The sequence below is a fragment of the Callithrix jacchus genome, chromosome 4 (assembly GCF_049354715.1).
Source record: "Callithrix jacchus isolate 240 chromosome 4, calJac240_pri, whole genome shotgun sequence".
In the NCBI taxonomy this organism is placed as follows: Eukaryota; Metazoa; Chordata; class Mammalia; order Primates; family Cebidae; genus Callithrix; species Callithrix jacchus.
The window spans coordinates 175,891,450-175,958,237 of NC_133505.1; the positions used below are offsets into that span (position 1 = coordinate 175,891,450).

At 44.4% G+C, this 66,788-nt stretch overlaps 2 long non-coding RNA genes across 2 annotated transcripts; one reads left to right on the plus strand and one right to left on the minus strand.

The window, feature by feature from the left end:
* Positions 1-22,009: 22,009 nt before the first annotated feature.
* Positions 22,010-24,352, minus strand: LOC144582278 (uncharacterized). The gene is made up of 2 exons (XR_013534711.1): positions 24,014-24,352; positions 22,010-22,483 (listed from the first exon to the last, which is right to left on the minus strand). It is a non-coding gene; the product is annotated as an uncharacterized LOC144582278 (long non-coding RNA).
* A 9,911-nt stretch (positions 24,353-34,263) lies between these two features.
* Positions 34,264-39,057, plus strand: LOC118152722 (uncharacterized). The gene is made up of 4 exons (XR_004741450.3): positions 34,264-34,329; positions 37,733-37,838; positions 38,479-38,604; positions 38,959-39,057. It is a non-coding gene; the product is annotated as an uncharacterized LOC118152722 (long non-coding RNA).
* Positions 39,058-66,788: the final 27,731 nt, after the last annotated feature.

Consider the following 66,788-nt stretch of genomic DNA (forward strand, 5'->3'; position numbering starts at 1 on the left):
GAGTGTCTGTTTAGCTTTTGACAGAACTGCTAAGCTGTTTTCCAAACTGGTTGTATCATTTTACATTTCCGATAGCAGTGTGTGAGAGTTCTAGTTCCTACACATTCTCACCAACACTTCAGCCAGTCTCGGAATTTATAACTATTTCCACAGGTGTGTCATGCTCTTTCTGTGTGTTTTAATTTGCATATCCCTGATCTTTAATAATGTAGAGCACTTTTTAATGCACTTTTAAATGCAGTGAGCTTGAATATATAACAATAAAAACTTCCAAACTAAAATGAAAATACGAAAACTAGAACAAAATATCAAAGGATTTGGGAATACATTTAAAAGATTTTATATGCATATAATTAGAATAGTTGAAGGAAAAGGAAAAAATGGAGAAGAAATACTTGAAATAATAATTACCAAGGATTTTTTCAATTTAATGGCAGACATTAAACCACAGATCCAGAAAGCTCAGAGGACAACAGGGGTAAATATTATAATAATAATAATTAATTATAGGAAGGTTAACACATAAGCATATCACACCTAAGCTATAGGAAATCAAAGACAGAAAGAAAGCCTTGGAAGACGTCAGAATGGAGAGACAGCTGATCTGCATGGGAACAAGGATGAGGCTTACAACAGAATCCTCTCTGAAACTATGCAAGCAAGACAGTGGAATGAAATGCTCAAAGTGTTGACATAAAAAATATACAGTAAAAACTATATTACAAAAGCAAAGGGGAAATAATTTCCTGCAGAAACAAAAACTAAAGGATTCATCACCAGCAGATCTGTGCAAGAAATGTAAGACTTTTTTTTGCTTTTTAATTGTACTTTAGGTTCTGGGGTACATGTGCAGATCATGCAGGATTGCTGCAGAGGTACAATGTGGTTTGCTGCCTCCATCTCCCTGTCACCTATATCTGGCATTTCTCCCCATGGTATCCTTTCCTAACCTCCCTGCCCTCTGCTGTCCCTCCCCTGGTCACCCCCAACAGACCCCAAGTTTTTAAGAAAGAAGAAAAATGATACAGATCAGAAATTGAATCTACCTAAAGAAATGAAGAGCATTAGATAAGGAATAAATGAAGGTAAAACAAAATGCTGTGTTTTTCTTAGTTTTAACTGATCTAAAATATAACAATTTCTTTTGAAAAGTGATGTAGCAGTGTATCGGGTATCAGTAACATATGCGTAACTGAAGTCAACAAGAATGTTATAAAGGGCAGAAGGAAAGTATTGGGAATGCTCGACTGTAAGTTAACTACCCTTTCTGTGAATTGGTACAGCCGTATTTGAAAGTGGGCTTATATTAGTCAGAAATGCACATTGCAAACTCTGAGACAACAACTAATATTTTTTTAAAAGAAGCATAATTAATATACTAAAGAAAGGTAATAAGATGAAAAAATGTAGTCCTATATCTGAAAATCTTTACTAAAGCAAATTTAAATTTTTATATTAAGTAGTAATAGCCTGTTTGCGCAAACATTATAGATTTTCAAATATTTCTTTAATGCATCTGAATTGAGATACAAAGCTTTTTCACATGTACAGCAGTTTGCTTTAATTTTTTGAAGCAGGTTTAATGAGTATTTTTAGAATCATGCTTACATCAGTCTCATATAAACAGAAATGGTTGGGTCTACTAAATGAACAGTAAAGACAGATTGAGGCTGCCCATGCACGCTTCAACAGGAATCCAGCACACAGATGGATTTCATCAGCATGTTCAGTGGAACTAAGGTCTTCTTAGAACTGTGCTTCTGAAAGGCTGAAAATAGTCATGGACTGTTAACCTCTTTAGGCCAAGTTGCGCAGGTCTGTGGTACACAGGCTTCTTTGTCTGCCTGCAGTCAGCACTTCGGGGCCTTGTGTAGGTTCTGCACACCAGCGCTTACCTCTCGGTATTGCAAACCACTTTTAGCATATTGGCAGTACTTCTGCGGATCAGCAAAGTATGCTGGTGTTAGGCAGGTACTGTCTTGGCAAACTCCTGAAAAGTGTGAGGTCGACAGTCGGAACAGTCTTGGGGGCAGGTGGGACGGTGTTTCTTGCTACCCCTGTGCCGTGAGGCATATTTGTTGTATTCACCGGAACACTTTCACTGGGAGGAACCTGTATTCTAGTCTACTGTCTCAATGTGGTGCCGCACTGGTCATAAATAAATTAGCAATAATGGCCACAGCGGCTGGGGGAATGGGGTTTCTCCAGCCTCTTCCTTTTCTTCGACTTTATTCTCTTCTTCAATCTCAGCAGATTTGCCTCAGAGGTATCCTCATTCTTTAAATAGTTGTGTCTGATTGCTGCCTTCCACCTGGAAGGCTCTGTGCTTCACATTTTCGTCGGCGAGTTTGCTAAATACTGTTATGCCTTGCAATATAGAAGACATTGATCATGTTTCTGAGAAAGGATTCAGCACTATGTTGCTGGCGTACAAAAACGCTTTCAAAACTTAATTATTCAAATGGGCAAAACTGGCTGGGCATGGTGGCTCACGCCTGTAATCACAGCACTTTGGGAGGCGAAGGCAGGTGGATCACCTGAGGTCAGGAGTTTAAGACCAGCCTGGCCAACATGGTGAAACCCCATCTTTACTAAAAATACAAAAATTAGTTGAGTGTGGTGGCACATGTCTGCAATCCCAGCTACTCAGGGGGCTAAGGCAGGAGAATCACTTGAAGCTGGGAGGCAGAGGTTGAAGATCGCACAACTGCACTCCAGCGTGGGTGACAGAGTGAGACTCTCAAAAAAGAAAGTGGGCAAAACCAGCTCTTTCTTAAATAATAGCTTCATTATCAACCAAAACTACTAACTGATTCATTAGCTTTGATGAAACTTAGTAAGTTCTGAGACTTTTGCTCCGAGTCTTTGTTCCAGTTTGTATCACATATGAAAACAATAATAGTCCGCCACACGGTCCCACTTGTTCCGCTCTTGGGCTATCCTCAGATGACGCTATGTATTCTTAGATTGTGGGAGGGGTGGGGGCAATAATGGGGTAAGCACGGCCAACTGTACTATAGGAATCATCACTCCTATTTCACAACCTAACAACTGTAAAAGAATAGAAACCGGCCGGGCGTGGTGGCTCAAGCCTGTAATCCCAGCACTTTGGGAGGCCGAAGCGGGTGGATCACGAGGTCAAGAGATCGAGACCATCCTGGTCAACATGGTGAAATCCCGTCTCTACTAAAGATACAAAAAATTACCTGGGCATGGTGGCGCGTGCCTGTAATCCCAGCTACTCAGGAGGCTGAGGCAGGAGAATTGCCTGAACCCAGGAGGCAGAGGTTGTGGTGATCCAAGATCGCGCCATTGCACTCCAGACTGGGTAAGAAGAGCAAAACTCCGACTCAAAAAAAAAAAGAGGGGAGAAATTTGGACACAGACACACAGAGGGAAGACAGTGATGTGAGGATGGAGTTAGAAACTGAAGTTATGCTGACACACATAGAGCATGTCTTTCAGTAGCTGCAGAGTAAACTTTTCAAAAACACTCAAGAAATTTTACCATACACAGGACAACATTTGATCTTAATAACTTTTAAAATATTGAAGTGGTTCACAGCATAATTTTTAACCAAAGTAGAATGAATTACCAAATCAATAACAAAGAGGTAACTTGAAACTCCTAAGCGTTTCCATATTAAGCATCAGAGTTTCCAAACAACCCTCATGTATTAATCAGAGTTTTCTAGATAAACAGAACCAACATGGTTGTATTAGCTCTTTCTCACACTGCTATAAAGAACTACCTAAGACTGGGTAATTTATAAAGAAAAGGGGTTTAAATGACTCAGAGTTCCACAGGGCTGGGAGGCCCCGGGAAGCTTACAGTCCTGGCAGAATGAGAAGCAAACATGTCCTTCTTCACATGGCAGCAGGAGGAAGAAGTGCAGACCAAGGAGGGTAGAGCCCCGTATGAAACCATCAGATCTCATGAGAACTCACTATCATGAGAACAGCCTGGGGGAAACCACCCCAATTATTCAGTTACCTCCCACTGGGTTCCTCCCACAACACATGGGGATTATGGGATTACAATTCAAAATGAGATCTGGGTGGGGACACAAAGCCAAACCACACAAATGATGTATATATTTATTACAAGGTATCGCCGGTGCACTGCAAGATGGCCGACCACTAACAGCTCAGGACTGTAGCTCCCAGTGAAAGCCCAGAGAACGAGACGACGCCACACTTTTAGAAAAATTTTCGTCACTCACCGATCAGCCGATTCCCAGTGGAGGAGCCCCACGGGTCGCCAGCGCGACTCTTGTGGCCGCAGCAGCGGTTTTGCCGGCGTCTGGGCGCAGCAGCTCTTCATGCAGAGCCAACGGGACTGCTTCCCCTACTGACCGGAGTTTGGAGCTCCGGGAAGTCAGAGCTGCTTGTTGCGGACTCAAGAGGGAAGCCAGACCAGAGATTCCCGGGCAGAAGAGCACCATCAGTCTCACCGCTGCTATTTAGGCCGCCACAGTGGGTTGCTCGGATCCCAGCACTGGGAATCAATAAGTCGGACGTCGACTCAGAAAACTAATTAGAAAGGCAGTTCATCTACAATGAAGGGAAAAAAACAGCCTAAGAAGGCCGAGCATACCCAAAATCAGAACCCATCAGCAACGGAACAAGCCGTGATGGAAAAGGACTCATCAGCTACCGAACAAGCCCTGATGGAAAAGGACTGTGTTCCATTATCTGAAGTAGGCTTTAAAAGGTGGATGATAAGAAACTTCTGGGAGTTAAAGGAACTTGTTCTAACCCAATGTAAAGAAACTAACAACTTGGAAAAAAGGTTCGATGAAATGTTGAAAAGAATAGACAATATAGAGAGGAATACAAATGAACTTATGGAGTTGAAAAATAAAACACGAGAACTTAGTGAAATTTGTACAAGCTTAAACAGCCGAATGGATCAAGCAGAAGAAAGGGGATCAGAGGTCGAAGATCAACTTAATGAAACAAAACAACAAGACAAGAATAGAGAAAAAAGGATAAAAAGGAATGAGCAAAGTCTCCAAGCAATATGGGACTATGTGAAAAGACCTAATATACGCTTGATTGGTGTAGCTGAATGTGACGGAGAGAATGAATTCAAGCTGGAAAATACTCTCCAGGACATTATCCAGGAAAATTTTCCTAATTTAGCAAAGCAGGACACTATTCAACCCCAGGCAATACAGAGAACACCACAAAGATATTCCTCAAGTAGACCAACCCCAAGGCACATAATCGTTAGATTCACCAAGATCGAAACGAAGGAGAAAATATTAAGGGCAGCCAGAGAGAAAGATCAAGTTACCCATAAAGGTCAGCCTATTAGGCTTACAGCAGATCTCTCAACGGAAACCCTACAAGCTAGAAGAGAATGGGGACCAATATTCAATATACTTAATCAACAGAACTTTCAGCCCAGAATATCATATCCTGTCAATTTAAGCTTTACATTTGAAGGAAAAATAAAATCTTTCAGGAACAAGCAAATACTCAGAGATTTTATTACCACCAGGCCTGCTCTACAAGAACTTCTAAAAGAAGCATTATACACAGAAAGGAACAACCAGTATGACCCTTTCTAAAAATACACCAAAAAGTAAAGAGCATTAACATAAAGAAGAATTTTTATAAAGGAAAAGACAAAATAGCCAGCTAATATCAAACGGCAGCAACCCTAAATTTAAATCGACCAAATCTCCCAATTAAAAGATACAGACAAAATCTAACAGTATATCCAAAGATATACATAGACTCAAAATAAAGGGTTGGAAAAAAAAAATGTACCAACCAAATGGAGAGCAAAAAAAAATAAATAAAAAGCAGGAGTTGCAATTCTCACACTTAATAAAATAGATTTCAAAGCTACAAGGATGCAAGGGTAAAAGGATTAATGCAACAATAAGAGATCTTAACACCCAGATACATAAGACACATAAAGAGATTTAGATTCAATGAGACAACAAATTGATAACGATATCCAGGACTTAAACTCAGAGCCAGAACAAATAAACACAATAGAGGTCTCCATTTTAAACACATAAAATATGCATTAACCACTTTAAACACTCAAAATATTGATCGGCCATTATTGAAACCCATTTTAGGAATGAAGTAATATTCCTTTTTCCCTCTTTTTCTTTTTTTCCCTAAAAAAAAAAAAGAATACAGTATAAAATACATATAACCTACAAAATAAAAAAAATATATATATAATACAGGGGATCCATGTGTCATAAAATTAGGAGTCTATAAATTCATTTGTTTTAACTTATAAGAATTAGCTGAGTGTTAGATGATAAAAAAAAAAAAAAAAAAAAAAAAAAGACAAGGTATTGCCTATGTGATTATAAAGTCTGACATGTCCCACAGTCTGCTCTGTGGAAGCTGGGACCCCAGAGAGCCAGTGGTGTGGTGTGAAATCTGAGAACCGGTGAGCTGATTGTGTAGATTAGAGTCTGTGTCTAAAGGCCTTAAAACCAGAAGTGCTGTGAGCAGAAAAGTGATGAATCTTCCCTTCCTCTATCTTTTTTTTCCTATCAGGCCCTCAGAGATTGAAAGATGACCACTCAAGGTTGGAGCAGGAAATGTGCTTTATTTAGTCTAAGATTCAAAGTCTGAGCTCTTCCTGAAATACCCTCATAGGCAGATTCAGAAATAATGTTTAACCAAACACCGAGGCATTTTGTGATTCGATCATTGATACATAAAATTACAGCCTATAGGAAAAACACAATGAAAATTTCAAAATAGCATTTTGAACTAAGTGATAATAAAAAATCATATTCCAAAACTCATGGGATACAGTTAATGTTGTGTTTAAAAGCAAATTTAGACACTATTAGCCTAAATGTGTAGTCTAAAAACATTCTTTTAATGAAAAAATCAAACCCAACTGAAGAGTTAATAAAAAATTAAACTCCAAAAAGCATAAACAGATGTAAGGAGATTTGAAAGATTACAACAAAAAACATAAAATGCAAAAGAAAACATTCTCATCACAGGAGATAGAAAATCAGAAGCTATTTTTTCAGAAAGGTCTAAGAGACAGCCAAAAGGTAGACCCCTGGCAACATAAATCAAGAGGAAAAAAAGGTCAAATAATCAATAACTACAGCAAGGAAAAACAGCCATTTTAAAAGATTATAAATATTGGACTACTTATGACAATGAATTTGCATACTTAGAAAAAATTAATGTCAATATTAGATGAAAATTTAGAAAAATATTTAAGTGACATGAAAAAATTCTTAGAATAGCACATCATTGTTCAAAAACGGTGTTAGATTATATTTTCACTGTACGTATCTGTTTATTAAGTGGTGGTTTTACATTTTATGCATTTCAGTTTTTAATGATGTAGATAAAGAACTCTGAACTTGCTTTTAAAAAATAAAATTTTGGTTTGTCAACTCAAGGATGATGAGGTTCATAGTTTGGAAAAAACAGCTTTATTTCTCATTAAGGGATGCAGCCTGCAGGTGGCCATTCCGACAGTCTGGGAAGCATAGCCTCCAGCCAGAAGCCAAAAACAGACACTGTGAAGTGGGGGGGACAAGGAGGGAAATGTAAGAAGTGGCCCAATGTATATATATAATAAGCTATAGGAAGACTCATAAACATTTACAGAAGGAGAAACCTGCACATCTGGATCTGCGCTTCATGTCCTTTGCAATGAGCCCATGTTAAAAACATGGTGTGAGTAGCATGAGCCAAGGTGTTTCGGCCGACATCAAAAGGTGAGGCAGAGGACACAAGAACTCTTATTGCACATTGTTTATAGACTGGGCAGAAGCATTCCAGGGTCAGAGGTCTCTTATTAGGCAAGAAGGGAGGAGCAGTGTCAGACAGTTAGTTTAGCTGAGCTATTTTTGAGCAGTCGTGGGTTTTCTGTAAAATGGAAACGTAGTGCAGGAAGATCCCGTATTTCCTGAATCTAGTTTTCTCTATTATTAATATCTATGTCAGTATTGCATATTTCTTAAAATTAATGAACCGATATTGATATGCTATTATTAACTGAAGCTCACACTTTATTCATGTTTTCTTAGTTCTTATCTAATCACATATTTCTGTTGCCAGATGCCATCCAGGATACCACATGAAATTCGGTTTTCGCATCTCCAAGATTTCACTCGACCAAGTGTTTCTCAACATTTCTTGTTCTGATGCAGAACTCACTTACATAAAATTAAAGCAAGTGTAATTCCTAAACTCTAGTACCAGGAAATATGACAAGAAACACTTTCACCTGGCAGATGAGGAAGCTCCATTACATCAATAGATTTCAAATCTGACATAGTTACAGCACAACATATATTTTCCTGACATACTTAATAAAAATGATAAACACATTTTGGTATCCAGGCTTGTGGGTACTTACTACTGGAAAAAAACTCTCAGTAATAAAACTAAAAGAAATTTGCCTTGAAGTGGAAGTAAAAATAAATTTGGATACCTTATAACTTTGAGTTATTAATAGCATATTCTGAGATAATTTTATAATGATATTATAACAAAATATTTTTCTTATTTATAATCCTATAGAAACATTCAACAGCATTGTTTTTGAGTCAAATGCTCTGGAGATCTACAAGTGTTTTATATGAGATTTTAGCTGAAGACTAAGCTACTTACATATAAGAGAAAACTCACCATATTGATGTTTATATCATGTATCAATAGTTAGCACTGTTTAATAAAATTATCATTATAGTTTTTGTTTCTAGCAGTGTCCAGTACAGAATCTACTAGTCACATGTGGCTACTGAGCCCTCAAAATGGCTAATAGGAGTGAGGAACTAAACTTTTTATGATATTTAAGTTTAATTCACTTAAATTTAAATAGTCACATGTAACTTGTGGCAATTGGATTTAACAGAACCAGATTTTATACTCCAGTTTAATAGAAAACATTCCTCTATTTTATAAAAAAGAAAGATTCAACTATAATATCTCAGTAATTGATATAAGAAGTTATATAGGAAATTATTAAGGAATTAGAAGTTTCGGTGGGAGTGCAGCAGGACGGTCAATTAGAACCCTCCAACTGCTGCCCCCTGCAGGAACAGCAAACTGCAAAACTGCCCATGCAAAAAAACACCTTTATAAGAATCAAAACATCAGATGGGCAATTATGATACCTGGTTTTAACACAGTATCAAGGAAAGAGAAAATGAAGAGGGTAGAAAGGCCAGTCCTGCGTTGCCTACACCACCCATTCCCCATGTCCCATCAAAGCTGCATGGAAGGATAATCTGTGCGCTTGGGGAAGATAAAGTGAAGGGAATATGGGATGTCGCACTGAAACTCGGTGCTGCTCTGTTTCAGTTGAGCACAGCAAGGGGAAGAATTCTGTTGGTGACCCTTGAGGGAGCATTTAGACCTGCACCAAGCAGAGAATTCTTAGCCCCAGTGGGAGGAATCTGAGTCCTGGCTGAATCCACCAGCAGTTGACTAAGGTGGATTTGAGAGGCCATAATGCCACAAAGACTGCAATCCTTGGGCAACCCTAGGTGCTGGACTGAGCTCAGAGGCAGTTGACTTGGGATGTGACCCACTGAAACATCAGCTTTGGCAGCCAAGCTCCAAAGCATCATCCCTCCCTCAACTCCAGGCAGTGCAACTCAAGAAAGAGACTCATCTGGCTGCAGAAAGGAGAGGGAGGAGTAAAGAGGACTTTTCTTGTTGCTTGGGTACCAGCTTACCTACAGTATAATAAAGCACCAAGTAGATTCCTGAAGCCCCCAATTCCAGGCCTTAGCTCCAAGATCCTACCTTGTGGTATAAGGAGATTTGCTGTTCTGAAGGGAAGGACCTGGTCAGGGCAAAATTCAGCCCCTGCTAACTGCAGAGTTCTTGGGCCGTGAGTAAACGTCAGTGATATACAGGCAGCAGTCCTGGCAGGCCTTACCTGAGACCCAGTACCACACTGGATCCAGTGCAGTGCCAGTGTGGACCCAGTGTGGTGCCAGTGTGGATCCAGTGCAGTGCCAGTGTGGACCCAGTGTGGTGCCAGTGTGGATCCAGTGCAGTGCCAGTGTGGACCCAGTGTGGTGCCAGTGTGGACCCAGTGCGGTGCCAGTGTGGACCCAGTGTGGTGCCAGTGTGGATCCAGTGTGGTGCCAGTGTGGACCCAGTGCGGTGCCAGTGTGGACCCAGTGTGGTGCCAGTGTGGATCCAGTGCGGTGCCAGTGTGGACCCAGTGTGGTGCCAGTGTGGATCCAGTGCGGTGCCAGTGTGGACCCAGTGTGGTGCCAGTGTGGCGGCCACAGGGGTACATGCATCACTCCGTCATAACTCCAGGCAGCCCAGGGTGGAGCAGGACCCATTCTGATTGGCGAAAGAGAGGGAAGAGACCTCAAATAATTGTCTAGTAACCCAGGAAATGTTTCTTTATTTTACTGAAGCACACTGAGGTGGTGCCTCTAGAAGTCAGTGAAAGCTATAATGTTACTGGGCTTAGGGTGCCCCTTGGCACCGATATGGTGGCAGTGTCTACAGGCTTAGATCACAACACTCAATATCTATCGATTACATGGAAAACCTCTTCAGGAAGGGTGGTGCAACAAGCCCTGACTGCTAACATGGAAATAAATACCGAACTCTTCAATGCCCAGACATCAAAACATACACTACACAAGCACTAAGAACATCTAGGAAAACACAACCTCACCAAATGAACTCAATGAAGAATCAGTGACCAACCTCAGAGTGACAGCGATGTGGCCTCTCAGACAGAGAATTCAATAATTGTTTTGAGGAATCTCAATGAACTTTAACACGGTACAAATTCAGAATTCTATCAGAGAAATTTAACAAAGAGATTGAAATTTTTTTAATCTAGCAGATATTCTAGAGCTGAAAAAAAACAATTGACAAACTGAAAAATGTGTTGGAGTCTGTCCGCAGCACAGATGATCAAGCAGAGGAAAGAATTAGTGAGGCTGAGAACAGGCTACATGAAACAGAGAAGAAGCAAGAATGAAATGAATGAAGCATATCTAGAAGACCTAGAAAATAGATGCAAAAGGCCAAATATAAGTTATTTACATACAAGAAGATAAAATAAGAATAGAAATTTTATTCAAGAAATAACAGAACTTTTCAAAGCTAGAGAAAGACATGAATATCCAGATATAAGAGGGCTATAAAACACCAAGCAGAGTCAACCCAAATATAATTACCCTAAGGCATTTAATTATTAAACTGTTCAAAATCAAACATAAAGAAAAAATTCTAAAAGCAACAAGAAAAAGAAACAAAGTATATAAAAGAGTTCCACATATCTTCCAGCAGACTTTGCAGCAAAAACCTACATGACAAGACAAAGTGACAAAACATATTCAAAGTCCCGAACAAAATAAACTTCCATTCTAGAATATTATATCAAGAAAAATTATTCCTCAAACATAAAGGAGAAATAAAACCTTTCTGAGACAAACAAATCTGAGGGATTTCATCAATAACAGAACTATCCCACAAAAAACAAAATGCTAAATGTATTTCTTCAATTTGAAAAAAGACATTAGCAAACAACACGTTGTCTGAAAGAGTAAAACTCACTAACGATAGTAAATACACAGGTAAAAACAGAGTAGCCTAGCACTGTCACTGTAGTGTGTAAACCAGTCATATCTTGAGTAAGAAGATTAAAAGATAAACCTATCAAAAATAATAACTACAACAACTTCCTAAGAGATAAACAGTATAAAAAGATATAAATAGAGGCCACGAACACTCAAAAACCAGGAGAATAGGGTAAAGTTCAAGTGTAGACTTTTCTGGGATTTGTGTGTGTGGGGGGGGGTGTGTGTGCTTGTTTGTCTGGTTTAAGTAATAATTAGAATAATGTCATCAGTTTAAAATAATTGGCTATAAGACGTTATTTGCAAGACTCATGGCAATAACAGAACAAAAACCTATAACAGATACACAAAAAATAAAAAGCAATAAATTTAAACATGCTACCAGAGAAAATTACTTTTACACAGTGGAAAACAGAAAGGAAGAAAAAAAGAAAAAGAAGATAAATAAGACGACCCCAAAACAAACAACAAAATCACAGTGGTAAGTTCTTACCTATCAATAATAGCACTGGAAGTGAATGGACTACATTCTCCAATCAAAAGACAGAATGGCTGAATAGATTTTCAAAAATCAAGAGCCCAGGTTGGGTGTCTTGGCTTATGCCTATAATCTCAGCACTTTGGGAGGCCAAGGAAAGTGGATCACTTGAACCCAGGGGCTTGATACCAGCCTGGACAACATGGCAAAACTGCATTTCTAAACCACACACACACACACACGCGCACACACACACACACACACACACACAGATTAGACAGACACCATGTAGTTCCAGCTAAATACTAGGGAGGCTGAGGTGGGAAGATCACTTAAGCCCAAGTAGCCAAGGCTACAGTGAGTTGTGGGCATGCCACTACACTCCAGCCTTGGTAATAGAGTGAGACTGTGTCTCAAAAAATAAAAAAGCGAGACCCAACTATATGCTGCCGACAAGAAACTTACTTCACCAATAAAGACACACATAGACTGAAATAAAGGAATGAAAAAAGATATTTAATGCCAGTGGAAACCAAAAACAGAAGGATTGCTTATATTTATATCAGATAAAATAGATTTGAAGATAAAATCATTAAAAAGAGGGAAAGAAGGTCATTTGATAATAATAAAAGGGTCAATTCAGAACATGATATAACAAATGTAAATATATATGCACTCAACACAAGAGCACCCAGATATACAAGCAGGTGTTAATGGATGTAAAGAGGAAGATAGACCCCAATACAGTAATAGTTGGCAATGTCAACACCTAGAAATTAAGCAATATGTTCCTAAATTTCCATTGGGTCAATGAAGAAATTAAGAAGGAATTTTTTAAAAAAATGGAAACAAATGCTGGAAACATACAGGATACACAAACATAGGATATAACAAAAACAGCACAAAAGGGGAAGTTAATAGCATAAAATGCCTATGTCAGAAAAGTAGAAAACTTTCAAAGAAACAACTTAGTACTCATCTTTAATAAACTAGAAAAGCAAGAGTAAACCAAACAAAATTTTACTAACCAAAATTAGTACAAGAAAAGAAAAAGGAAAATCAGAGAAGAAATAAATAAAATTAAGACAAAAAAAAAAAACAAGAAATCAGCAAACCTAAAAGTTAGTTTATTTAAAAGATAAATAAAATCTACACATTTTTAGCCAGGATAACTAAGAAAAAAAGAGACCCAAATAAATAAAATCAGAGATAAAAAGGAAATGTTACAACCAACACCACAGAAATTCAAGGGACTATTAGAGACTATTGTGAGCACTATATGCCAATAAATTGGAAAATGTAGAAAAATAGATAAATTTCTAGACATATACAACCTACCAAGATTGAATCATGACGGATAAAAATCTTAAACAGACCAATGACAAGTAACAAGAGAGAAGCAGTAATAAAATGTCTCCTATTAATAAAAAAAAGCCCATGACTTGATGGCTTTGCTGCTGAGTTCTGCCACACATTTAAAAAAAATGAATACCAACCCTATACAAACCATTCTAAGAAAATGAGGGAAAAAAGAAAAGATGGGAAAACTACAAACCAATACATATACTCAAAAATCCTCAACAAAATACTGGTAAACCAAATCTGACGACACATTAAAAAGGTCATTTATCATAATCAATTGGGATTTAAGGATGGGATTCCAATGATATAAGAATTGGTTAAAATATTTAAATTCATAAATGCCTACATTGTATCAAATGAAGGTCAAAAATTGTGTGATTATTTCAACTATTGCTGAAAAATAATTCAATAAAATCAACATTTCTTCAAAATATAAACTCAAAATACTTGATAAAATCCACATATGACAAACACAGAGGTAGCATTATACTGAATGGTGTAAAACCGAAAGCCTTTCCTCTAAGATCTGGAACAAGAAAATGATGCCCAAGTGGTTTTCAAATTGGAAAAAATGAAGTCAGATTATACCTTTTTTGCAGACAATATGACCTTATGTCATAATATATATATTAGATAAACCTACAGATTACATCAAAAACTCCAAGAGCTGATAAATTCAATAAAGTTTCAAGATACAAAGTCAACATACAAATATCAGTAGCCTTTCTATATGACAATACTGAGCCACCTGAAAAAGATACCAAGAATATGATCTCATTTACAATAGATACAAATAAAACAAAATACCTAGGAATAAACTTAACCAAAGAAGTGACAGACCTCTACAATAAAAACTATAAGACATTGGTGAAAGAAATTAAAGAGGACACATAAAAATGGAAAGATATTCCATGTTCATGGATCAGAATGATTAATACTGATAAACTATTCATACTACCCAAAGCAATCTATAGATTAAATGTAGTACTTATTAAAATAACAGTAATATCCTTCACAGAAATAGAAAAAATAATATTAAAATTTATATGAAGCCACACACACACATAAACAGAATAGCCAAAGCCATCCTGATCCAAAAGAACAAAACTGAACTTCAAATTATACTACAAAGCTGTATTAACCCAAACAGCATGGTACTGGCATAAAAACAGACACATAGACCAATGGGACAGAATAGAAAACACAAAAATATTGATGCATTTATAACAAACTCATTTTCAACAAAAATGCAAGAACATACATTGTGTAAAAAAAAAAAACTGTCTCTTTAATTAATGGTGATGGCAGAGAATGAAACTAGATGCCTATCTTTCACCCTATTAAAAAAAAATCCAAACTAAAATGGATTGGAGATTTAAATTGCAGACCTAAATTATGACATTAGAAGAAAACATTGGGGAAACACTCCAGGACATTGCTCTGAGGAAATATTTTTTGGAGTTATACCTCAAAAGCACAGGCAATCAAAGCAAAAATGGACAAATAGGATTGCATCAAGCTAAAAAGCTTCTGCACAGCAAAGGAAACAACCAAAAAGTGATAAGACAACCCACAGAATGAGAGAAAATATTTGCAAACTACCCATCTGCCAAGAAATTAATAACCAGAATACACAAGGAGCTGAAACAACACTATAGGAAACAATTAATCTAATCAAGAATATATTTAACCAAGAAGGTGAAATATCCCTACAAAGAAAACTACGAAACAGTAATGAGAGAAAGGATAGATGACACAAATAGAAAAACATTCCATGTTCATGGACCAGAAGAATTCATGTAGGTAAAATGACCATACCACCCAAAGCAATCTACAGATTCAATGCAATTACTATCAAAATACCAGTGACATTTTTTCACAGAATTAGAAAAAACAATCCTAAAATGTATATGGGCCCCAAAAAGAGCCCCAAAAGCCAATGCAATCTCAAGTAAAAAGAACAAAGCTAGAGACATCACATCAAATTCTATTACAAGGATATAGAACACAAAACAGCATGATACATTCGTGTCTTTTGCCCACTTTTTAAAAGCATAGAAATAGACACATAGATCAATGGAACACAATAGAGAACCCAGAAATAAAGACACATGTTCCTAGCCAGTTGATCTTTGGAAAGTGGAAAAGAAAACGCACGGGGAAAAGGACATGCTTTTCAATAAATAATGCTGGAAAAATTGGATGGGCATATGTTGAATTTTTCTCTCACAATATATAAAAATCAACTCAAGATGGAGTACACTTAAATGTATGACCTGAAACTATAAAAAAAACTAGAGGAATGCCTAGATAAAACTCTCTGGACATCATTCTACAAAAAGAGTTTATGACAAAGATCTCAAAAATACAAGCCACAAAAACAAAAATAGACAAATGGGACTTAATTAAACTAAAAGGACTTTCTTCACAGCAGAAGAAAAAATCAATAGAGAAAACAGAATACCTGCATAATGAGAGAAAATATTTACAAACAGTGCAACTGGCAGAATTTACAAGAAACTTAAACAATTCAACATCAATAACAATCTATTAAAAAGTGAGCAAAGAATATGAGCAGACATTTATTCAAAAGAAGACATGAAAAAGGCCAACAAGCATATGAAAAAATACTCAACATCACTAACCATCAGAGAAATGCAAATTAAAAGCACAGTGAAATATCATCTTACACCAGTCAGAATGACTGTTATTAAAAAGACGACAGTAACAGATGTTGGTTAGGATGCAAATAGAAGAGAATGTTTATACACTGTTGTCAGTGTAAATTAGTACAATCTCTGTGGAATATAGTATGGAGATTCCTCATAGAACTACCAATGGACGCAGCAACCCCACCACCGGGCATCTACTCAAAGGAAAATATATCATTACATCAAAAAACATCCATACTGATTTGTTTACTGCAACACTATTAATAATAGCAAAGATATGCATTCAACCAAAATGTTCATCAACAGATGAGTGAATAAAGAAAATGTGGTGTGCATACACAGTGGAATTCTATTCAGCCATAAAAAGAATGAAATCATGTGTTTTGCAGCAACGTGGATGGAACTAGGGGCCAACATAGAAAGTGAAACAACTCACACACAGGAACTCAAATACCACTTGTTCTCATTTATGTGTGAACTAAATCGCGTGTACACATGGGCGTAGAATGTGGAATGATAAACACTGGGAAGATGTGGGGTCCAGAGGAAGAGAAATGACTTATTGTGTACATACATATTATTTGGGTGATGGATAAAGTGGAAGTCCAGACATCATCACTATACAACATATCCATGTAATAAAGCTGCACTTGTATCCCTTACATTTTTACAGATAAGAGAATAAAGGTCAGGCGTGGTGGCTCATGCAAGTAATCCCAGCACTTTGGGAACCAGAGGTGGGGAGATTGCTTGAGCTCAGGTGCTTGAGACCAGCCTGGGCAACATGATGAAACTCTGTCTCTACCAAAAAAAAAAAAAAAAAAATTAGCTGGTCATGGTGGCACATGCCTGTAGTCCCAGCTATTCAGGAGGCTGAGATGGGAGGATTTCTTGACCCCAGGAGATAAAATGTGCAGTGAACTAAGATTGCATCACTGTATTCCAGCCTGAGCAACAGAGCAAGACCCTGTCTCCAAATAAAAGAGAAAAGAGACTGGGCAAAAGATCTGAATAGACATTTCTCAAAAGAGACATACAAACGACAAATAGGTATGTGAAAAATTCCTCAACATCACCAATCATCAGAAAAAATGTAATGTGAGATATCATTTCACCCCAGTCGAAATGGCTTTGATCTCAAAGACAGGCAATAATGGATGCTGGTGAAAATGTGGAGAAAGGGGAACCCTCATACACTGTTGGTGAGAGTGCGGATTAGTGCAGCCAAGAGGGAGAATACGAGGATTCCTAAGAAGCATACAAATAAAATTACCATACAATCCAGCAATATCACTGAGAAAAGGAAACCAGTGTCTTTAAAATATATCTGCACTTCATGTTTATTGAAGCACTAGTCACAATAGCCAAGATATGAAATCAACCTAAGTGTCCATCAATGGATGAACAGTCTTTTAAAATGTGGTCCATGTACACAATGGATTATTGCCATAAAAAATGAAATCTCATAGTTTGTAACAACTATGCAATGGAAATGGAGTAGTTTATGTTAAGTAAAATAAGCAGGGCATAAAATGACAAAAATCACATGTTCTCAGTAGTACATGGAAGCTAAAAAAAAATGGAACTCATAGAGACTGAAAGGAGAATGTTTTTACTAGAGGCTGGTTGGGCTGATGGGAAAAGAGGTAGATAAACAGGATGATGAATTAGTGTATACAAAAGTACAGTCAGGCTGGGCACCCAATAAAAGCTGGCAAAATATTTAAACAAATATTGCATCCAAAATGATAAATATGAATAGCCAATAAGAGCATGACAAGATGCTGAATGAACACCATTAATCATCAGAATAATGCAAATTAAACCTATAATGAGATATCACTACATATACACCAGAATTTCCAAAATTAAAAAGAAAATACTAAGTATTGGCCAGTATGTGGGGAAGTAAGAACTCTCACACAATCCTGGAAAGGATTCGAAATTGTACATCCAGTTTGTAAAAATTTGGCAACATTTTAAAGACAAACTCACTCCTAAGTATTCATTTAAGACAAAAAAAAAAAAAAAAACAACTTTCATCTACTGACCTATCTTTATTCCTAGCAGCTCCAAACTGGAAACAACCTAGATGTCTAGGAGGTGGTGAATAGAAACTAAGTTTGATAGACCCATGCAATTAAACATCACTCAGGAAGGAGAAGAACTTCTGAGGCACGTAGCACATAAGTAAATCTGAAAAATATTATACTAGGTTGAAAACCACACCAAAACTATACACTGTGTGATGTATTCATAAAAGTTGTATTCAAAGGCAAAAAATAAGAAACCAAAAGCAAATCGGTGTTTCTCAGGGGCCAGGTGGGAATGTGAGGAAACTCTGGGGTGCAGCGAACTGCTCCAGTGTTACCATCAGGTACCACGTTACGCATACCCGACTGTGGACCACCACAGCCAGAGTGCAACAAACCTTAGCCTTAAGACTGACAAGTTAATGTAAAGCATACCTCAATCAAACTGATACAAACCAACAATAAGAACAATAATTAAGAAAATAAAATGTGTAAATAATAACAGAATGAAGACAGAATTCTGGGAGATAAATTTGAAGTGAGATTTGGGTGGGGACACAGAGCCAAACTGTATAATTCTGCACCTGTCCCCCTCCAAATCTAATGTTTTCACATTTCAAAACTAACCACGCCTTCCCAACAGTCCCCAAAGTCTTAACTCATCTCAGCATTAACCCAAAAGTCCACAGTCCAGTGTCTCATCTGAGACGAGGCAAGTCCTTTCCACCTGCAAGCCTGTAAAATCAAAAGCAAGCTAGTTACTTCCCAGACGCAATGGGGGTATGACTATTTGGTAAACACAGCTGTTCCAAATGAGGTTGACTAAAACAAAGGGGTTATAGGGCCCATGCAAGTCTGAAGTCCAGCAGGGCAGTCAAATTTTAAAGCTCCAAAATGATTTCCTCTGACTCCAGGCCTCACATTCAGGTCATGTTGATGCAAGAGGTGGGTGCCCATGGTCTTGGGCAGCTCCACCCTGTGGCTTTGCAGGGTACAGCCTTCCTCCCAGATGCTTTCACCAGCTGTTGTCAAGTGTCTGTGGCTTTCCCGGGCACACACTGCAAGCCATCAGTGGATCTACCATTCTGGGGTCTGGAGGATGGTGGCCTCTTTCTCACAGCTCCACCAAGCAATGCCCCAATAGAGACTCTGTGTGGGGGCTCCAACCCCATAATTTCCCTTTGCACTGCCCTAGCAGAGGTTCTCCATAAGGGCCCCGCCCCTGCCGCAAACTTCTGCTTGGGCATCCAGGCATTTTCATACATCTCCTGAAATCTAGGCAGAGGTTCCCAAACCTCAATTCTTGACTTCTGTTCACCTCAGGCTCAACAACACATGGAAGCTGCCAAGGCTTGGGGCTTACACCACCCCACTTATGTGCGAGCATGTCCAGGAGAAGGGGTCTCACAGGGGGCCAGGTTTGCTGTTCCTCCTCCATTGCCAACATGGGTAAGTATGGGTCCAATTCTTTATAGGGAAGTGGTAGTTACAGCAGGTGAGATCAAAATTATTTTTCTCTCTTTCAAATGCCTGCATCAATGACTCCATTTATTTTGGAGGAAAAACATATACTACTTTGGGATACATTGCCTATTTATTTAATATTTTATTTGTTTATGTATTACATCCCCAGGTAGATGGCAAATTCCTTGATGTCAAAAATCCAGTCTCATAATTTAGACCCACGTGGCACTGAGCTTGCTAACAGGGTGTGGACAATAATCATTTGTGGACAGGACTTCGGTGACTGGAAGTGTTACAAGACAAGAAGACAACAGGCCTTTTCCATTCCCACATTGCATTTTATTCATTTTCAGTTTTACCCAAGAATGACTCAGAAATAAAATATTCAAAGTCTTGGTCAAAGTTTGAAATTGAATCCTTGTGGACGTTCTTTGGGTTCCGTTGGCTTTGGTGAGCAGCCTGCCTGCACCTGAGGTGTTTACCCCTGCTCCAAATTCCACCTGGCTTTGCACACCTTTGCCAAATCAGGGTGGACAAGTCGAGGCTGCAGGATTTCTGACTGAAGAAAGAAAGAAGGGATCGTAGAAATACAACAGACACTTCAGACGAACAAGGAGCTCAGAACGGAAAGCCCACACCAGAAACTTGGCTAATCTAACTCAGTCCAAAAAGCCCAAATACTGGAAGAAAAAGATCATCTGAGTTGCTTGTGGCTATTATACAAGTAAAAGCAGTTGAAGGTCAAAATGCAGCCATGGGTTGCCCAACAGCTTTCTGGTCAGCGACAGACTGCATCTGCAATGGTGGCCCGTGAGATTACAATGTTGTATTTTCACTGCACCTTTTCTACCTTGAGACATGTTTAGGTTCACTAATGCCTGCCACTGTGTCACAACTGCCTGCAGTATTCTGTGCAGCAATGCCCTGTCCAGCCTTGCAATGATGACAGGCTTCTGTAAAGCCCTGCATGGGCTAAAGTAGTCCCACGTGACCGGAGTGTCTTCCTGCCACGTGTGATATTCAGGGAGACTGAGGAGTGGATGTTCTGCTTCATCAGTAAGACTCTGGTGAGACCATCAGCGTGGATTCTCCGCAGAACCCGCCCCAACTCTGGGTCAAGTTGGGCTTTGGAATCTACAAAACCCAGGGCCAGTCCCTAGGAGACGGTGTACCCACAGCCAAGCGTGTTCTGCTCTACTTAGTTTTAAAGTGAACCCAGTGTCTTTCTCTAAGTCAGTCTTGCTGTGTTGGGCATGACGTCTGCAGCTTGACGCGATATGAGAGCTGAAGAGGGTGCTGTTCTGCCGGCCTCCTCAGCTGTGCCCTGGGTCGAGGAAGATGTCCGTTCCTTTCACGTATTCAAGTGGAAAGAGGGAGGAGCAAGGGCAGGGGAGGGTAAGTGGCCGGATAAGCAAGGCGGCAGCTGAGCATCCCGAGGATTCCCTCCCACATCCGGATCTTCCATCTGGAGAGCCAACGGCGCAGCTAGGGAAGTCGAGGCACACCCACAGTGATGCCAACAGCTGGGATCTCTGATTGCATTTGTGTTTCAGCTTCTGAGTTCAGCAAGCTATAAAAACACCTTACGATCTTTCCGAAAAGCAACTTTCTCTCCAAGCACACACGTTATGAAGTGCTCTTTCTTGCCCTTTCCCTCATTTCTATAAACTCAGAGCAATGTGGATACCAGATTACTGAGAGTAAATTCCATTAAGAATCAAAGAACCGAAAACAAAAATGCATCTGCCAGCTCACACGCCGCCACGGCCTCCTATCCAAGGGCCAGGATCAAATTTCTGTTTTCCGGAAACCCGGTCCCTTCCTCTTGGAAGGTTGTGTTTCTGGTAGCAATGGCACTAACAAAGGCAATTGTTCTTCCCAGCAGAGGGCAAACTCCTAGAGGCAGGGCTGGGGATGTGACTGCTCCTTGTCCAGAGCGGGGCTGGCCCACAGTAGGTGTTCAAGGGAAATCGGAATGGGTTTACATAAGTGATTTTCTAGTGATGGACACAAATTACGATTGAGGAAAATCAAAACAAAAGAGCCAATCAAAATTTGATTTCCAGATCTGCAAATCCATTTTATTAAGAAAGAGAATCTCTAAGAGCGGCCATAGGCTGATGGGGTTGTGATGCACCCCTCAGATCCTGCGCAGAAGCGTTCAGTAATAATACACTGCATTACTATTAAGTGTTTAAACAGTACTTCCTAACTTTTCCCTCCAGGCTATGGTATTGGAGGTGGTTAGATTTCAAGCTGCCCTTATGAATATGGCTCAGTGCTTTGGGAGACCAAATATGGCAGGGAGGAGACCGTCTCTCCAGCTCCACACTTTGAATATTCTTCTTCACACAGACACAGACATACACACACACAAAGTTGCCTATTTACCACAAGAAGCGGTTGGAGTTGGCAGTATAATCTGGTTTGTACTATCTTCTTTTATTTCCCTTAATTACAGTGATTGATTATTCCCCAGGGTCTGTAAGAATATACTGTCTCTTCCTCACTTTAACTGAAAGGGACAGAATCACAGGTCCACAGCAGAAACCGTGTAATTTTGAATACCAGCCTGGAGGTCAGCATCTTCCTGAGGCTAAGCCCCCGCACCTGCTCCACCCCAGGCTTGAGACTGGAGGCACCAGGATTGAAGCTGGCAAAGGAGTCACTCTTTTACATCAGGCTGCACAGACGTATTTCCTCAATGGGCCCCTTGTTCAGAGTGATTCGCAGGAAACGTAGCACTAACCCCCCAGCTGCTGCTACTACACTGTGAAGTGTGGTTGGAGGTTAGGGCTCGGCTGCCTTCTTGATGAGGACGGCCATGAACCCAGACAGACGCTCAGGCTGCTGACTCTGCACTTTTCCGGTGCTGGCTCCTTGTGTGTATTTTGTCTAGGAAAGAAATGTGTAATCAAAAACACAGCCAACCCAACCCTATCACACCCCAACACACCGAACTTGTCTCCTATCCGCACGTTTCGCAAGTTAGGAAGAATGAAAACTACCAGTCATTAGCATCTGCCCCGCCTAGGGTAGCACTCAAATCAAGATTTAAGCATTTTTTTGCTAGAGGCTTCACAGTTTTTGGTCCGTTTTACTGGGTAAAAAGTTAAACTAATTTCCCCACAATATCTTAGGGTGCTTTTTATTCAATAAATAGTAAATAAGTGATATAATTAATTATTCATTCATCTTATTTCACCTTTTTTGCACCAAGCCACAGAACTATCTCTGAAACTGTTAACACTTGTAAATGAAAAATAAAATTCTAAGCCCCCGGATCAACAAAATGGACCGTTCTCTTGGCCATGGGCGTTGATTCCAAAGAGACCTGAAACGCTAGTCCAGGGCCAGATGGGAAGTGGGGTCGGACGTGCCTCATTTTACCCTCCTCCCTTTGGCGTTCTGGCACCATTAAAACAGAGATCTCCAGACCGACAGCACAGACTCTCAGCAGCAATAAGATGCCGAGTCCACCCTGACGGTAGCATCACATCACATGTCAGGCTGACCCCGAGAGAAACTGAAGTGTTCTACCCCAAACTACATTCTTGGACAGGTTTCCAAATGGCCCTGCAAAGCTGTCTTTTGTGGGGAAAGTCCACATTCCGTAGAGTCACCTTCCCTTTCTAGATGTTTTTCCTGATCTAGGAGAGAGTTGTAAGAGTCTGAGAAGCACCTTCCCAGGTCTGATAAGAGCTCTGCAGGCTTCCTCTGCACGATTATCTCGGTCTCCAAAGCTCTTATCTTAACCAACACATTCCTTCCTATTGACTCCTGATCTTTAGATAATAACTTAACTCTTTCAACCAATTGCCTTTTTTTACCTCTTGTGGAGATTGAAGTTTTGCTTTGTTGCCCAGGCAGGCCTTGAACTGGGCTCCAATGATCCCCCTCCCAGCTCTGCATCCTTAAGTGCTGGGATTACAAATGTAAGCCACTGTGCCCAGCCTCAATCAACTGCCAATCAGAAAACTTCTGAGTCCATCTATGACCTGAAGGGCTCCACTTGGAGCTGTGCTGCCTTTCCAGACCCAACCGATGCACAGCTTACCTCTTCTGTCTCCTTGAAACATGTGAAATCAAACCGTAGCCCGACCACCTTGGCACCAGTTCTCAGGACCTCCTGGGGGTGGTTTTCACATTTGGCTCAGAATAAATCTCTAACTATTTTACAGAGTTCAACTCTTTTCATCGACAGTTCTTGGTTTCAAGTAACAGAAATCTACTCCAAACTAGCTTAAAAGGAAAGACCAATGTGTAAGATGTGTTACCCCCTGGCCAAGCCCATTTTCCGCACAGAATTGCAGTTTATGAAGACCAAGCTAACAACAGAAAGTATGAAAGAGCAACCTTAATCCTTGGTTTGCTTAAAATTTTTCTCCTGTGACACTGAGGGGCCCCCTCCTCCCACTGCCGTACCTGGAGGAACACGCAGGTTTGTGAGGGATACAAAGCCCCTTCCTTCTCTCCCCAAACCTGCTCTCTCCTCGGTTTGCTGAAGTGGGCCTTTTCTTCTTTCTAGCTTCTTTTCCATTCTAAACATTTCCTTGATTTTACAACCCAAAAAGCCTAGGAACGGGCTTTCACACTTCCGAATTCCGGGCTCCCTCAGATCCAGGCTGTGGCCACAGCTGGCAGCAGAGGCAGGGGCTTTCCTCAGCCTGGGCACACACGGCCCTTCACTCCAGCAGCATCGGCTGCAGACGGCTCAGCTGCATCCCCCCAGAAGCTGCAGTTGGCAGAGGAGCATCCTCACCCGAGATTCTGCCCCTGCCAGCACTTCCTATTTCAGTGACTGGGCCCTGCAGGGTGCAAAGCCTCCCTCAGTGCCTCTCCCTTACTGAAGGGCACCTCTCAGTCACCTCCACAGGATCAGCTATTACCTTGTCAATAAAAGAAGCATCCATTTGACCCAGCAATCCCATTACTGGGTATATATCCAAAGGACTATAAATCGTTCTACTATAAGGACACATACACACGAATGTTCATTGCAGCACTGTTTACAATAGCAAAGACCTGGAACCAACCCAAATGCCCATCGATGATAGACTGGACTGGGAAAATGTGGCGCATATACACCATGGAATATTATGCAGCAATCAAAAAAGATGAGTTCGTGTCGTTTGTAGGGACATGGATGAATCCGGAGAACATCATCCTCAGCAAACTGACACAAGAACAGAAAATGAAATATCGCATATTCTCACTCATAGGTGAGTGATGAACAATGAGAACACATGGACACAGTGAGGGGAGCACTACACACTGGGGTCTATTGGGGGAAAAGGGGAGGGCCAGCGGGGGGGGGGGAGCTGGGGAGGGATAGCCTGGGGAGAAATGCCAAATGTGGGTGAAGAGGAGAAAGGAAGCAAAACACACTGCCATGTGTGTACCTATGCAACTGTCTTGCATGTTCTGCACATGTCCCTTCAAACCTAAAATGCAATAAAAATTTTTAAAAAAAGGAAAAACAGATTTCCAAACCAACTAAAAAAAAAAAAAAAGAAGCGTCAAATTTTGTACAACATTAGAAGAGATTTATTCTGAGCCAAATGTGAGGACCAGAATGCGTGACAGCCCCAGGAGGTCCTGAGAACATGTGCCCAAAAGTGGTTGGGTGACTGCTTGATTTTACACATTTTAGAGAATAGAAGTTACAGGCAGAGCCAAAGCTGTGCATCGTTTGGCCCAGAAAGGCAGACAGCTCAAAGTGGGACTTCCAGGTCACCGGTGGATTCAAAGATTTCCTAATTGGCGGTTGATTAAAACTGCTAAGCTCCGCCCCCAGAGTTGAAATTAGCAGAAAGAAATGTTTATAACTGAGATAAGGGGACTGCGGAAGCCGAGGTTCTTGTTATGTGGATGAAGCCTTCCGATACAGGCCTCAAGAGAACGCAGGGTAAATGCTCTCACAAGACCCTGGGAGATGCCAGACTCTTAAATCTCCCCTGGATCAGGGAAAGACCTGGAAGAGGAATGGGATTCTCTATGTGGGCTTCTCCCACAAGAGACAGGTTTGCAGGCCATTTCAACACACATCAAAGAAATATACTTTGGGGTAAAAGACGGCCTTCCTTGAGGGCCTGCTATCTGTCCTGTTAGCATCTTATTGCTCTGAGAGTCTTCTGGGTCAGTCTGAAGGTCTCTCATTTAATGTTAGTGCTGGTCCACTGAGCCTGAATTCCAGAGAGGAGAGTTTAATGAGGCACGTGTCACCCTGCTTCCTACAATGGCGTGAAGTCATTTTCCAAGTTTACTTTGGAATGCCCTGGTCTGAGAGGAGGGTTCCATTCAGTCCGTTGTGGGCTCAGGATTTCACTGCTGGTTTACAATGTTTGCTGTGACTTCATCTCCATTCTCTTCCATGTCTCTTCCTCCGCCCAGTTCCAGTCCTCTGCCTTCTCACAGATGCTGTTCCCTGGGTACCCCCAAGAAGGCGTCTGTGTGCATGTCTATCTCTCAGAGCCTGCTTTGGGGTAACAGAACTAAAAGAGTTGATACCAAATATGGACCGAAAAACCTGACCTTACAATGAGATCCTGTGAGCTAATTATTTACTGGATGACTGTCCATGAAGACCCCAAAACAGTTAGTAGGAAATGTGCCCACAGCCCCTGTCCTATGAAAGCCACATCCATCATTAAAACAGTGCAGTCCCAACAGACATGCAGATCAGGTGAGAGGGAAGGCAAAGCCTGGACGATCCCTCTGCTGTTTGGGAAGTTCAAAGTCGGTCATTGTAAGTGTTTTTTATAGAGTTAGGTGCCGTGGGTATGGAAAAGACAATGCATGCTGCCTGAGGCCTGTGGGAGCCTGCCTGGGGTGGGTGAGGAGCAGGGCACAGACCCTCCAGTTGGGGCAGCACTGGGCGGGAGGACCCTGCCTTTGAAATTATTCTGAACCCCCACCACCACCCCACCCACGAGGCCCTAGCCCTTACCCCTTCATCATGTCATGGACTGCAGGTCCTGTCTGGATGGCTGGAGAATCCCCCACTGTCTCCATGAATGGCACCTGGCTTTCAATGATGGGGCTGATTCACACTCATATCCTTATCAAAGGGTGGCTTGGGCCCACCCTTGTTTTCTTCCAAACTAGCAACACAATTTCTCATTATTTCCTGTAGGAATAGGCTGAAAATCTTTCAACTTTTTAAGTTCTGCTCCCCTTTTGATTAACATTCCATCTCTAAATCATTCGTCTCTTCTTAAATTTTACTGTAAGCAGTCAGGAAGAACCAGACCACTCTGCCAACACTTTGCCTAGAGATTTCGTCAGCTAAGCATCCCATTTCATCACTCACAAGTTCTATCTTCACACAACACGAGTTCAGCCAAGTTCTTCGCTGCTTGTAGCAAGGATGGCCTTTCCTCCATTGTCCAATAACACATTCCTCATTTTATCCCTGACCTCGTCAGAATGGCCTTTCTCATCCATGTCTACCCACATTCTGTTCACAACCACTTAGGTGTTCTCCAACATCAAGACTCTCTCTGCAGCTCTCCTCTTTCCTCCCCTGAGCCGTCACTGAAACCACCATGCAAGGTCCCTTCACAGCAACAAAGGCTTTTTCCAGCCTGCCACCTCAGAACCCTTCAGCCTTGACTCACTATGCAGTTCCAAAGCTATTTCCATGTTTTGACTGTTTCCTACATCTGCACCCTGCTCCTGATACTAATTTTCAGTCTTGGTCCATTTGGGCTGCTATAACAAAATACCATAAACTGGGTGGCTTATGAACAACCAATATTTACTTCTCACAGTTCTGGAGGTGGGTGAGGAGCAGGGCACAGACCCCTCCAGGTGGTCTGAGATTACGGTGCCAGCAGATTTGATATCTGACGAGTCATGTGTTCCCAGCCCACTGATGATGCCTTCTTGCTGTATTCTCACATGGTGGAAAGGACAAGGGAACTCTCTGGGGTCTCTTTTATAAGGGCACTAATCCCATTCATAAGTGATGCAACCTTGTGACCTAAACACTTCCCAAAGGCCCCCCGACCTGATGCTATCACCTTGGGAATTAGTATTTCAATATATACATTTTGGAGGGACACAAATGTTCAGATGATAGCAATGATTACGTACTAATTTAATGCAAAACGTGGATGTTAAAGGTTTATGTTAACACTTCTGCTCTTTGTCCTAATATGGTGTGAAGGGCCCTGGGCCCTATGAAAATTCCCGGAAGTATCACACTGGTCCATTATGTTGATGACATTACACTTATTGGAATGAACGAGAAGTTTCGGGTTTGCCAGATGTCTGTTAGACACATGTGTCGTGGATCTAACCCTGGGATTCATTTAGCCCTGCGTGCAGAACATTGTAAGAGGGTGAAATGAGCCATGGGTCGGAACCAGTTCGTGTGGACTGAGCACAGAACTCCAAAGTGTAAGGTGCTCACATAGAAGGCCAGGCTGCCCACCACAGTCTCTGCAGCACCTCCACCCCCCTCCACCCCTGTGGCTACACCTGGGGTCCTATCGGGCCTCTGTCCGTAGAGAGAAAGTGTCAATCTGGGTCAGAGTTGGGTCATCTCACTGCAAGGAGCAGCTGAAAACAGATGGCAGCGGCAGGACAGCCCACTCAGGACTGGGCCTGGACACAGATGGCAGCTGCAGGACAGCCCACTCTTGATGGCCCTGGACACATATGGAGGCTGCAGGAAGCCCACTCAGAACTGGCCCTGGACATAGAGGGTGGCTGAAGGACAGCCCACTCAGGCCTGTCCCAAACATAGACAGTGGCTGCAGGAAGCCCACTTGGGACTGGCCCTAAAGAAGGTATGGGAGGAGCTTCGAGCCCTGTCCCTGGTTACCAGATGTCTGTATGACACTGGAGTTGGCTTAAAGTGAGAAAATATAAATGCATAGATTGGAATTAATGGCTTGGGGGTATGGTGAAGAGCCAGTAAGGAGAGCCATGAGAGGAACTGTCAGGAGAGGAGAGAGTGTTTTCTCAGAGGACCAGGAGGAGTGGGTTCCACAGCTATGTGAGTGGACAGCATGGACTGTGGAGTGGACACCCAGGACTGTGGGGCAGGCACCATGGATTGTGGGTTGGGCACCATGGACTGTGCTAGACACCATCGATTCTATGTGAGCACCGTGGACTGTGGTGTGGACACCTTGGGTTGTGAAGCGGACACACTGGACTGTGGAGTGGGCACCATGAACTTGTTGTGGCATGGGCACCATGGCCTATGGGGTCAGCATCATGGACTGTGGGGTGGGCACTATGGACTATGGAGTGAGCACCATAGACTGTGGAGTGGGCATCGTGGACTGTGGGGTGGGCACTGTGGACTGTGGGGTGGGCACCATAGACTGTGGGGTGGGCACCGTGGACTGTGGGGTGGGCACCCTGGACTGTGGGGTGGGCACCCTGGACTGTAAGGTGGGCACCCCGGACTGTGGAGTGGGGACCCCGGACTGTGAAGTGGGCACCCCGGACTGTGGGGTGGGCACCCCGGACTGTGGAGTGTGCACCCCGGACTGTGGAGTGGGCACCCTGGACTATGGGTGGGCACCCTGGACTGTGGAGTGGACACCCTGGACTGTGGAGTGGGCACCCTGGACTGTGGGTGGGCACCCTGGACTGTGGAGTGGGCACCCTGGACTGTGGAGTGGGCACCCTGGTGTGGGGATCGCTCCTGCAAGGGACCCTTACAGGACCCTCGCCATCTTGACCTTGAGCCCATACGCCTTTCTCCTCTCCTGGGGGCTGCTGAGCTAAGGGGAAAAGAGGAAGTCTGGTTGCACTGATTCTGTAAGCACCTATTTTTGCCTCTGACATTTGCAACAGGATGGCTGAGCTCAGGCCTTGTGGTCTAACGAGACATTGTGTGGTTAGACATTGTGTCCCTCCTAGTTCCTACTCCGCACAAAACTGTATGACTTTGGTTACTTCTGCTAACTCACTCATATTGTTTGCATGTGATCCTATAAGAATAGGCAAAGGGTATCTCTATTTAGAATGACATTTGGCAAGTTCCAGCTGTACCTTGTTAACGATCTAACCTGCTTGCTTGACTGATTTTAGATAAGCACATGTTTAGATTTATGACCCCCTTTTTGCAAATTTTATTGTCCCTTTGCTGTACACCCTTTGATTATGAGTCATACTTTCTGCACCCCTTTTCTTGTGATTCTTGTTCTTGATTTTATTTTAAAATACAATGGAATGTACATCACTCCTCAAGCACTGAAATGTATGTAACCTGTAGTGTGCACAAATAAACTCGCTGTCCTGGCATTGTCTGACAGTCCTCCAGACCCCACTGTCTATCTGTCTTTTCTTCTGCGCACTCCCTTTTCCAGGTTGAGAACACTTGAGTGGGGCTGAGGCTCTCCGCTGGTCGGAAACCCCCCAGCAGATGTGCCGGTCTCCCACACCCTGGATTGTGTGGTGGGTGCCCTGGACTGTGGGGTGGGCACCCTGGACTGTGGGGTGGGCGCCCTGGACTGTGTAGTGGGTGCCCTGGACTGTGGGGTGGGCACCCTGGACTGTGGGGTGGGCACCCTGGACTGTGGGGGGGCACCCTGGACTGTGGGGTGGGCGCCCTGGTTTACGAAGTGGGATTCTTGACTGTGAGAATGAAATTTACTTACTCTATGTTGTTGCTCCTCTGGGAAGCTCCCCTACAGATAGCAGAAATCAAATCAAGTACACACCCTGCCTCGCTCACCTGGGCTTTCAGTCGCACACTCTGGCTCAGTGGATGTGTAGAAGTTGCTACCCCCTGCAGGGTGGGTCCCTCCTCTTCCAGGCATTGTCTCATGAGATCCCCCATAGCCAGATGTTTCCTCTGTCAGATGCAGGAACCGATTCAGGACCCAACGTGGCAGTGTCCCTGGTTGGGGGTTGGTGCTGTGGACCTCTTTCCTTCAGAAGAAGCTGTGATTCCTCTTGTCTGCAGCTGGCACCGCCTGGGAATCCCACCTCAGACAGCCAGTTGCATCTCCACTCCAATTATAGCAAATGCCGTGTTTCAGCACGTGGGTCCAGCATGTTCCCACCCACTGCCCTGCAGCGACGGAGAATGTCGTCTGCCCACATAGCTTCTCTGTGGTTTGAGGTCAGGTATGACTGCAAAGACAGCAAACTTGAGATGACACAAAACGTATCCACCCTAACCCCAGCCACCTGAGTTAACCCGGGTCTCCTTCCCTGCAATCCCAAACACGTGGGTGCAGATCGTGGAGCCCTGGGCTCCCCAGATGCCGCACCGTCTCTAAGCAAGGCACATATGATCAGAAATTAAGGGACTGAAGGGCACCAATACCACCAGCCGTGTCCGTTCTCTAAAGCACGTCCCTGAACACGTGTTTTTGAAGACAATATAGGAGCCGTCTTCCTGGAAGTAGTTTCATGGCAGAAGACATGACTAATGACTACAAATCGACTGTGCATGTTTTGAATAGTGAATCTCTTCCAAGTGTCTTCTCCGCTAACTTTTCTCTTGTTGGGGCCGCGGCTCAGTCCTGCAAACATGGCTTCTCTACACTTAAACCAAGACGATGCCATTTATGTCACTAAAGGCATTTTCCTCTTTTTCTGCCCCCACTGGATGGCATAAAGTGTGCTACTGAATAAGCATTTCACTCCCTGTAATGTTGTAATGTGGAAAACCCATCTGTACGTATTTATGAGAAAGAAAGAAAAATAATAAGTTCCTTGACATCCAAGCAGGGGTGAGATAATCCACGTCCTTTCCCTCTACCAAAGGATCTAGTCCATCATTGGAGATTAAGTCAAATTAGCGTTCGTTAAATAGACAATCAATGACTTAAATGAATGAATTATATTTACCAGCTGCCCCCTTCTAACTCATTCAACATATCTTTAGCAATTGGAATTAATAGCCATAATTCTGAACCCATGGATCAAAAGAAAATGATTTTGGAATTTGAAGGTTCTACTCAGAGAAATAAACCATAAATGCAAAACAAATAGAGAGTCTAAGTCTATATTACCAGAGTTATAAAACAGTATCTTGCAAGTGTACATAGTCTCTTCTTAGGAGTAGGAAGTAAGAGAATATCGTCTCCCAGTGATTTTTATAAATGGCATAAAGGTTATTCCTGTGCCTTTTCAGTATGTTTACTCAGCCTGTTATTTTCAGAAGCCTCCATTGGTTAGATAAAGTTGTTTAAATAGCTGGTAAATCTGATTTTCTAGGTTGTCAACCTCAGGTTATGTCCATAAAAGTTGAGCATTACTACGTGTGTCCTACGTCTCTGCAGACATTGAGGACCCAGAATAGCTTTTCTGGCATTAGATGAAATATTCATAGTGAAATGTTTACATGTTTAATACTTGTAAAATGTTCAACCATAAATATCATTCTCCACAATAACCATAAGATTTAGAAAACAAGTGCAGTTTAAAGATCCCAGAGGAATTATGACTAACCACTGATGTTTAATAATGAACATCAAAGCCCAAAGCATCATTTATATAACCAACTATCCCGTTTCTCACATGACGTGCCTAATAATGTCTTGTACTAAATGTTGATCCCAAAGATATTGTTTCCTTTTGGTAAGCTTTCAAAAATGTTGCAGGTCAAACAATGGGCATGCATGTTCACAGCAGCACCATTCACAGTCGAGGTAGAAACAGCTCAAATGCTCCCCAGCAGATGAATAGACAAACAAACTGTGACATATCCCCACAATGGAATATTATTCAGCCACGAAAAGGAGCGAAACTCTGACCCGCGCTAGAGCGTGGATGAAACCTGAAAGCACTGTGCATCCGACAGGAAAGCACGTCTGTTGCATGGTTCCATTGATGTGAAATGTCCACACTGGGCAACTCCACAGAGACAGAAAGTAGATCAGTGGTTTTGTGGGGTTGGGGGTGGCTGCTAAATGGGTGTGGGATTGCCCTTTGGGTGATAAAAATATTTTGAAACTAGAGAGTGGCAATGGTTGCACACGTTGGAAATTGACCAAAAGCCACCAAACTGCTCACTTTAGCATTAATTGCATGGGGTGTGAATTTCCTCTCAGTAAAAAAGCAGGAAAAAAAGGTGGAGGCCTTGAATTAGAAAGGTCACAAAGAGTTATTCAAAATTCCAAGGGAGGAATGTAACGTAGCAGGAGGATGGAGAGCCTGCTCTTGCCAGAGTCAGGGAGCTTCTGTCCGAGTGCGAGCAGTGCGCACTTAGCCCAGCCAGCGGCTCGAAAGCCAATCATCAGCGGCTCGTCAGCCAATCATCAGCGGCTCGTCAGCCAATCATCAGAGGCTCCTCAGCCAATCATCAGCGGCTCGTCAGCCAAACATCAGCGGCTCGTCAGCCAATCATCAGCGGCTCGTCAGCCAATCATCACAGCTCCTCAGCCAATCATCAGCAGCTCGTCAGCCAATCGTCAGCGGCTCGTCAGCCAATCATCAGCTGCTCATCAGCCAATCAGCCTCCACAGCCCCTTCTCCTGGAAGACAAGGGCAACATCAGCCTTACTTTGTTCAATGCACCGCTGTGAGTAGGAAACAATAGAAAAACACAAAGACACCTGTGCCTTTAAACTCTATCAACAAACAAACAGAGCTCCATAGAAATGCAAAGATGCAGACATCCAGACATGACCTTTTGAGGGTCACCATTTACAAGGGAAAAATATGTGTACTATTGAGGATTCTGCTGGCACCCTGCACTGGGTAATGTTTCCAGGGAGCCACGTGGTGTCAGATGGGATTATAATTTATAGAAAACGTTACAGTAATTCCTCTTTCCAACACTGTTCTCTGAAAACAATGTAAGTTCAATGTATTTGTGATGGCTAATGAATCGCTGTTTATGATTGTTTGTGGAAAACTATCAACTCGAAACTTTGTCATCTTCAGATATGTTGAGAAATGTTCTGTGGTTGTCAAATATAATAAGTCCAAAATCTCAGGGTGTAAAGCACGTGAAACGTTTGTTTATTGTTTCTATTTCTATTCTGTTTACATATATAATAATGTCAAGAATTTACATGTATTTTAAAAACTTAAGGAGCACAGCTGCAGTTTTGTTACCTGGATATATTGTGCAGTGGCAAAGTTTGGTATTTTAGTGTATCCTTCACCAGAGTAATGTACGTTACACCCACTGAGTAGCTTCTCATCGTCACCCCTCCCATCCTTCTACGTCTCCAATGTCTAGCATCCCACACTCTCATGTTTACACATTATTAAGCTCCCACTTATAAATGAGAATATGCAGCATTTTACTTTCTGTTTCTGTGTGGTTGACTTAAGATAATGGTCTCCAGTTCCATCCGTGTTGCTGCATAAGACATGATGTTATTCTTTTTTATGGCCAAATAGCATTCCATTATATATATGGAATTGTATCACATTACATACACTCTGTCACATTTTCTTTATCCAGTCGCCCGTTGATAAACACGTAGGTTGATTCCCTATCTTTGCCATGGTGAATAGTGCTGCAAAATGGTTGAGTGCAGGTATCTTTTTGATGTAATAATCTATTTTCCTTTGGGTAAATAGATACACAGCAGTGGAACTGCTGGCTTCGGTGCTTGGTCTATCTTTAGTTCTTTGGGAAATCTCCATACCATCTCCCATAGGGTTGTAGTCATTTACATTTCCACCAACGGTGTGTAAGTTCCCTTTTCTCCACTTCCTTGCCAGCATCTGTTGTTTTTGTCTTTATAGTAAGAGCTATTCTCACTGATGTAGGATGGTGCCTCATTGTGGATTTAATCTGCATTTCTCTTGTGAGTAGTGATTTGAGAATGTTTCACGTTTGTTGGCCTTTTGCATGTCTTCTTTGGAAGAATGTCTAGTCACGTCCTCTGCCCACTCTTCACCAGAGTCAGTTGCTGCTGTTGTTGTTGGTGTTGAGTTGTTTCAGTTCCTAGTAAATTCTAGCTTTTTGTCCCCTGTTGGGTGTATAATTTACAAATATTTTCTCCCATTCTGCAGGTTTTCTATACACTCTGCTAATCATTTCTTTTGCTGTGAAGAAGAGTTTTAGCTTAATTAAGTCCCATTTGTCTTTTTTTGTTTTTGTTGCATTCACTTTTGAGGTCTTTGTCATGAATTATTTGCCTAGACCAGTGTCCAGAAAAGTTTCCTCTAGGTTTTTTCCTGGTATTTCAATAGTTTTGGGTCTTAAGATTTAAATCTTTCATCCATCTGAGTTGATTTTTGAGATGGGGAGAGATAAAGTTGCAGTTAAATTCTTCTGCTCATGACAGTTGATTTTCCCAGCACTGTTTATCGAAAAGGTGTCCTTTCCTCAGTGGATATTTTTGTTGGCTGTAGATATGCCACATTATTCCTGGGTTCTCTATTCTGTTCCACTGATTTATGTGTCTGTTTTCATAAATCAGTGGAACAGAACAGAGAACGCAATAATTTCACAATACCATGCTGTTTTGCTTACAATAGCCTTGCAGTATGACTTGAGATCAGGTAATGAGATGCCTTCAGCTTTTTATTTTGGAACTGCCTTAGCCATTCAGGCTCTTTTTTTTGGTTACATACAAATTTTAGGACGGTTTTTCGTGATTCTGTGGAAAACTATGTTGTTGTTTTGATGGTGCATTGAGTCTGTGCACTGCTTTGGGCAATGCGGCATTTTCACAGTGGTATTCCCCGTGGAGCAGTGCTCTTAGGAGAATAGGTGGGGCAGGGCATTGTTCCGGAGTCCTTAGAATGCACTGCGGCACGGGTGAAATGGATTCTATAAAACCTCTGTTCGTTTGAAGACATAGCAGACACAGGAAGGATGGAGCCCTGGCAGTGAGGACGACACTGCCCTGCCATTATCCCCAGAAGGTGCCTGCATTTAATGCTAAATAAACACAGGGAGAGAGTGAGGGGATTATGTACTGGGCTCATTTTAAAGCTACTAGACCACCGACACAAACAGTAAAGCAATGAGCACAGGCCTGCTGATGATGAGGATGGCGGGATGATAGTGAGTGTGAGACCACAGCCACTTAAAACTCTGTCTGTGTGCACGGAACACTCTTCCTCACATCTCCTCAGTTGAAATACGCCAGAGAGGGTTTAGGCTTGGGAGAGTAAAGTCATTGTATTCTATTGGACAAGTCCTTTCACCCCTCGGAGTCTTTATTTTCCGTAAAAGGAGAAAATAACATCACTTAACATGCTGGAAAGAGGACGAAATGAGGCAGTATGTGTAATTTCACAGGCTTCTGTGGCATCATTCTCAGTGCTTTAGAAACAGGAACTCATGTCAATCCCTCACCCACCCGATAGCTGGCGCTCTTGTTCTCCTTACTATACGGTGAGGCAACTGAAGAAGAGAAGTAAACGGAATTGCCCACAGTCACACAGCAAGTACGAAGTCAGGCTCGGATGTGAACCCAAGCAGTCAGGCTCAGAGTCTGTCCTATTAGTAATCACCATGCCATGTGTATAGAAATACAAATATTCTGGACACACACACATAGAATATTGTCTAGACACATAAAATGCATTTATGTGTAAACGAAATGCATGTTAAAATTATGTCTACAAATGATGGCTATTAGTATAATCAATCCCAAATCTACTTTGAAAAAGATGGAAAAGATGCACATTTGGGTGGTCTCCTTCAGTCATGACGTGGAAGAAACAGACATCACATACGGAGCCATATAGGCGGGAAGTGAAAAAATCAACAACATATTTGACTCAGTTCTCTATGCACATGGTTACCAGAGTTTGTTTTTCTGAACACACATAAATATGCGTTTACTGTGTCTGTTTAGGCTGAGAATATCTTGGACTCTTGTCTCGATGTCTGGTTTTCTATGTAGATTTCATCATCTAGTTTGATCAGAAAAATCAAAGTCCACGAGGCCAAATCAGAGTATTATTTCCTACAAGAGACAAAGTGTATAGACAGTACCTGAATCCCACAATGTCATAATTCCAGATAGAAACCATGTTTATGGAACAAGAAGAGTCAATGGTGTCGCATTCCCTGTTCCCTCTTCTCAGGGCACCGCAGGGCGACAGGACAGAGCTCTCAGGGGAAGTCAGAACACAGCCCTGGCAGTGATTTAACCTCAGCACACAGCTGGGTGCATGATCTGGGAGCACCTGGGCTTCTTCCAGCAGCTGCCTCCACGGAACCTGCAGAAATAAGATGATGCAGGAGGAGGGGGCACGAGAAACCCGAAAGGCATTTAAACTGTGTTCTGAAGACTGTTCATACAGGCTGAGATGGGAAAGACCTCTCTGCCTTGTTCATGAGGGTAGACAAGTATTCTGTGCATCTGTGCACGGGTGATGTTTGAGAGCAGGGCACCAGTGAGACACTGGCCACGGCTGGATTTCTGCAGGGCTTAGTGGATCTCCCTGCTCCAGGCTACACCAAAGCAAAAACGTGGGCCCCAACCCCCAAGATTATCTCATGGTCCTTGGAAGGTTCTGGTGAGAGGGAGGGAGATAAAAGGCATGCTCGATGACTCTAGAGAGAGACGGGCATGCCTCGACTCAATCACCACTCACAGCACGGTCTTTTAGACATAGACCTACCTTAGGAAATGAAAAAGAATTAGAAATAAAATGTGGCTTTAATCAAGGAATTCTAGCACTATATAATTCCTCTGAGTATAATGAAGGGGTTGCTACATCATAGAAACACATGAAATTGGACTCACCCAAAGTTCTTCAATGACACAAAAGAATTTAAATTTTGGCCGGGACCCGGTGGTTCACACCTGTGGTACCAGCACTTTGGGAGGCCCAGGCGGGTGGATCACAAGGTCAGGAGTTTGAGACCAGTCTGGCCAGTATGGTGAAACCCTGTCTCTACTAAAAATACGAAACATTGGCTGGGCGTGGTGACGGGCTCCTATAATCCACTGGGAGGCTGAGGCAGGAGGATTGCCTGAACCCAGGAGGCAGAGGTTGCAGTGAGCAGAGATCACGCCACTGCCCTCTAGCCTGGGCACAGTGCAAGACTCCGTCTCAAGAAAAAAATGAAAAGAAAGAAAAAAAGAATTACTCCAAATTTTATTGGAAAAAGAGAATTCTACTGAATGTTTTCTAAATCCCCAAAGATGATTTTTAAAAACCATTTGCTGCATAAATCATGATAAAAGAAAACTAGCATGTGCTCTCAATCTTATTTGCATGTTTCTTCAATTGGAGCAATAGTGTTGGTTTAGAGGAGACACGTCATGTGGAATCAATCTTACAATTCACTTGGAATCTTCTCTCAGATGGAAGATGCCAGTCATTGAATAGTCCGACGTGAAGCAAAGTGAGTAGAATACTATGAAATACAAGAATGTTCCATTAATGGAACTCATCTTGGAATCCCTTGAAGATGAGCCAGTTATTTCGGTAGAAAGGCTGTTTCCACGGCGTGCCACGCTGCCCCGGCGTTCGGAGCCAACTCCATGCCCCTGTTTTCTCCGCCACCGGCGGCTCGGCTAACACAGCCTCCTGAGATCTCCGCTTGCTTCTGCTCAGCCAAGCCTGCCTCCAGTTCTGTCAGTACCCACCTCTGTTGAGCTGGTGAGGGAGCGCTGAGCTTGCTTTGGCCCGTGTGTGGGGCTGTCCTCCATGCTGGAACTGGCTTGCTGGGGTGGTTCCCGCTCTTGCCCCCAGAGCTTCTCACACCTCCCAAAGGAGCCAAGCTCTGGCCCTGTGGAAACCACATCCATCAGCGCCCACTGTGTCCTGCCCATATGACGTCTGGCTGCCCTGAGGGGCAGGGCAGGATTTCTGTATTTCACCAGAATCCATAGTGAGTCCCTGGAATCTCCCATCCCCATCTCAACCCCTGCCCCAGGTTCCAAAGTGGAAGAGCTTTCGCCATCCCCTTTGCTGGAATGGGAAGGTGAAACCATGGGAGGATGGCATCGGGCACGATTCTCTTTTTTATACTCGTATTTCAGAGGTGAAGGCCGGATTTCTTGCCCTGAGCTTCCTGCAGATCGTGATGCAAGGCCTGTCCGACATCAGTTCTACATTCCAGCCTCCTTTCCTCCCGGGAAATCAGAGGGATTGGAGACACATTGAAGGTGCAACAGAGTGATGGTGACGATGTTGGGCGGTTGGTGCAGGCGCTTTGCAGGGTCTCCAGGGTGGCATTCCACTGTCACAGAGAAACGCAGTGGGGGCGCGGGGGTCCAGCTGCGCTTTGCATTCCAGAGTGGCATTCCACTGTCAGGGACAAACGCTGTGGGGGGGTCCCGCTGCACTTTGCAGGGTCTCCAGGGTGGCGTTCCACTGTCACGGAGAAACGCCGGGGGTGGGGGTAGGCCTCCAACCTCTCAAAGAATAAGCGGTGGGGCCGCTGCAGGTGCATCGTATGCTTGCAAAGTAAAATATCAGACCCAAAAAAGTGTTGCTGAAAGGAGATTTTATGTATGTAGAGAAAAGAGAAGGAAAGGAGAAGAAGAGAAGGACCTCCACGAAGAGTGTGGAAGGGGATTCCAGAAAGCTGGAAATCCGGCGCAGGTGAGAGAGCACGGACTTTTATCCTGGGAGAAACCCCCACCTTCTCCAAGACCCTGGGCCAATGAAGGGAGTTCCTCAGAACTTCCGCCGGAGTGAGTGACGTTTAGTTTCTTCCTGTGCCCGCAAAATTCAAACATAAACCGTTGAATCTCCCAGATGGAGAGAGATGGGAGGGGATCATGGCGCCAGGGAAATTCTTGCCCTTAAAGCTACACCCCATCATGGACCCGGAAAGAGAACACATTCCCTCAGGGGTCCCGCTGCGCTTTGCAGGGTCTCCAGGGTGGCATTCCACAGTCACGGGGAAACACTGTGGGAGTCCAGCTGCAGCACAATCTTCATAGAAGAGCTCTACAGAGGCCCAGCTCCTCCAGCACATCCCACAGTTCTCAGATAGCGCAAACCAACTCTGTCAGGAGGGAGGTCGGGATGCCAGAGAGCTTTCCAGAGGCTGATGAGTGCAGACTCACCTCACCTCACCTCTGCCTGCCACTTTGCACAGCTGAGAGAAGGCAAAAGAGCCCTCAGCCGACTTTGGCAACTCTCGTGGACAGCAGGGGAGCAGCCTGAGGTGGGACAGCTGTTTCTCTGCACGAGGTCCCTGTGCAGGACTCCGAGCTCAGCAGCTTCAGCTCCATTGCCAGGGACAATGGAAGGGACCAGTGGTGTCCAGCCTGCGTGCCCAGGAAAGGCAAGGGTAGCTCTGTAGACCCACTGCAGTGAGGGTGGCTGCATCCCATCTCCTGGACAAATGCAGGTGAATTCAGGCACTTCAGGCAGCTGTGAGATAAGGCCCTGGTCTTTCAGGCCCCTAGTGGACCAAAGTCCTTTCTAACAGAGGTGGACATGTGTTCTTCACAAATCCTTCTCGCCCTCTCCCTCCCGTCACTGTCAAAGCTCAGGTGCCCCAGGTAAGAAGCCGTGCTCTGAGCACAGTCTGCAGCAGCCCATGGCCTCGCTTCCAACAGCTGCTCCCAGGACACTGTGTAGGCCTGGTGGGCTTCCATCTGTCCCCAGGTCCCAGTGACCATGACTACACAAGGCCACTAAGGCCTCCCTCTGAAGGCAAAACTCCCAGGAAAATGAGTGTATCATCGTAGGGTCACTGGAGAAGCTGGCGTCGACGGGCCTGGGAACAGATGGAAGCCCATGAGGCCTCCATGGTGTCCTGGTAGCACCTGGTGGAAGTGACGCCCACGTGCTGCTTCGGCCCATGGCCAGGTCAGGCCAGGTCCCACCTCAGGGCAGCGTCCCCATGAATGTCTGTGGTCACCTACTCTCAGCCAACAAGAAAAGAAACAGCACCACCTGGGGCAGAAGAGGCTACCCAGGTGAGAAGACGCTTTGGTTTTTTGATCTACATTATTTATACACTTAAAATTAAAACTGGGGAGCACTCCTCTGTAACTGTCAATCTCGCCACAGGAACGAGTCCACCAGACCACATCTGAATTCCAGCATCCCCTCCACGCGCGGGGCAGTCCACCTTCCAGAGCCCTGCTTCTCTCAGGGCAGCGCTTCCCCCGGCAACACCCCACAATAGGGAGTGGGGATGTGGAGTTGAAGCCGACCTGGAAGAAGCACCAGGGCCCTGGTGCCACACAGTGACTCCAGTGCCTGTGAGCAGTGGGCGTGGGGGGCCCTCCTGTGCCTGTGAGCAATGGGTGGGGCGTGGGGGGCCCTCCTGCCCAAACACCTGGGAGGTCAGTGGACTTCCTTCTGGACGAGCTTTAGAAAGCCCAAGTAGGAGGGCGATGTGTATGTGTGTGTGTTCATGTGTGTGTTCACAGATGTGTTTGTGTTGTGTGTTCATGTGTGTTCACATATGTGTTCATGTTTGTGTTGTGTGTGTTCGTATGTGTGTGTTGTGTTTTCATGTGTGTTCATGTGTGTGTATGTGTGTTTGTGTGTTGTGTGTTAATAGGTGTTTGTGTTTGTGTGTGTGTTCGTGTGTGTTTGTGTGTTTGTGTATGTGTGTGTGTGCACCTAAAGAAGATCTCCACCTCTGAGACAAAAAAAAATGAGCAAGGAACAATACTTTTCATTCAGCAGGTATTTATTACTTCAAAGAGACCAGTCAAAATCACGGAAAGATTTTACACCTGCCACAGACCGTCTCCAAGAGGCGAGAGACCCCATGCTTGAGACTCATACTAGAACCACCTGCTGAAGGAACCGCTGTGTAATCTGAAAGAGAACACTTAAAATGTTTAACGTTGATTTTGAATAGACATTTTAAAATGTTTTAATAGTTGATAATTAGTTTAGTGATAGTTTTCTCATAAAACCAACTTAAAAATAATTGTACTGAACCAATTAACGTGACTACGTGCCTGGACCCAACGCAGGGTCGGGCTGCTGCTTCTCATGGCCCAATAACAAGACGCGGATGAACTGGGAGGAAGGGAGTTTTATGTCGGTACCAGTTACAGGAACCAACTCAAAATTACAAAGGTTTCCAGAGCTTATATACCAAGCTCTACGTCTGTTTGTAAGTGGACATTCATCTAAAGACAGAAGGGATTAACTTCTTTTAATCTGTAACTAAGGTCTGAGTCCTGAAAAGCCTTCCCCTGAAGCCTCAGTAAATCTACTTAATCTATGTGGGTCCAGGTGCTGGGGTGATCCTGCCTCCTGTTAATCACAGGGGTTTGAGGCCGGGGGAGTTTCTTCTGACTCCCAGGACAACTTGTTTAATCATAAAAGGGGTCCTGTTAAAATTCACTCATTGCCTTGTTAAGGCCCAGGAAGGGCCTGGGTAAAACTCCTGATGGGCTTTTGTTACATCCCAGCCTTTGTATGAGGACACTGGCTTTTTCAGCTTTTAATATTTAACTAAACCACTCGCTCAGTACTGAAACAGTTGTGATGGAGGCCTGCGTTAGTGAGACCTGGCCTGCCACAGCTAGAGGGGGCCAGCAAAAGATATGTTTTAGACTAGAATAGCGAGCGCACATAATAATCCAGGTTTTTTTTTTTTTAAATCAAAACAGCATGCATTATAAACTGAGAAAGGGGGGCTTCTGGTGAAATTGGGGGGCTCAGCACTGCAGCCACATGCAATGAACCCCAAGATTCCAGAACACCCAGAAATAGAGTTCACTGTGGTAAAAACAACCTTCCCTTAGAACCAGCGGCGACTCCAGGCTGTGTGACCTCGGACACAGGTTCTGAAGCTGAGGAGCCCTGCAGCACGCGCGGTGCCTCCCAGCTCCCATCTTAGCATCAATTTCAGGGGTTCCTTCTGGAGTTGGAATGGGAGTCACATCTGAAATTCAAAAACAGCAGCGCCTTAAACTTGTCTTCCCTTCCATGGAAAAGGTTAATGAGGAAATTAGTCCATTAAAGTTTGCAGTGAAAAAAACCTAAACCGTATCTTTCTTCTCTTTTAAATGGCTAAAATTCAAATGGATAGAAATCCATTGACCAGTTAAAGTTAGCTTTACTCTTGGAGATTCAAGAAATCACCACTATGAGCTTTCTTTTTCAAATTTAACGTGTGTTTTTTAGGTAACCAGAGAAATATTTCAATGTTTTCAGAACTAGCTGCCTTGTGGAGAATAAATGTGCACTTTGCCTTGTAGGATGTAGCAGACTCAGTAAGGGGGCAGGAGTTCGGAAGGACCAGCCCTGTTCCCACCCCTGCCTTTCAGACAGTTCCCTCCGGCCATAGCTGCACTCATTAAAACAGAATATAAAGATGGATAACGGAATACTGGTAACATTTAACTTACTGATAACAAGTGTCTTACCGTAATTACCATTTACGGTTCTCATAGTTTCCCTTCCAAGAGTTTCCGGAGATACTGTGAGCTCTGCAGCCCTTTCACAACAAGCTGTTTTCCCACGGTCAATGCCAGCGCCCTCTGAGACCACGCACGGGGACACACCTGGTGCTGAAGACAGAGTAGGTGGGCCGGCCCTGGTGGCTCTCTTCTAACACACAGGACAGCGGAGTGCCAGCTCTACAGGGACCCTGTGGCACCCGAGGGCCCCAGGCTTATCTGAGCGGGAAGCAGGAGTGAGTCTTCATGTCTCCAAGATATTGTCACAAAGCTCTCCCGGCCTTGTTCCCAGCCATTGGCCTGACTTTCTTTCCTCTTGTGCAGACCCCAGTACCCAGTTGTTTAGTCAGCTCGGAGCATTGAATACTGATATTGGAATGGAAATTCTTCTCACTGGGTGAGGGGAAAGCGCCTGGGGCAGGTGGAGACGGCCCTCCGGTCTCAGTCGGGTGTGCCCAGGTTGGCTGGCTCTGCCCTCCCCGCTACTGCAAGACCCCAAGCCCAGGCAGAGCATCGTCCTAGAAAAGCTCTGGAACCCCCCCGAAGCAGTCCCCAGGGGCTCATAAACACGTTCCCTTGTCAGCTACCAAGTGGCATCTTCATCTTCCTGCCCCACCCTGTGCAGCCACTGGCTTGGGCCATAGGCGATGACTCACACCCCTGGCAGGCATGCCTCGCCCGGGCACGGCTCTCATGGGCTGGCACAGGGGCTGGCTCCAGGGTGCTTGATTCCATCCATGAGCTGAGCCAACAGTGAGCTCTGTGCAGACATGGAGTCGAAGCCGGCTGACTGCCTGTTATCTGTGGGGCTCCGCAGATTCCTGTGAACCGGCTCTCTCTCCACTGGCAAGGCCTTCCCAGGAGCCCAGGAAGAGCTGGTGTGGGAGAAAGACCCCAGGCAATCAGAGCCACACCTTCCCAAGGTGCCAGGATCCTCCCACACCCAGGCTCTGCTAGGGCCGGTTCTGGGTCCCAGAAGGTCGCACAGCCTTCGTGCAGCACAGAACCCCTGCCCCCACGCCAGCAACATCAGCAGGAGGTGGCCAGAGCCCAGGGAGGAGGGGAGGCCCCCAGCCAGGGAGCCAGTGTCTCCCAGAGGCTTCCCTTTCCCTCACGATCCAGTTATCCACGACATTTCAGGAAGGCATATCCATCAGCTAGGGGGTTCCTCCAGGGAACTACCGGCTGCCTTCAGCCATAAACCTTTCTAGTTAAAAACATGAGAAAGTTTAAGAAGTGAGTAACACTTTTAAACTTTTAAAATGGCTAACTACAAAATTCTAATGTTTGGTCATTGATAGTATCAATTTGCAAGCACGCCATTCTTCATCTCCAGCCTCACAGCTTTCTAAAACAAACAATTTATTTAGATTTCTTCTGCCTTCACCAACCCTGAGACAGCAAGACCAACCCCTCCTTCCTCCTCCCTCTCCTCCCCCTCCCGCTCTTCCTTCTCTCCCTTCTCCTCCTCCTCCTTCTCCTCCCTCTCCTTTTTCTCCCCCACCCCTCCGCCTCATCCTCCCCCTCCTCCTCCCCCTTCTCCTCCTTATGACTTTTAAAATAACCTGCTCTTTAGCATAGCTTACTTTACTTTGAGAATGCAGTATAAATACACACAACAGCAAAACCTGCCCATCATTTATATCCTAAGGCTTCTGGTGAATAGCAGGCTGTGAGTAGTTACGTTTCTGGGGGTGGAAATTTACATTTAGGTTTTCAGCTGTGGGGAGTCAGCACCCCAACTCTTGCATTGTTCATGGGTCAGTTGTGTACATTTTGGGCCCCGTGAAGCCAGGAGCTGCTTGACCAGGGCCTGGAGCAGCCTCCAGACTGGCCCTGCTGCACCTGCGAGCCCCTCCCCTGCCACACTCCCTGGTCTGAGCCTGCCACCTGTCACAGCTGTACCAAACCCTAGCGTGCTTCCTGCCCAGACGCCTTCGCCCAGTGCAAAGCTCCTTCCTCCTGGTCTCTCTGCTGTCTTCTGCATCTCATCCTCTACCCCACTTGTTCTTCTCCCCTTCCCATGCGGGCGAGCCCCTGACAGTGGCAAGGCCCTGCCCTTGACCCCACTGCTCTTGTGCAGGAGGGAATCACACTGTCTGGTTGAAACATTCTAGGCTGGAGTCCGCCTTAGTCTCCAAGAACTTTAGGCATTTCTCAGAATCCAGCCCCTTGTCTGACTGCTCCGTGAGCCTTCCTCTTGACTGTCTCTGTGACTGCGGTTCCTACATGGCTCCCGGCGGCGGGATATTCAGTCAGAGGCACCCTGGTCATAGAGGAATCTGAGCAGTGCTTAAGGAAGAAACCCAAAGATAAAGCTGACGTTCACATGCAGGCTTATCCTTAGTGTGGCCGTGCCGCCTCCTTTCCCCTGCAGGCCCTGTCCCGGTTCAGGCCTGCGACGCCGGGGAAGGATGAACTGCCGACTGGCCACGCTCAGAAGGGCCCCAGTCCCCAGTCCAGATGATACACTAGACACTAGACATAGTCACCAGCTTCAACACCACAATTCACACACACTGCAAACCCATGAAGATGGAAACAGCTCTCTTGCCTCGTCATTATTATTACTGGTCTGAGTATGGAAGTTATTTAAAATACTTAACTTTACATAAGAAATAGTTTAATAAACCACAACAGTATAAGAATGCTTAAGGAACAGATGTGGTGGAATTAAGAAATGTGTTAATTTTGGCTCATGGGAGAAAGCATTAAAGTCTTGAGCGTAAGACAATTTGGGGCCGTCCTGTAAGGGGCTGTAATTAGAAGTCTGTAAGTTATAAGAGAAAGAGCCAAAGCTTTAGCTTTAGCTGTGACACAGAGAAAAGCCGTGTGTGTGTGCATGTGTGTGTGTGCACGCGCGTGTGTGTTTTCTATACGTGCCCTTCAACTAAGAATTAAGAACTCTCCCTCTGAGCTTTCAGGGAAGCTGGAGGCTGCCACGGAAAATCATCACTGTGGAGCAGGCAACGGAAGCGCAGGTCACGCCCTGCGGGGGTTTCTGCGACTGAACTTGCGGTGGTGCAGATAGGAAGCCATAGGTCGTGGGGCACCATCAGCCCCCCTGCCTTGCCCGCCGTAGGCACCCCACCTAACCGCGCTCTGCACCCTCTCTCTCCGGGAGACTGGTCCTCGCACCCACCCCTGCTCCAGGGCACTTTCCCAATACCGATTTCTCCAGGAGAAAGCAGGTTTCTCACACACACACATTCTACATTCCTGTTGAATGTTTGAAATCTACGGCCCTCAAAGTCTGGTCTTCTCTGGAGGGGTCCCATTCTGTGGTTAAAGCGGACACCCCGAGAGAACAGCGGCCCAGATGAGTCTGGAGGCAGCTTGGGCCTGGCCCTCGGCTTGGGGCGCAATTCATGCTAGAATGGCAGAAAGGTGCTGGTCTCATTCTTAAAGGTGGACAGGGTTAACAGCTGCTCGAAGCACCGGTGACGTCGGGAGTCTGACTCCGGCCGTATTTCCTGGATCATGGACGGCCAGGAAAGCCTGGCTCCTTCAGGACTTAACAGCTGGTCAGGTGCCAGAGTGTGAAGATGAACGCACAGAACTTTACCCTCCAAGACTTCGATATCCAATTAGAGAAATGTAAGCTATACATAAATCATTGCAATGTGAAGGCCAATATACATTAAAACGATATAAATGTAAACGAAAGAAAGTGGAAATAATATAAATTCAATTAGCACATCCTTTCAAAGCAGCGCTGTAAGACAAGTGTATGCCCCTCAAGTTACTGAGGAAGCAAAAGGAAGCCAGATATGTCCCTTGCTCAGAAAATGAGAGACGCAAAATCCAAAAGGAAAGCACTAGGAGGGACGGAAAGCCACGTGGCACTGGACACGCGTGGGCGTGGACGCTGGTGGATGCATTTGTCAGGATGCGCCACGCTCAGTGCAGACACGTGTGGCTCCGCGCCCTGTCAGCCAGAAGGGCTCAGCAGCACCAGAGCTGGGTTCTGAATTCCGTTTTCCACGGAAGGGACCAGGGAGTGGCGGATTCCGAGGCTGGGGGAGGAAACACCTCAGCTGAGCCTGGAACACCTGTCAAGCCAGGAAGTCAGGAAGCGCTCGGAGGCCAGAGGAGCGCGAATGTCAGGAGGACGCGGAGCCCACGCAGGGGCTGAAGCGAGCGCCGGGGGTCCGCGCGGATTCAAACACTCGGGCAAGGGCATCAGCGGATGGGGAATGAAACCTCCCACGCGAGGAATTCCCGCCGTCCACACAGACGCCCCGTCCCGAGGACGCGAGCTCGGCCCTGGCCCCTCAGAGTGGGCGGAGCACAGCCACTTCCTTCCACAAAGGGCGGTGTGGACGCGGCGTGGCGGGGGGAACCACGTGGGATGCCCGCACGCCCACGCCCCTCCCCCACACTGGGTGGGTCACGGGAGGGCACGGGGGGGGCACGGCGCGGGGGCGCGGCAGGCTGCTGTTCACTTGCGCAGCCGGAAAGCTGCGCCCCTAAATGCGGGCTCCCGCCGCCGCACCCCAGCCCTCCTCCCCGCGCTGCTCTCCCAGGACTGTGGACAGCGCCGCCGACCGCACGCGCTCAGCCGCGGGAGCACTGGAGGGTCCCACCCTGCGGAGGAACAGCCCTGGGATGAAGCGCAGAGACGGAAGGTGGTCACAATGGCGTGTTTTATGGCTGACTGGGGTATCAGGTGGTATTGCTACACAAGGAGCGTTTCCTTTCATCGGCTTCTATGAAAACTCAGTTCTGGATTCCTATTCTGACTTACATGATTTGGGGAGAGTGTGGGCACTCTGTGCCAGCTGTTCCTAGGGAAAGGAGCCAGGGCTGAGGAGCTGGGCACACAGGGGGAGGCGAATCCTGCCCTCATTGCTCAGGGAACAAGGGACTGAAAAACTCCACGAGGCTTCCGTTTCCTGAAACACCTTCCACGTCTCAGGTGGGCGGCCGTAAGGGTGGGCAGGTGGTTATATGCATAAGGTGGCTTTTGTTGTTGTTGTTTTGGTGACAGGGTCTTGCTCTGTCGCCCAGGCTGGAGTGCAATGGTAAGCAATCCTCCTGCCTCAGCCTTCCGTGTGCCACCATGCCCAGCTTTTTGCATTTTTTTGTAGAAACAACGTTTAGCTATGTTGCCCACCTAGTCTCTAACTCCTGAGCTCAAGCAATCGTTCCCTCAGCCTCTCAAAGGGCTGGGATTACAGGCATAGGCCTCTGCACTGACCTCATAAGGTCATTTTTAGAAAAGATCATCGCTAGCCACAATCTCAGGATCAGCCAAGTTGCAGAACTCCGCAGCTCTCATGCACATTTCATTCTTGGATGAGGTGGGTTCACTGTGCTAGATGTCACAGGTCAGAACACGGTCTGAGCAATGGTCTGGAAAGTGAAAGGAAACTAAATCTTGGGACCCCAACCTCATTAAGCCAAAGGAAAACATCGAGCTGGGAACTGGGTCGTGCAAACCTGGCTCCCCCTTTTGGTTCCTAAATAAGATGGCTGCGCGATGAAAAGCTACATGCCTCACCCACATTTTGCCCACAAGGAAACTCCCAGCGAGCTCCAAGATCTTTAGTCTAAGGTGTTTTTGTTAAGATTTGACCAGGCAATGCAAAGATCTTTAGTCTAAGGTGCTTCTGTTAAGATTTGACCAGGCAATGCAAAGCAATAGCTTCTTACAGGCCCAGTCACCCGCAGCCCATAAGACACAAACACATCTGGCTGCTCCCCTGCCCCACTCTGTCTGTTATCTTCTGTAAAGTGCAGATTCCCTGAGTTTTTCCTTTGCCCCATCTGTCCGTGTCATCTTATGTAAAAATAAAATAAAATGCAGATTCACTGAGCCAGACAAGGGGGTAAGTGACGATTTTCCCTGTGCCCCTCTTACGTGAAAACTGTGTACTTCTCAGTATCTCACCCTTTCCCCTTTAAACGTGGAGCCTTCAAAATCATCCTTGGAGAAAGGATGCACGTTCTTAACTTTGGAAAATACACCTCCTAAAATGACTGGGGCTATCTCATCATTTTTCTTGATTGACAAAAGCTAACGAAACATTTTTAGATGAGGAACTCGGTAAGTCTTAAGACATTTGGAGCGCATTATAAGATGTTCTCGTAGAATCAACCCCATGATTTCCTCTCTCCTTCTCTCAGTAAACGAATATACAGTTTTTATTGTGCATGTATTACTGTAATAAAAACAAAGTCACACGTGCCTAAGGCACAGGTGCCACGTCCTCCGTCGGAGCGTCTGCGCAGGGCAGGAGGCAGGAGGTGCTCGAGGGACGTCCCGCCCACCTTCGCCTGAATCCAGTGGCTGCAGAGGCTGAGCTCGTCCTGAGCCAACTTCCACTCCATCCATCAGGAAACCTGTTAAAACGTTCACCTGTGGGTGAAGGTTCATTGTGGCTCCTATTCCTTTTTAATCTATTTGTTATTTTTGAGATGAAATTTTTTCCTGAGTTGACAAATGATGGACGTTTGGGGGAAGTTCTGGCCATGGCACTCTGTCTTCCACTCATCTTCTTATTAAGAAATATATTGGCTTTAAAATATTGAACTTTCACTTCATTCTTTTGCTACTTTGGTCCTTTGAGACAGTCACAGAGTAAACTTGCTCTGCTTTTTGGATTCTCTTATTGTCATCATGTCAGGCTCGCTTAGCCAGTGAATGCATGACGAGTGGTGTCCCCAGGTGGCAGAGCAGGGAGCCCCTCAGGGACAACCCACTCCCTGACCCGGATTGCAGTCCTCACGCCCGGGCAGCGGCACGACCTCACCAAGGGAGGATCTGTTTGTTTTCCAGGTCTGCATTCTCCACTCAGCTGGTTACTATTACTGCCTTTGCAGTAGCAGCAAGAGATTAACCAGAGCCAAGTCTCTGAATCTTGACACAGATTCAACCCAAATTCGATCCTCCGCGTTCATAAGGAGGTGAGAGGAATAGAAGAAGATGCGATTTCCACATTGCTCATAATTTTATGACTTTATATTATCATTTTGGGATGTGCAGCGCTTTTTTAAAATCCACAGGGTCATGTGTGTTTAATTAATGTGAGTGCATCTTACAGGTGACATTTGCTTTTCCGGGTCACTTTCATGATGCAAAAGAAATGAAAGGAACTTGGTGCATAGCAAGTTAATGAAGAACTGCAGAATGTGGAGCCCCTGGGGTGGAAGCACCTGGAGGTTGTCTCAGACGCCAGCCTCAGGTCCAGCACAGGAGTCACGCCACGGTCAGTCCTTACTTCAGGTCTAAAATGCATGAGGCAGTGAAGATGAAAGCCTGCACTTCTCTACCTTCTACAAGTCAGGAAGGCTTGGCAGTTTTCCAAAGGAACACTGGGTTACGGTTCCTGGAAACCGGGGTGACTTCTGCAAATGGTGAACACTTAAATAACTGGTGGGAACGTACCAGGAGGCGCAGAGCTCTGTCTCGGAAGCTGCGGGTCACAGCAGTGTTGACGCACCTCCAGGCTGCGTGCTCTGCGGATCTGCAGCAGTAACGTGAATGACTGCACTGTGTTTCACTCTGCAGGACAGGCCACCTTACTTCTGTTGTCATCGCGACTCTATAATCATCAGTACTGTACACATATTTGCCAACTTTACTGTGTGTCTCAAAAATGGCTTCCATTCCAGCCCCGGTAGCTGATTAAGTTTCGTGAACCACCCTCTAACTGAAAATACCAAAATTGTGAGTGCCATTAAAACATTTTTTTAAGTGCATTGCTGAGCTAGCAAGTAAGTAAGAAGTCCTCAGTGGCAAAGAAATAGGGGGTACCCAAGAATCTAGTGAGGAAAAGAAATAGGGGGTACGAAAGTATCTAGTGAGGCAAAGAAATAGGGGGTATGCAAGAATCTAGTGAGGCAAAGAAATAGGGGGCACGAAAGAATCTAGTGAGGCAAAGAAATAGGGGGTATGCAAGAATCTAGTGAGGCAAAGAAATAGGGGGTATGCAAGAATCTAGTGAGGCAAATAAATAGGGGGTATGCAAGAATCTAGTGAGGCAAAGAAATAGGGGGTATGCAAGAATCTAGTGAGGCAAAGAAATAGGGGGTATGCAAGAATCTAGTGAGGCAAGAGGAACCTGAGGCTGCCCTTGGTCTGGGGAACCTGATAAGCCTCAACCTCTTGTAATGGCTGCTCTGGTGAGGGGGGTCTCTGAGTACAAGAGACCACTGCATAAAGCAGGAGCCTCAGGACCACAGTCTCCTCAAAGTGAGCCTCAGACCCCTGCAGGGGCCATTCAATTGCCTGACTCCCTGGGTGCTGAGTGGAGAAGAAAAAATTGTCCCCCAAACAGAACCTGCGGTTGTCAGCCAGCTCATCCACTGTGTATCAGACCCATGCTCAGACCCTCTCCAGTCAGGAACTCATTTAGAGGGACAGCAGGTTGCTAATCACTCTGCCTCTATTGACACATTTAGATTCTTTTTGCATATGTGTTCCATCAGTTTCTGAGAGAAGAATATCACAACCTTTCTTTGATTATAAAATTATCTACTATATTTTGTTCTGTCAGGTTTGCTTCATGTTTTGAGGACTCTTATTAGGCACATTCACCTTTATAAATTATTCTAACTTCCTGATAAAGCATCATTTACCATTATGCAGACTCCCTCTCTGTGTTCATCCTCACTGGGTAGGAGTTTATTTCCTGATATGCCGTCACTCCAGCCACCTTCCTCTGACCATTGCAAAGCTCGTCCTCCTCCCCCCATTTATTATCAACCTGTCTGTGCCTTCTGAGTTAAGCTTTGTCTCCTGTTGGCAGCATGTAGTGTGGTCTTGCTTGTACCCATCCTGGTAGTTTCTGCCTTTTGATTGGAGTGTGTAGACCATTCTCATTTAATGTAATTACTGATGGAGTTCAATTTAGCTATCTCATTTTATCATTTGCTTCTTTTTTTCTGCCATTTTTGTTTTTGATTCTGTATCTGTTCATTTTGTTCTGTCAATTCACATATGTACATGTGTGTATATATATGTATACATATTGAGAGAAAGAGAGAAGTTAAAAAGACTCTTAATTTTTATAATTTTTTAAAATTATACTTTAAGTTCTGGGATGCATGTGCAGAATGTGCAGGTCTGTTACATAGGTATACAACACACCATGGTGGTTCGCTACACCCCTCAACCTGTCATCTACATTAGGTATTTCTATTAATGCTATCCCTCCCCTAGCCCCTACCCCCCAACAGGCCCCAGTGTGTGATATTCCCCTCCCTGTGTCCACATTTTCTCACTGTTCAACTCCCACTGGAGTGAGAACATGTGGTGTTTGGTTTTCTGTTCCTGTGTTAATTTGCTGAGAATGATGGTTTCCAGCTTCATCCATGTCCCTGCAAAGGACATGAACTCATCCTTTCTTATGGCTGCATAGTATTCCATGGCGTATATGTGCCACATTTTCTTAATCCAGTCTATCATGGATGGGCATTTGGGTTGGTTCCGAGTCTTTGCTATTGTGAACAGTGCTGCAATAAATATACGTGCACATGTCTTTATAACAGAATGATTTATAATCCTTTAAGTATATACCCAGTAATGATATTTCTGGTTCTAGATCCTTGAGGAATTGCCACACTATCTTCCACAATGGTTGAACTAATTTACACTCCCACCAACAGGTAAAAGTGTTTCTGCTTCTCCACATCCTCTCCAGCATCTGTTGTTTGCTGACTTTTTAATGATTGCCATTCTAACTGGTGTGAGATGGTATCTCATTGTGGTTTTGATTTGCATTTCTCTAATGATCAATGGTGATGAGCTTTTTCGCATATGTTTATTGGCCACATAAATGTCTTCTTTTGAGAGATGTCTATTCATGTCCTTTGCCCACTTTTTGATGGGGTTGTTTTTGTCTTGTAAATTTGTTTAAGTTCTCTGTATATTCTGCCTTTTGTCAGATGGATAGATTGCAAGAATCTTCTCCCATTCCTTACATTTTGTGTTCACTCTGAGGATAGTTTCTTTTGCTGTGCAGAAGCTCTTTAGTTTAATTAGGTCCCATTTGTCTATTTTGGCTTTTGTTGCCAGTGCTTTTGGTGTTTTAGTCATGAAGTCTTTGCCCATGCCTATGTCCTGAATGATATTGCCTAGGTTTTCTTCTAGGGATTTTATGATTTCAGGTCTTACATTTAAGTCCTTAATCCATCTTGAGTTAATTTTTGTAAGGTGTAAGGAAGGGATCCAGTTTCAGTTTTCAGCATATGATTAGCCAGTTTTCCCAACACCATTTATTAAATAGGAAGTTGTTTCCCCATTGCTTGCTTTTGTCAGGTTTGTCAAAGATCAGATTATTGTAGATGTGTGGCATTATTTCTGACGTCTCTGTTCTGTTCCATTGGTCTATATATCTGTTTTGGTACCAGTACCATGCTGTTTTGATTACTGTAGCCTTGTAGTATAGTTTGAAGTCAGGTAGAATGATGCCTTCAGCTTTGCTCTTTTTGATTAGGATTGTCTTGGCTGTATGGGCTATTTTGTTTCTATATGAAATTTAAAATAGTTTTTTCTAATTCTGTGAAGAAAGTCAATGGTAGTTTCATAGTAATAGCATTAAATCTATAAATTACTTTGGGCAATATGGCTATTTTGACAATATTGATTCTTCCTATCCAAAAACATGGAATGTTTTTCCATTTGCTTGTGTCCTCTTTACCATCATATAATGCCCTTTTTGTCTTTTTTTAATCTTTGTTGGTTTAAAGTCTGTTTTATCAGAGACTAGAATTGCAGCCCCTGCTTTTCTTGCTTCCAATTTGCTTGGAAAATATTCCTCCATCCCTTTATTTTGAGCCTACATGTGTCTTTGCACATGAGATGGGCCTCTGGAATACAGCACACTGATGAGCATTGACTCTTTATCCAATTTGCAGTCTGTGTCTTTTAATTGGGGCATTTAGTCCATTTATGTTTAAGGTTAATATTATTAAGTGTGAATTCGATCCTGTCATTATGATGCTAACTGGTTATTTTTCCCATTAGTTGATAGAGTTTCTTCATAGTGGCAATGGTCTTTACAATTTGGTGTGCTTTTCCAGTGGCTGGTACTGGTTGTTCCTTTCCATAATTAGTGCTTCCTCCAGGAGCTCTTGTAAGGCAGTCCTGGTGGTGACAAAATCTCTCAGCATTTGCTTGTCTGTAAAGGATTTAATTTTTCCTTCACTTATCAAGCTTAGTCTGCCTGGATATGAAATTCTGGGTAGAACATTATTTTCTTTAAGAACGTTGAATATTGGCTGCCAGTCTCTTCTGGCTTGTAGGGTTTCTGCAGACAGACCCACTGTTAGTGTGACAGGCTTCCCTTTGTAGGTATCCTGACCTTTGTCTCGGGCAGCCCTTAACATTTTTTCCTTCATTTCAACTTTGGCAAATCTGATGATTATGTGTCTTGGGGTTGCTGTTCTCAAGGAGTATCTTTGTGGTGTTCTCTGTATTTCCTGAACTTGGACATTGGCCTGTCTTGCTAGATTGGTGAAGTTCTCCTGGATAATATCCTGAGAAGTGTTTTCTAACTCAGTTTCATTCTCCCCATCCCTTTCAGGTACACCAATCAAACATAGGTTTGGTCTTTTCTCATAGTCCCGTGTTTCTCTGAGGCTTTGTTGTTCCTTTTCATTCTTTTGCCTCTTGACTTCACATTTAAATTGATCTTCAACCTCTGATATCCTTTCTTCTGCTTTATCGATTTGACTATTGATATTTGTGTACGTGTCATGAAGTTCTTGTGCTGTGCTTGTCATCTCCATCAGGTCATTTATGTTCTTCTCTAAACCGGTTGTTCTAGTTAGCAATTCCTTCAACCATTTTTCAGGGTTCTTAGCTTCCTTGCCTTGGGCGAGAACCTGCTCCCTTAGCTTAGAGGAGATTGTTATTACACACCTTCTGAAGGCCTCCTTCTGAAATTCATCAAACTCATTCTCCATCTAGTTTTGTTCCCTTTCTGGCAAGGAGTTGTGATCCTTTGGAGGAAAGGAAGCATTCTGGTTTTTTTGAATTTTCAGCCTTTATGGGCTAGTTTTCCTCATCATTGTGGATTTATCTACCTTTGGTCTTTGATGTTGCTGTCTTTTGGATAGGCTTTTTGTGTGGCTATCCTTTTTGTTGATGTTGATGCTATTCCTTTCTGTATGTTAGTTTTCCTTCTAACAGATAGGCACCTCTGCTGCAGGTCTGCTGTAATTTGATGGAGGTCCACTCCAGACCCTGTTTGCCTGGGTATGATCAGCAGAGGCTGCAGGACAGCAAAGATTGCTGCCTGTTCCTTCTTTTGGAAGATTTGTCCCAGAGTGGCACCTGCCAAATGCCAGCTAGAGCTCTCCTGTATGAGGTATCTGTTGACCCCTGCTGGGAGGTGTCTCTCAGTCAGGATACATGGGGCTCAGGGACCCACTTGAGGAGGTAGCCTGTCCCTTAGCAGAGCTCAAATGCTGTGTTGGGAGATCTGCTGCTCTCTTTAGAGCCAGGAGGCAGGAACAGTTAAGTCTGCTGAAGCTGTACCCATAGCCACCCCTTCCCCCAGGAAGGAGATGAGAGTTTTATCTATAAGCCCCTTACTGGGGCTGCTGCCTTTCTTTCAGAGATGCCCTGTCCAGAAAGAAGGAATCTAGAGAGGCAGTCTGGCTACAGCAGTTTTCCTGAGCTGGGTGGGCTCTGCCTAGTTCTAACTTCACAGCAGGGCAGTTTTGTACACACTGTGAGGGGAAAACTGCCTAATCAAGCCTCAGTAATGGTGGATGCCCCTCCCCCCATGAAGCTCAAGAGTCTCAGGTTGACTTCAGACAGCTGTTCTGGCAGGGAGAATTTCAAGCCAGTACATCTTAGCTTGCCGACCTTCATGGGGGTGAGATCCACTGAGATAAACCACTTGGCTCCCAGGCTTCAGCCCCCTTTCCAGGGGAGTGAATGGTTCTATCTTGCTGGTGCTCCAGGAGCCACTGGGGTAGGGAAAAAAAGCTTCTACAGCTAGCTCGGTGTCTGCCCAAATGGCAGCCCAGTTTTGTGCTTGAAACCCAGGGCCCTAGTGGTGTAAGCACCCAAGGGACTCTCCTGGTCTGTGGGTTGCAAAGACCCTGGGAAAAGCAAAGTATCTGGGCTGGAATGCACCGTCCGTCATGGCACAGTCCCTCATAGCTTTCTTTCACTAGGGGAGGGAGTTCCCTAACCCTTTGCCCTTCCCAGGGGAGGTGACGCCCCACCCTACTTCTCACCTTCCGTGGGCTGCACCCACTATGTAAACAGTCCCAGTTAGATCAGCTGGGTACCTCGGTTGGAAGTGCAGAAATCACCCACCTTCTGTGTTGATCTCCCTGGGAGCTGCAGACCACAGCTGTTCTTATTCAGCCATCATGCCAGCCACCTCAATTTTTAACATTTTTAATAAGAGTGAGATCCTAGTTTTGTGGGCCTAAATGTTGTACAACTTGGAGAACTCTCTATGAAAATTGCATGCACAAAATTATAAAGACTTGAGAATATTTACAGTAAGAAAATAATTTATGATAAATTTATTCTCAATATGATAGTTACCACAGATCACAAAATTCAAGAAAATAGTGTTTTAAAAAAATTGTTTCAGCACACCTCTATCATACTTTAGCTTCACTGTTTGGCTACATATTGTGTTCTTATTTCTTCATAAATGGCCATAAGGCCGTGCAACTTTGTACCACGATGCCGAGTAAGTCAGCAGAGTGCATTGCTAGAGCTGTTTCCAAAACCGTTTACTCTCAGAACATAGAAGTGACTGTGACGATACCACACACTCCACTAACCCCGAACCACATGCAGCCCTGGCTCTGCTTTGCCTTAGACAGACTTGAAAGACGCTGTAGCAATTCTCTCATCATTTGCCACTACGGGAAATGTGACTGCAGGGAAGTTGGATGGAGAAACACAGTCCTTTTTGCTGATTGCACTTAAGTCTTTTGAAAATGTCACAAAAACACATGAATCATGTTGCTGGAGGCCCAGCACTTCTGGGGAAGGGCCTCGAGTTTCAGCATTGTTAGTTTTATGGTTAATCCACTCTGATGATCAATGATATGGAAAGAACTAACGTTTCTCATGTGTCTTGTGCTTCTTTTCCAGCCCCCAGTCATCAGGATTTCTCCCTGACTTGGGCATCCTGGAGGGTCTCCTTGGCTTCAGATTCCAGAAAACATGGAGGTAACATTTCCAGATGTAAAGAAGAAGTGTTTCATCAAAAGTCCTTCCTTCATTTCTTCATTCATTCATGCAATCGATATGTAAGGAGCCCTTGCTATTCCTCAGGCTCTACTTGAGTTGTGAGAGATACAACTGGGTGTAAAATAGATGGACTTAACCTCCCTGATAGAGTTTAAGATGTTGTGGGGTGAGGCAGAGAAGAGATGATTATTCTGAGTCATAGAAAGACATTCCTCATTATGCAGATGAGATTAACTCAACTCACAGAGCCTTCTTAAAAATTCACCTCAAGAGATATGAAAGTCGACTAAGATATTTACATGGCAATCCATGAAATAATTTGCAAGAACTATAGGAGAGTGTTAGACAGCATGTGCTTTGAGGTGAAACACCTTGGAATTCAATCCTGACTAATGCTGACTCTTAGATTTTAATCCTGACTTGCTGTGTCTCTAGTACTTATGCAGAAGTAAACTATATAAACCTAGTCATATGCAGGACAGTGAGTGAATGGAATTAAACTACTTTAAGGTTATTACACATTACACAAAGTATTACAATACTAATTTTAATTAGAATGTGATCAACTCAAGATCCATGTTGCAATTTAGTAATAGATAAGTCAAATGGGAAAAAAAGAATATGAACAATTTGAACAGCAGCATAAATAAACAGCAGAACAATGTAGGGTGGCTGCTAAAATAATAAAATGCAACCAGGTAGATCCAAAAATCCAGTGGGGAAATCAAATTGTATACCTAGAATATACAATTAACTGAAAGAAGCAGAAAAAAATGATGATACTAAAAACAGGTGGGACACATAAAACATAAAGAATACGATGGTAGGCCCAAGCTCAACCACATCAGCAGGTAAATATAAATATAATAAGCACTCCAATAAAAGACAGAGATTCTCAGACTTTTAAAATCACAAGCCAACAAAAGATAGATGGAATGAAAAGATATGGTGTACCTAGTAATATCAGACAAGCAGGATGTTCAGTGTCACACCAAGATAACACGGATTATCAGGGCCGGGCGTGGTGGCTCATGCCTGTAATCCCAGTACTTTGGGAGGCCTAGGCGGGCAGATGGCCTGAGGCTGGGAGTTTGAGACCAGCCTGACCAACATGGAGAAACCCCGGGTCTACTAAAAAGAAGTACAAAATTAGCTGGGTGTGGTGACACATGCCTGTAATTTCAGCCACTTGAGAGGCTGAGGCAGGAGAATCTTTTGAACCCAGGAGGCGGAGGTTTCAGGGAGCCAAGATCGTGCCATTGTACTCCAGCCTGGGTAAGAAGACAGAAACTCTGTCTCAAAAAAAAAAAAAAGATTATCAAGAATAAGAAGCAGAATTTCAAAATAATAAAATGATCAATTTATTAGGAAGATATAGAGCTTCAAAATCCATGAAGTAAAATGTTTGAATTAAAGGGAGAATTAGAAAATTTCACAAGAATAATTTAAGATCTTAATACTACTCTTTTAGTAACAAATAGGAAAAAAATAGTAAGACTGTGAACAATTTGAACAGCAGCATAAATAAACTTTACCTAATTAACATTATAGAAGACATCACTCAACAAATATGGAACTCACGTTCTTTTCAAGTACACGTGAAATACCAGCCAAGATATACATGTGTGGGCCATAAAACATGTCTCAATAAACTTAAAATTATGTCTCGATACATTTTGTACTACCCAGTGTGATCTCGGACCGTGATGGAATTTAACTACCAATTGTTCATAGTAGATTATCCAAAAACGCCCTTGTAAATTTCACAACTTCTAAATCATCCATGACTCAAATAACTGTGTTTTGAAGGTTTTGGGGTTGTCGACCTTAGTTACTTTGCTCTTATTTTGCCTTTTTAAGTTACTATCAAACTGACTTTTTCCTACTCGTCAATATCTGCCTTTGATTTTGACAGTTCCTCAGCGTTACGTTCATAGGCTTTATGACTCTCTCTCGTGAAGACTTGGGATTTCCCTCCCTTGTTATTTATGCTTTGCTTGAATTGGTTCAGTAAGTGGGACAAAGGTAACGTTGAATGAGAAACAACACTTAGGAGAGGCCTGATTTTCAGAGTGATGAGTTTATTATCGAATGTTTTGAGTATGAAAATGTTTTTGAGTTATGTTTCTGAGTTATTTGCTTCATTACGCAACCTTGTAACTTTGGAGAATTTTTACAAACATTCAGATAAATTCTAAGGACTTTCCTGTCTCTATTACACATCATGAAGTGGGGGAAACCAGTTATGAAAGTTTAAGTGAAAACAGTTAACAAAGATGTAGCCCCCAAATTGCAGTTACGTGTGTGCGTGTGTGTGTGCGTGTGTGTGCGTGCATGCATGCGTGTGTGCACATGTGTGTGTGTGCGTGTGTGCGTGTGTGTGTGTAATATATAACGGCTGGAATATATAAAAGAAAATAGTAGTTCATTTTATCAAATATATTTTATAATTCTACATCTTTAACTTGCTTCTTACTTTCTTATTTCTGTCATAAATTTCCCGAGTGTTTTTATGTAGTATCTCAATCTGATTCAGTGTTATGATAATGTTTCCTGCTAATTTATTATTGATGCAGAAACAACAGCAGTGCCATGTTCTGATTCTGCCATGCTGAGCGCGTGCGTGAGTGAACCTGCAGGCTTCACAACCCCCTCAGGACTAACGCGTCATTCCTATTACATTTATTTTATAAATGAGGAGAGTGAGGCTAAGGAAGGTTAATGAGCTTGAAGGCTGCTCAATTCCTAAGAGGCAAACAAAAGATGTAGAATTTTGCCAATGCAAGTCACATCTCACTCTCTCCGTCACTGCTTCTGTGTAACATCTCCAAAAGTCACTGTCCCTACGTTAACTCATATACTCAACTACAAAACCCTTTAAGTGGGGGCGATCGTGACCAGTCAACTCTGGATCTTGGTCTCACGTGGGGCTTGGCCTGGCGCAGGCATCCAAATATCATTTGTGGGTGGAATGTGGAACCTGACAGCGGGGCCCAGAGGAGCCCGCATGTGTCACCGTCTGTGCAAAATGCTCAGTAATGGCATTGGTATTCATCAACAAACTGTTTCATCTTGTCTTTCTCTCTTCACATTTGCAGAGAATAAGCCTACTTTGCAAACACCGTGTCAGTTAGAATTTGATATTTTGGTTATTGGCATGGAGTTTGGAATACTTCATTCACGGCAAGGACAGGAAATTGCACTACGTGTGAGAAGTTGGAGACCTGCTTCCCTTGGTCGTGGTCATGCTAAACCACAGGAAAAGCTGGAGCCCCGAGCCTGACCCACCTTCCAACCTGTGTTTATCTCTTCTCTTGTATCTCCAGAGACTTCCCAGAAGGAACCCCTGTGCTAATGTTCTGTACGCTTAGGTAATACATCACTTATTCAGAATAAGGCATTATGCAGACATAGCATCTTAGAGACCCCTGAAGAACAAACTATTACTGCTTCTGGGGCTGGTGTTGAAAGGTCATTTATATCATGTTACTTAAAAACAGGTTCCCCACGTGTCTACAGTTTGATTGTAACTAGAACCAGGAGAGGAAATAAATAGATTGGGACCTTTCTCTGGTAAAGTACTTAGATTTCAAAGTGTTTGTTTCCAATCAAATACAAATAGAAAACATCATAGCAAAAAAAAAAAAAAAAAAAAAAAAAAACAGTTCTGAGGAGTTATTAGAATGACAGAATGATATCATGGATAATTGTTCAAAAAGCATTGTAAACCAGAGACATAACACCTGAAAATTTAAAATACCACGATTAAGTGGCACGATGCATTATAAACCATAAAATGAAACCTCAAAAACTGGTTATAAGGTTATAATAAGATAATTTTTTCCTTCTTGTTAGTACTTCCACAGCAAAAAATAAAAATACTGCTTGGCTAATGACATACCTGCCGTGTGCTATGCCCACGAGCATCCCTCAACAGAGGAGCCTGATGAGCTCTGTGACTACTGACTACCGTGGACAGGATTATTCATCTCTCTGAGGAGGAAGCTGGGGGCGGAAAACACATCCCCAGTGATGAGATAACAACGGGGGCTGAGCAAATGTTAATTCCTAAGTCATCACGGTCTGTAAAAAATAAAGTTTTGGACAGATCGGTAGTTTTATGCACCCAGTGGAATGGAATAAGAGGGCCGAGTACAGTAGGGACAAGAAAATCGAAGGCAGTTACTCCCCGATTGGCTAAAAAATGTTGTGAACTGAACGCAAGCCCGGGAATCTCATCCAGCGAGAGGGTCCCAAACCTGGAAGACAGTGTGCGTGGAAAAAAAGGAGACAGAGAGGAGTGGGGTCTGGAGGACTGAGTAGGCTATGCCCAAACAGCAATTGTATTTGTGCGGTAGGTTCCATTATATACCTTTCTACTTAATGTTGTTCACGTCAGATCAAAGCATTTCTTAAATAACAAAAGAAACAGAAAACAATTCTGGGGAACTAGTAAAAGGAACAGATACTGATTTAAAAGGTCAAGGGGGAAGTAGGTGATGCTGATTATCAATATTATCAGAACAACCAGTAACTCAGATAACAATCTTCAATTATCTAGAAGTCACAAGCTCAGCAGTAAATCATGCATCTGCAAAAGACAAGGGCCGCAGGGGAGGTCACCAGGCTGAAACAATGCCTGGTAAACAAAGTCATAGAACAGGTTTAGATTAGGAGCCAGAAAGGGGAACACAATACCCAGTTAAATCACTTCAGCATTCACCCAGCCATTATCTCATCAACCAAGAAGGCTGAAAGTAGTGTTCTGTTTAGTCCTTCTTCTACCAATTTTTCTTCTGCATAGCTCGACAGCCTCCAGCCAGGGAAAGTGTATAAGGAATCCAGCTCACCTAATGGCGGAGACCAAGTTGTTAGCCTCTTGCAGGGGCAATCCCCACAAAAAAAGGCCTGTTGGATAGTGGATGATGCCAGAAATACAGTGTTTCACAACCATTAACACGGTCAGGGGACATGTGACTGACAAACGATAAGACATCTGACAATACAGAGGGTGGAATCCGTGAAGCCCTTGTGGCCGTCTGACTCAGCAGCGCCTTCAGACCTACATTCAAGATCGCCCAGGAGCATCTTGCTTCAGGAGATCTCAGCAATGTGAGTGCACTTCCAGCAGCCTGGCCAAAGGCAGAGCAGGTTTCAGCTCCGAGGAGCAAGACCAAAACACCAGCCAACGCCAGCAGGAGAGTAAACCGATCCTTTCAGAATAAAGCTCCATTTGCTGTAGGAAAGTTGTCTTTGGTGGATTCTGAATCTTAAATCTTCCTTGGTGCTTGGGCAGAGCTGTGACCTGGAAGCCAAACTCACAGGCATCAGAAAGGCCACGTTTCAGCCCAAGCAACTTGTCCTCTTGCCTTTTGGCTGATTTCTTTACTCGGATTTGAAAATGTTGAGTTCATTTTGAGACTGTACCTCCCAGGAAAATGAATCAATGAATCAGGAAGAGGAGGGGCAGGGAAGGAATTTTTTGTGTGTGTGAGTGGGGAGCAGAAGTGCTGTGGCCAAGCCAGTGAGAATTTTCCCCGGAACAAATGTGTTTTCACGTTCATGCCAGCTAGTCTCTCTCCACCAGGCAACTGTGAGGCTGTCACCGCATACCTACAGACGCAGCCTGGAGGCCCCACGTCCCACGGACAGAAATGGATGCTGCACTCGCCTTCCAGAACCACAGGTGCATAAACAGCCATGCCCTGCCAAGCCCTTCACAGTGGAAAAGCACTGCCACACTATTCCACTTCTAGCAGGCTTCTGTCCTTAGCAAGATGGATCTGCCTCACTAAAGCCACGCGTTGTTTTGCTTTTGAGGAAATAGAACGAATGGGGAAACCTTCCGGAAGTCACACACGTGACCACAGTCATCACCGCCATGGATCTCCGTCACTCCCACAGGTGTGCGCAACGCCCCGGCGTGGGGTCAGGCACACCCGGCCTCCTGCGCAAGGGGGCTGCCTGCTGACCAGCCGCTAGTGGTACCATGACACCGTGACAGGAGACAGGAAGTTTCCCAGGTCCCCACTCCAGCAGGCCCTTTCCAGCTTGGAATACCAAACATGTTACCACACTGTCATGAGCCTCCATTTCCTGAGATGCAACAAAACTACCGTGGATGGCTCTGGCACAGGAGACTGTGGGGGCTCAGCAGGATGAATACCAGCGTGAATATCCCCAGGACGCCAGGCACAGGGGGCACATGGGTATCCCCAGGATGCAGGCACAGGGTGGGCTTGAGGCCTCAGCTGTCGCTGGTGTCATCTGCACTGCCCTGTGCAGTCCTCCATCTCTGACACATCACCAGCCAGAGCCAATTAAATGAATTACAACTGTACAATACCACACAAAGCTCAAAAAGTGTGTGTGTGTGTGTGTGTGTGTGTGTGTGAGAGAGAGAGAGAGAGAGAGAGAGAGAGAGAGAGAGAGGAGACAGAAATAGAGACTTAGACAGAGGCCTTCCTTCCTTCCTTTCACAAGCATGCACTAAGCCCAAGGTGGTCCAGACCCTGGGGTGAAGCCGGGTCCCTTTGCTGCCTCCCATTGTCTTCCAGGAGGAGAAACACATCCGCCAAAAGGCAGCACAGCAGAGAGAACTGGTGGCCTGTGACCGCAGCCTCCTCCACTTGTCTGTAAACTCCCACAGGCAGGGACACCCCTGGTGTCCTCACTGTGGAGACCAGTTCCTGGCAGGCAGTAGGTTCTCAGCAAAGTCTTCCAGGGGAACTGACAAAGGCCCCTGAGGGAAGACACAGCTGTGGGACTCATGGTGCAGGGAAGAACAGCAAGCCTAGCCTGGGCATCAGGAGCTGTCAGGGGCTGAGCTGCGTCCCTCTAACTTTTTTTTGAGACTGAGTTTTGCTCTTTTTACCCAGGCTGGAGCGCAATGGCGCGATCTCGGCTCACCACAACCTCCACCTCCTGGCTTCAGGCAATTCTCCTGCCTCAGCCTCCCAAGTAGCTGGGACTAAAGGCACGCGCCACTGTGCTCAGCTAATTTTTGTATTTTTAGTAGAGATGGGGTTTCACCATGTTGACCAGCATGGTCTCGATCTCTTGACCTCGTGATCCACCTGCCTCGGCCTCCCAAAGTGCTGGGATTACAGGCATGAGCCACCCCACCTGGCCGTCCCTCTAATTTTTATGCTCAGGTCCTGACCCCCACATCCCTCAGTGTGACTGCATTTGGAGGTTGGGTCTTTATTTTTCTCTTGTTAATTGTAGATTCAAGGGGTGCAGGTGCAGGTTTATGACATGGGTATACTCATCATGCTGAGGGTTAGGGTTCCACAGATCCCATCATCCAGGTACTGAGCACAGCACCCAGAAGGAAGTTTTTCAGCCCTTGCTCCTCCCTCCATGCCCTCCATAGAAGTCCCCAGAGTCTGTTGCTCCCAGACTATTTGTGTCCGTGTGTACCCAGTGTTAGCTCTCACTGAGCTAATGGGGAGGACATGCTGTATTTGTTTTTCTGTCCCTGCCTTAATTCTCTTAGAGTAATGGCCTCCAGCTGCCTCCATGCTGCTGCAAAGAACATGATCTCATTCTTTTTATGGCTGCATAGTATTCCATGGTGTCTGTGTACCACATTTTCTTCAGTCCACTGTTGATGGGCACCTAGGTAATTCCATGTCTGCTGTTGTGAACAGTGCCACAATAAACATGTGAGTGTCTTCTTGATAGTTATTTTCCTTTGAGTAATGAGATTGCTGAGTAAAAATGGTAGTTCCATTTTTAGCTCTGAAGAATTGGAGACGGGGTATTTACAGACGGGGTAGTTACAGTTAAAACAAGGCCATGAGGGGGCCAAATCCAGTGTGGTATGCATCTTTAGGAGAAGAAGAGATTAGGACGCACAGAGACACCCTGTATGTGTGCACACAGAGGGATGGCCACGCTAGGACACCATGAGGAGGTACCCTCTGCAAGCCAAGAAGAGAGGCCCCAGAGAAGCCAACCTGTCCATGCCTTGACCTTGGACCTCCCACCTCCAGCACTGCAGGGAATACACATCTGAGTTAAGGCTAGTCCGCAGTGTTGGGATACTTAATTGCTTGGCCTTAGAGGACACCGCAACACCCTATGTCTCCTTATTCCTCATGCATCCAAAGGAGTCCCCAGCAGCTTCACTCGCCTTTGAGGGCACAGTCTGTGCCCCTGTGGAACACTCTGGAAAGCTAAAGGAGCACGGAAGCATGAGGGGCCACTCCCAACACTATCACAGCTCGTACCTCCTGTGGAACACTCCGGAAAGTTATAGGTGCATGGTGGCATGGTGGCTGCTCTCAATGCCATTACAGCTCACCCTGCCTGTGGAACATTCCAGAAAGGTAAAGGAGCATGTAAGCATGAGGAGCCACTCCCAATGCCATCACAGCTCACACTGCCTGTGGAACATTCTGGAAAGGTAGAGCATGGAAGCACAAGGAGCCATTCCCAATGCCATCACAGCTCACACTGCCTGTGGAACATTCTGGAAAGGTATAGGAGCATGTAAGCATGAGGAGCCGCTCACAACGCCATCACAGCTGTCACTGCCTGTGGAACATTCCAGAAAGGTAGAGCATGTAAGCACAAGGAGCCGCTCACAATGCCATCACAGCTCACACTGCCTGTGGAACATTCCAGAAAGGTAGAGCATGGAAGCACGAGGAGCCACTCCCAATGCCATCACAGCTCACGCTGCCTGTGGAACATTCCAGAAAGGTAGAGCATGGAAGCACGAGGAGCCGCTCACAATGCCATCACAGCTCACACTGCCTGTGGAACATTCTGGAAAGGTAGAGCATGTAAGCACAAGGAGCCGCTCACAATGCCATCACAGCTCACACTGCCTGTGGAACATTCCAGAAAGGTAGAGCATGGAAGCATGAGGAGCCGCTCCCAATGCCATCACAGCTCACGCTGCCTGTGGAACATTCTGGAAAGGTAGAGCATGTAAGCAGGAGGAGCCACTCCCAATGCCATCACAGCTGACACTGCCTGTGGAACATTCTGGAAAGGTAGAGCATGGAAGCACGAGGAGCCACTCCCAATGCCATCACAGCTCACACTGCCTGTAGAACATTCTGGAAAGGTATAGGAGCATGTAAGCAGGAGGAGCCACTCCCAATGCCATCACAGCTGACACTGCCTGTGGAACATTCTGGAAAGGTAGAGCATGGAAGCATGAGGAGCCACTCCCAACGCCATCATAGCTCACACTGCCTGTGGAACATTCTGGAAAGGTAGAGCATGGAAGCAGGAGGAGCCACTCCCAATGCCATCACAGCTCACACTGCCTGTGGAACATTCTGGAAAGGTAGAGCATGGAAGCACGAGGAGCCACTCCCAGCGCCATCATAGCTTGTGACTCCAGTTTTGTTGTTATTGTTTGTGTTTCTTTATCCTGTCAACATCCGTCCCGAGAGTTTCTGTGCTTCTGCAGGAAAATCTGGATTGTGTTCCTGCTCAGGATACCAGCCCAGGGCCTGGGTCCTGCCCTCAGGAGGCAGATGTATCCAGTGGTGACCAGCCAGCAGCTCGTGTAAACAGCATCGGCGCAGATGTCAGGCTCAGAGGACAGAGCCACAGTCCAGAGCAGCGGGGAGAGGCGTTCTCTCCAGAGCAGTCCAGGCCACCTCGTCTTGGTGGAAATGGAGCTTTGTGAATTGATTGTTGAGAAATAAGTGACAAAGTAGCAAGCACAAGAAAGGACAGAGGGGAAGGGAACAGAAAAAGCGAAGACGCAGCAGGAGGACAGCTTCTGAAGGGCTGGAGAGACAGACCCGCTGGCACTGCT